The 72,089-nt window shown below is 43.9% G+C and overlaps 1 protein-coding gene across 1 annotated transcript; it reads right to left on the bottom strand.

Moving 5' to 3' along the window:
• Positions 1-43,787: 43,787 nt before the first annotated feature.
• OLFM4 (olfactomedin 4) lies at positions 43,788-64,999 on the bottom strand. The gene is made up of 5 exons (XM_008145586.3): positions 64,785-64,999; positions 59,694-59,843; positions 53,783-53,995; positions 52,667-52,826; positions 43,788-45,771 (listed from the first exon to the last, which is right to left on the bottom strand). Exons 1-5 carry the CDS (start codon positions 64,989-64,991, stop codon positions 44,969-44,971), a joined length of 1,533 nt encoding a protein of 510 aa, XP_008143808.1. The 5' UTR covers positions 64,992-64,999; the 3' UTR covers positions 43,788-44,968.
• Between the last annotated feature and the right edge of the window lie 7,090 nt (positions 65,000-72,089).

The raw sequence follows: 72,089 nt of genomic DNA, 5'->3' as shown, positions 1-72,089 counted from the left end.
GGTAACCACCATACTGTTGTCTGTGTCTGTGAGTTTTTGTTTGATTTGTTTGTTCATTTGTTGCTTTCAGTTTTACACCCTACATGTGAGTGAAATCATCTGGTTCTTGATTTTTTCCATTTGACTTATTTTTCTTAGCATGATATTCTAAAGGTCCATCCATGTTGTCGCAAATGGCACTATTGCATCTTTTATTATGGCTGAGTATAAGCAGCTTAAAATGCTTTAACATATCTATATGCTCCAGAGGATAAACCACCAACTTCTAGGCAAGGCACAGAAATCTTTGTTGTTGAGGCTTTGCCCATCTCTCCAGCTTCATTTCAGAGCCCTCTCCTCATACATTGCTGTGGCTGCTTTGTTACTTCTCCCTTTTTACCTTTGTGCTCTGTCCTCCATCCTGAGCCTGTCTACCCCAGGGATTTATTCTTCATGATTCATCAAGGAAACCTTCCCTGTGTCCAGGCAGAGCTGGGTTCTTTCTTATTTACCCCCCGGTAGCACCTCATGCATCCCTCTACATGCTTCTCACCTATGGACTCATTTGTTTATTTACCTTGTCCTCCTCCTAAAGCATAAGTCCTTCCAGGGTAAGGACCATGCTCCTCTCCCTGGCATGGTGCCTGGAACACAGTGGTCCTTTAATAAATGTCCATTTCATCAGTAAATGAACAGATTCATGGAAGACAAAGACACTCCTATGCTCCTCCCAGAAACTGCCTGTGATTTCTCACTCTCTCCTGTGGTATAGCATTTGCTGTTATTCTAAACTTCCCAACAGCCAGTGCATAGAGAGAAACAATAAAGGATATGGCACTTGTTGTCTGAAAAGGAGCAAAACCTTCACTTCTTCAATAGAGACAAACTTGTTCCTGATAATAAATTTTAAAATAAATTCATTGTATGAATTCTTGCACAAGGAACATTGAACAACATAATGGGCAGTATTTTTAAGCAGTTTTTATAGAAGCTATAGAAATATTCACTTCACTTTTTCTAGTATTAATGCTTTTTTTAAAGAAAAAAAGATAAAGACCTAGCACTGAAATATGCTTCATGAAAGAGTTTCCACTGAGAGAGGCTAAGCTAATGAGCACCACATTAGAGTTTTCTGGTGATCCAGCGTACAGCTCAGCACACGCAGGAGACTGCACATCTATAAACTCTCTTTCTCAAATATCAATTGTCTCAGCCAGGCTTTGACAGGAGCTCAATGCAGCCTCAAATTGGATTCCCTGAGAGCCTAGAAAACTCCCACTCATTCAAGGGTAGTATTTATAGAATGTAAACTCCTGCCAGACTGAGAGAAGAATTTGGCCCAGTGAATCAAAATATAAAAAATAAATGCTCGGAAACTGTCGGAGGAGGAGAGGTTCTGGGTTGGTTGTTCAGCCACACCATTTGGTTTTGTTGCGCTGCAGAGAGGCACTCAGAACTATAAGGGACCAGTATGTGGGCTTATCATTGGCCCACAAGTGCCCCAAGACAATTTAAAAAAATCATCTTTCTATGGCTTGTGTCAAAAAGCTCTAGTCATTTTTTTCTTCTCACCGCCACCTGCAAAGATAAATATGAAGGCGTTGGTGGGATAGTGGTGAGCATAGCTGCCTTCCAAAGATAAATATGAATTCATTGGGAATTAAACTTAAAGAAATGGGACTTGGGGATGGGGTGGGGAGTAAGTTGTCAAAGGAAGGATAAGATGGTTGAGTAGCTAACAATCCTTCAGAATGTTAAACACAATAGAAGATTTCATTTTAGTCAGTACCCTGCTTGCAAGTAGGAAGCAGAGCAGCAGATAAGAGTTCAAATCAGAGGAGCATCAGGCACAGCAATGCAGCTGCAGCCTCCATCAGCCCGAGTTCCTTCACTGCACTGTGTTAACAAAAAGATCTGAGCAGGGCAGAGTCAAAATTCAGATGCAAGGATAATCATTAGAGCAATCATCAGAATTTCAAAAAGATTTCCACAATCATAAAGAAAGCAAAACAAACGTTGCAATAATTTTTTTTCACATCTGAATCGACTAAATATTGAGACCTCTAATATAAAGAAAATTAAATAACTTTAGCTTCTAAAATAAAATTACTAGGAAAATATCAGCAAAACAGTTTTCTAGAGCAAAGTAAGTGGATGTTGCTTCAGCATATTGATTGATATATAATCCAAACATATTGACTTATGTGTAATTAACAAAAGAGTTTAATTAATCTGCTGATTGAAAATGTCATCGATCTTATTCAAGTGAATTTTAATTCAAAGATAATATCATTAGGAGTATTATGCTCAAGTAATTTCATTTAATTAATCATAAAACTTGTTCTCACATATTCCTTTAGCCTCAATAAATCATAAAATAGATGACAAATTTTCTCTCTAGGAGAAAATTAAAGATATCAATTTGAAGCACTTTATTTTATTGCTTGGTGTGTTCTGAAATGAAAATGAAGTGTTTCAAAAGTTATCTTCTTTCTCTCTACATGCGTGGTCATATAGAATGACAATTCTTTTGTGAGCATTCCTGTACCCATGAATAAAATAAAACTCTATAAATTATTTTAAAGGAAAGGATAATGTTTTCTCAGGCTTGGAGAATATCTGAGTTTGTTTTTCTGAAACCTTGGCAGAAAAACAAAGACCAACTACTGAATAATCATTTAAATGACAGGTCTCCATTAGGCTGAGTTACTGAAATGAAACTATTTTAGTAATTCTCATTCTTTCCTCATCCTACACAGCAAGTTCAAATGAACAAAATACACTTCAGCTCTAGAAAGCAGATCCCCCAAAGCCAATTAATGCTCCCAAGCTAGTAGGATACTAATTAACAATTATTTCTGCCCAGCGATGCCCAGGCTTCGTGGGTTGCTAAATTTTCCTCTTGCCCTAAACCACCAGAGTACACTCATTGAATAGTAATAGTTATTTCTAGGGTGATTTACAGAATGTGTGTCTGCACAATACTAAATGTCCTCCTTTCTCATCCCTGAGAAAGATAAATTGTGAGCAGATAAGGAAAAACCGAAACAAGTATAGGCTTAAGAGGGAGGTTGTTAACAAATGGCACTAAGTTATAATTGAACAGCCTGAGAAGGGTGAAAAGCCTAAGAAGGAAGGATGCAGGTAGAAAGGAGAGAGAGTTGAGAAATAGATGCAGGAAGAGATGAGAAGAAATGGGCAGAATGGAACAGAGTTACTCTTTTCCTGCCTCTTTCTCCCCACCAGTGTGAATCAATTTGCACTCATACAGTGAGAACTAATTAAACCAAACGCCCTTTCCAGGAACCCCAAAGTCATTCTGAGATCCTATTGTCTTTAGTAATCAAAATGCCAAGAGAGCATCAGCGGTCCAAAGAAAGGCAAATCTAATTTAGAGGCAATTCCAGTGCATTTTCAGATGCCTAGATTATTACCGAGACTCTCATTTCCTCCTCAAGCACAATTTTCCTAACATAAATAAATAAATATAATGATTTTTCTCCTCCAAAGGAGGAGAAATGAGGTGGTGTAAAAGACATCCTTTTCGTTCGTGGGCTACAGAGCCCTTAAGCTGATACATGACAATTCTAGATGATTCACTGGTAAACAATGGGTTCTCTTGGTTATCCCATTTTTCTAGTGAAGATTGCATGGTTTTTACCTTTATTGAATTAAATTTAGTAAGTATTTATTGAGCACCCATTATTTCCAAGGTAGTGTGCTATGAGTTATATATAGGGTAGTCAGATATAAAATAGTGCCGGCTTTCAAAAAGATTATTACTTGGAAGAATGAGAATCTATATATATAAAAACCTAAGTGACCCAACCACCAAACGACCGAATAACTGGTCAACCAGTCACTATGATGCGCACTGACCACCAAAGGGCAGATGCTCAATGCAGGAGCTGCCCCCTGATGGTCAGTATGCTCCCAGCCAATCTCCTGTGGCCAGCCCACCTCCTGTGGTCCCTCCCCCCAGCAGGCCAGCCCCAATTGGTCCTGATAAGGGCTGGCTGGCCAACCTCCCTCAGTCCCTCCCCCCAACTGGCCAACCTCCCGTGGCCCCTCCCCCTAGCTGGCCAACCTCCTGCAGCCCCTCCCCCTGGCTGGATGGCCAACCTCCCATGGCCTCTCCTCCAGGCCAGCCTGTAAACCTTCTATGGCACTTTCCCCCAGCTGGCCAGCTCCAGTGGCCCTGATTGGGGCAGCCAACCTCCTGCAGCTCCTCTCCCCAGCCGGCTGGCCAACCTTCCATGGTCCCTCCCCTCACTGGCCAGGCAACCTCCCACAGCCTCTCCCCTCGGCCAGCTGGCCAACCTCCCATGGCCCCTCCCCCCGGCCAACCTCCCATGGCCCCAATGGCCCCAATTGCTGGCCAGGCCGAGGGATCCCACCCGTGCACAAATTCGTGCACCGGGCCTCTAGTAGATAATAAACTAAGATAAGTAAGCAAATTAAAAAATGACTCTGATAGAGACAAAATAAAGCAAGGTGCCATAAAAAGATACAAATAACATGAGATAAAGTGTCAAGGAGAGTGTCTTGGTCTGTTCAGGCTGCTATAACAAAGTGCCACGGACTGGGTGGCTTATAGACAACAAATATTTATTTTCTCAGTTCTGGAGACAGGAAGTCCAAGATAATGTTGCCAGCACAGATGGGTTCTGGTGAGAGCCGTATTCTAGTTGCAGACTACCAACTTCTTGTTGTATCTTTACATGGTGGAGAGCAGAGAAAGGAAGCAAGCTCCCTGGTGTCTCCTCTTATAAGAACACTAATCCCATTGATGAGGGTGGAGCTCTCATGACCTCATCTAATCCTAATTACCTTCTGAAGGCCCCACCTCCTAATGCCATCACATGGAGGAGTAAAGTTTCAACATCTGAGTTTTAGGGGGACACAAACATTTCTCTCCATAAATAGAGGGAGAAATGATACTTATTTCTTTGGGATGATTTATTTGTTCATTCAAAAATCCTGTCCTCTGCTTGCCCATGGCCCATACCGTGTGCCAAGACTGGTATAAAATGATGAACAAAACCAGGGGTCCTCAAACTTTTTAAACAGGGGGCCAGTTCACTGTCCCTCAGACCGTTGGAGGGCTGGACTATAGTTTAAAAATACTATGAACAAATTCCTATGCACACTGCACATATCTTATTTTGAAGTAAAAACACAAAACGGCAAAACCACCCGCATGTGGCCCGCGGGCCATAGTTTGAGGACGCCTGAACAAAACAAACAAAAGGGAAAAATAATAAAGTACCAGTTTGAGTGTTAGGTACTTTTTTCCCTTTCTGTGGCTTATTGCATACTAGAGGCATGGTGCACAAATTCATGCATGGGTGAGGTCCCTTGGGGCTGTGGGAGGTTGGCTGTGGGGAGGGGCCGCAGAAGGTTCAGCTGGCTTGGGGGAGGGACCACAGGAGGTTGGCTGTGGGAGCACACTAACCACCAGGGGCAGCTCCTGCATTAAGCATCTGACCCCTGGTGGTCAGTACGCATCAGAGCAACCAGTTGACCGGTGGTTCAGTCATTCGGTCATTCGGTTGCTTAGGCTTTTATATATATAGATCTTTTCCCACATGCTCACCAATAGTGAAAGTGTCAGACTATTTTTTGACAAACAGTGGTAAAACATGTCCCCTGTTTTAATTTACATTTTTCCAAGTAACTAGTGAAATGCAGAACTTATCTAATTGCTTGTGTTTATCATCATTCACAGCTCAACTGTGATTTGCCTTCTACATCCTTTGACTTTTTTTTCTCTATTTTCTGTCTTTTTCTTATTCATTTGTAAGATTTCTTTTTTGTTTGTTCTGGATATTGATCCTTTATTATAAACACAGAAAATATCTTCTCCTAGTCCATAGGTTGTTTTCAAACTTTGTTTATGGAATATTGTGCTTTATGGAATCAAACTTATCTACCTTTTCCTTAATGGAGTATGCTTTTTGATGTTTTAAGGAATTCCTTTCTTATCTCAAGATCACATTTTTTCAATATTTTCTGTTTTTCAACAGGTTTTTCTGGTGGTTCTAGAGTCCCATTTTTCACATTTTTGTCTGGAATTGTTGCATGGTGTGAAGTAGTAATCTAATTTTCATTAGCTTTCCTTGCAGACAGTCAATTGTCTCAACACCACATGTTTTATAGGATATCTTTTCACCTGCTGAGTTTGATGTCCCCTCAATAACAAATCAAATTCCATACCTAAGTGATTTTCCAAGGTCTCTGTGATATTCCTCAGATCTACTTATAAATTCCTCTGATGTTTCCTATTGCTGTCCTTTCACTCTACTCCATTTATGTTCTTGTCTTAGTTTCTGTTGATTAATCACATTTTCTTCCTTTTTTTATTTTCCTTTCCCATTTAGTTATACAGTCTACCTTTGCTTCTTTAGTACTTTAACTATATATAGTTAAATTTAAATGTTTCTACCAAAGGCTAATGTTAATACACATATCTGTCTTCCTTCCAAACTAAACCAGGAGCTTTGTGTACTTTAATTCGCCCACTCAACTCCCCTGCTATTGTGCTGTTACGTTTTGTTTGTTTGATACTTCAGTTCTCTCTTAAAGCACATAATATAAACAATATTGTTATTATTCTCACTGATTTTAGATTTGCCACCATAATTTATTTCTTCCCGTTGCAACTTGCATCCCACATCTTCCTTCTGAATACATTTTTCTTCATTCTAAAATATATCTTTTAGTGAGTGTAATCTATTAGTGTTACTGTGGACATAAACTTTCTCAATCATAGTAGACCTACAATGTCTTTACCTAACTTTCACTCTTCTATTTAATTTTTTGAATAGGTAAAATAAGCACCTGATACAAATTCACAAAGTACAAAGTATCCTCACTCTTAAATGATAGATTATAGGAATCATAATAGATTTCTGAATCCCAAATTATTTGCCTTTAGGACTCTGAAAATATATTTCACTATATGACAACTATTGCTGCTGAGAAGTACACTGTCAATCATATTCCTGTGCAATTATAGTTAACCTTTTTATTTTTTCCCCTTCATTGCCTTGTAGGATTTCTCATTATACTTGATATTCTACACTTGCACTATTAAGAGTCTATGTGTGAAATTCATCTATCTACCTATCTATCTATCATCTCTGCTTTTTTCTGCTTAACTTCCCAGCTGGCTAATTTTACCTTTTCTTTGCTCAGGTGCTGTGGGCTCAGCCAGCCCAAACCAGTTTTTTAAGTTAGTTGCTGGGCTCCGATTCTCATTCCACATAAGTCCTATAAATTGGTCCCTACACCTGCAAATGATGCCGTCCTGGAGCGGTGGCCGGGTCAGCCGGTTCCCACCCCTCGTCTGAGGCAGCACTGGTTTCAGGCTGCAGCCCTGTGGAGTGGACAGTGACTGTTTTCCCTTATACAAGGAAGCGGAGCACATTCCTAGCCTCACACAGGGACTCCCACACCAAACCAGGGCTGGTGGACTTAACTTCATCCCCAAGACGATGTTGAAAACACAGCCACCAATGCCTCCCCTGTGGGCTCTAGGCCCCCTGAGCAAGGTGACTCTGCCTCCTACTCACCACTTTGCATTCCCTTTCCGTTTTTAGCATTCTAGAGCCTCCTTCTTACTTTTAGATTTTTGAATGTGTCATCCAGCATTTTTATTATTTCCATTAGGAATCATATGTTATTGTGTTCAGTCTAGTTTCTTGTCCAGGAAATTCCTTAGCACTTAATGTTGGAAACCTAGGCCACACAGGATCCCTCCCCTCCCTCAGTCAGTTACCAATCCCTATCTGTCCCATTCCTAAGGAACTCTCATTTTATGCATTCTTCTCTCAGTCAACTCTATGCCAAAGCCAATTCCTTAGTTTAACTACCAGATTGCCTTACCTGAACATTTTCTTTCTAGTAACAAAACTTGGAGACTCTGGGTTGTATTTTAATAAGTAAGGCTGAATTTCTTTTCATCTCATTATTCTTCCTCAATCCCTTCCAATCCAAATTATACAATGACACCAAATTAATATATATTTTTAAATGCTTATTTCTGATTAAAATAGTATTTTTATTTAGTAAATGGTATTGGGACATTGGTTAGCCTTTTTGAAAAAATAATTAATAGCCTCAATGTCACATTGTGTACAAAAATAAATTCTTACTGTAAAAGCACCAAAAAAATACATAATTTTAAAATTAGTCAGGTAAGAAAATCTTTCCTACATAAGACTCAACACCTAAAAGTAATAGAAAAAGAAGTGATCAGGTCTTACTTTATATAAATTTTAAATCTCCTTTAATAAGTCAAAATAAACAAAGTTAAAAGACATGTGTCAGATAGAAATAAATTTTAAATAGTAAAATAACAAAGAATTGATGTTCAAATTATATAAAAAGCTCCTACAAATGAATAAGATAGATGAGTCCCAAATTTAAAAATGGGCAAAGGATAAAAACTGGCAATTTATGGAATAATAAATATAAGTAAGCATATGTATATAAAAAGATCCTTAGCAAGAAGATGAATATTCTTAAATAAAAATTTTGCCCTCCCCAACTTGGAAAAAATTTAAAATATTGATAATATTATTCATTGGAAAATATAGTAGAAGAATGATTTACTGAGACCATTTTGGAAGTCACTTTTTACAACATTTTTAAAATTTTTAAATGGTATACTCTTTGATCCAATAATTCTACTTCTGGAAATCTAAAAGAAATACACATGTGCACAAAATTTATGTGCAAGGGTTTCGAGGCAAGATGGCGGCGGAGGTGAAAGGCTGATCTGTTGCCTCGCATGGCAGTTTCGGAAATACAACTAAAACATGGACTGGTGAGGGCGGCGACTGCTGCTCGCGTCTCCCCAGACCGGGCGGCTGCTCCTCTCAGTCAGCACCGCAGCCGGGGCCATGGGCTCGTGGGCGCCGCGGCAGCTGCTGTGGCAGCGGCCGCGGACTCGGCGCAGCGGCTCTCGGTGAAGGAAGAGACCATCTTTCTGCAGGAGGGGCTCATCCGCACCACCGACCTGGCCGAGCTGCCCAGAGAGATCCTTGGGGCCCCGGAGGCCGCCAACACCGATTTGGAGGATTCTTAGGATTTCCCATCTTACATTCAAGTCCTTTAGCTATTTTGACAGAGGAGAACCAAGAAGGCGGCAAAGTTAAACAAATGAACTGCGAACTGCGCCGTGCACAGCAATTTCAAAAACACAACTGGAGGACAGAACGTCTGCCACCCAGATCCACAGGAGAGCTGGCTGAATGGTAGATTTACAGCTAAGAGGGAAGAGGAAACCAGCGAAATCGGAGGAGATGAGGTGCGGAGGCGCGTGGGTCAGGCTGGTGGCGGGGGAAGGGATGCGCGGCTTTTGTTCCAACCCTAGGGGAGATTAGCTCCCCATCACCCTGAAATCCAGCTTCTGGGGACACGCGGGAGACCCAGATGCCTGCGGGGAGAGGCGGGACTCTTGCGGAGGTGCGCCAAGCAATCAGTGTTTGCTGCGCTGGAGTGCAGAATGAGGGGGCTTAGAAACGTGGAAAGCAGAAAAAGCAGACTTGCAGCCATTGCGGTTCGCCACGCCATGGCCTGTTGGCACCCTGAGACCCCGCCCCGCCCTGGGACCCGCCCCGCACGTTTTGAAAACCCGCCCCGCAAGTCTTGCAGGCGCACCTGCGCTCCAAGCAACGGCTTGTGCATGTGGGTAGCCTGCCCTGTGGCAGCTTGACCAGATGAACTGCGGTTCTAGTCGGACAGCTCCAGGGCCACTCAGACAGGAGGAGGAAACTACAGTTTTTGCTGTAATCCCTGCTGAGTGCCTCAGGCAGTAGCTGACCTACACTCCATTGGAGACCCAGAAACGAGGGCATCTAGTGGTCTGTGTGAGATGACACCAGATTTCAACCACGCACATAAGGGACACATTCAACAGGCAGATTCAGTGAGCGCCAAAGCGTTGCTGCACCAAGACCCGGCCCATAAACGTGTCTCCTGCACAGCAACTCTTCCTTTATAGACAAAGAGGGCCCTCACGGCCAATTGGCCTGGAGGACAATTCCTCCCAGTGATACCAACAACAATCAAGACTTAACTATACAAAGGAGGACCAAGATGGAGGCATAGGGCGGAAGCCTGATTGTTGCCTACCACAACAACTTTGAGACTACGACGGGAGAGCAGAGCAGACACCATCCAGAACCACCAGAGGGCTGGCTGAGCAGATGCTCTACAACTAGAATAAAAGAGGGGTATGCGGGATGATGCTGATGCCGGTGACCCAAAGACCACACTTGAAGAACTACGGCTCAGGCGACACAATGGCGGCCTGGAACGTGCTCGGCGCAGTTCCCCCGGCGGTCTCCGGCTGAGGGGACGGCTCCACTGGCTGCCAAGCACGGACAGACGAGCCCCTGGGAGACATGGGGTGGGAGACTCCGCGCTTGCTGACCTCCGAGTCCTTCAAGAATCTCAATGCCCCGGAAGCGGCCAGGCACGCTCGGCAACCGGCCACCGCTGCAGACCCAAGGGCCGACGCAGTGACACCGAACCAGCCCGCCGCTGTGCACTGGGCACACCGGAGCTTCGCCGAGCCCGCCGCCCAACGAGTTCTGCGGCAGCCATCCTGGAGCTCTGAGAGGGAATTGACCAACAGGAATTGGGATCAAGAAGACGAAACCCCGCTGGGACCCAGGTGCGGGCGAGGTTGCGCGCCTCTGGGCTCGGGTGTGGTCACACGCCTCTGGGTCTAGGTGAGGCCTCACGTCCCTGGGTCTGGGTGAGGCCATGTGCCCCTGGGTCCAGGTGAAGCTGGATGCCAGGTCCGGGTGAGGCCATGTGCCCCTGGACCCGGATGACGCTGGATCCCGTGCCGGGGTGAGGCCACACGCCCCTGGGTCCGGGTGAGGCCGTGTGCCCCTGGATCCGGGTGAGGCCACACGCCCCTGGGTCCGGGTGAGGCCACGTGTCCCTGGATCCGGGTGAGGCCTCGCGCACCTAGGTCCGGGTGAGGCCATGCGCCCCTGGGTCTGGGAGAGGCCACGCGCCCCCGGGTCCGGGTGAGGCCATGTGTCCCTGGATCCGGGTGAGGCTGGGTCCCGGGTCCGGGTGAGGCCTCGCACACCTAGGTCCGGGTGAGGCCACGCGCCCCTGGGTCTGGGAGAGGCCACGCACCCCCGGGTCCAGGTGAGGCCATGTGTCCCTGGATCCGGGTGAGGCCTCGCGCACCTAGGTCCGGGTGAGGCCACGCGCCCCTGGTTCTGGGAGAGGCCACGCGCCCCTGGGTCCGGGTGAGGCCACGCGCCCCTGGGTCCAGGTGAGGCCTTGCACCCCTGGACCCGGGTGAGGCTGGGTCCCTGGGCCCGGGTGAGGCCACGCGCCCCTGGGTCCAGGTGAGGCCTTGCACCCCTGGACCCAGGTGAGGCTGGGTCCCTGGGCCTGGGTGAGGCCACGCGCCCCTGGGTCCGGGTGAGACCACGCGCCACTGGACCCGGATGAGGCTGGGTCCCTGGGCCCGGGTGAGGCCATGTGCCCCTGGGTCCGGGTGAGGCCTTGCGCCCCTGGGTACGGGTGAAGCCGGATCCTGGGTCCGGGTGAGGCCGTGTGCCCCTGGATCCATCTGGGTGAGGCTAGGTCCCGGGCCCGGGTGAGGCCACGCGCCCCTTGGGTCTGGGTGAGGCCACGTGCCCCTTAGTCCGGGTGAAGCCGTGCCCCTGGGTCCAGCCGAGACCAAACCAGAGGGAGTCGGACCTCCATTACCACCATTTGTCCACCATCCAGAGCTGAGGGGTCAGTGCTGACATGTACACATAAGGAACTGGTGGACATTGAAATTGGGTCTCAAAAGAACTGTTGGTCCAGAAAGAAACTCACTACAGACTGATTCATTTGCCTGTCAGCATAACTATTATTGCTCGTCTCACATTCAGTTCTTATAAGTATATATCTAGTGACATATGATCTCGCTCATCTAGGGGAAATGATGAACAACATAGACTGAGGAACAAGAACAGAACCAGAAACAAGGAGGCATCGATCGGACTATCGGGCTTCAGAGGGAGGATAGGGGAGGGTGGGGGGGTGGGGGGAGAGATAAACCAAAGGACTTGTGTGCATGCATATGAGCCTATCCAACGGTTAAGTTCAACGGGGGGTTGGGGCATCCGTGGGGTGGGGTGTGGGATGGGAATGGGGGGATGAGGACAAATATGTGACACCTTAATCAATAAAGAAATTAAAAAAAAATTATGTGCAAAATACTCTTGTAGTACTACTTATGATAGCAAGTTCTTTCTATGAAATTATCGCTAAAATAAATTAAATTACATCTATTCTATGGAATACTATGAAACCATTATAAAGAATGTGATGAACCCATATGTGGAAAGAGTTCCATGGCATTGCAAATGAAAAACATATGTCACTAAACAGAAGCATAGCATGATTGTATTTATATTTTTTAACTAAGAAACTTGAGTCGTGTGTGTGTATATGTGTGTGTGTGTGTGTATAGGGTGTCCCAAAAATATGTATTTATACACACACTTTGAATAATTATAAAGTCAGTGTTTATTAAAATATATTTTATTTTCCAAATTGAGCTATCAGCTGTTAAAGTATGTACACATTTTGGGGGACACCTTCTACATATGTGGATGTATATACGTATGTGCGTGTGCTTGTATACATACATACAAATGCAAAGAAAGATAAATGAGGGCCTAAAAAATAAATCAAACTTATTGGGAGGAAATATGCATTGATGGGAAGAGTGGTGAGAAAGCAGTGATTTTCTCTGTGTATGTCTGAACTTTTTAATCCTTTTAATAAAAATATATTCACATAACACAAATATATAAATATATATGTATACAATATTTTCAAAACTAAAGCAGGCAGAGAATTTGGGGAATGTCAAAAAAGATCAAAACAGAAAATTAAAATCACTTATAATCCCATAGTTACCTCCTTAAGTGAAAACCTGATCACTACATACAGGCATCAATGACAATAATGGCTTCCCCCTCCCTACAAGAGAAACTGCAAGTGCCTTAACGTGTCATACTTTTATCCCTGTCTCCTTTATAGATTCACATCCTACTCTCCCTCAACTAGAAACCTAACATCTGACCAGAACTTGGAAATGTCTGAATACACCTGCTATTCCTTCTGTCTGAAATATACTCTCCCACCTGTAGCTGACAAATTCTTATTCACTGTTCCCTTTTCCGTTTAATATGGTAGCACTTCTGTGAATGTTTATTTTCTCTCATAGTGTTAGTTTATCTCCTCTGCTAGACCATCAGCATTTGAGGGAAGGAATTCATCAGGGCCTGCCCCTCCTCACCTACCTACCCGGTGACTAGGATAGGACCTGGCTCACAGTGGGCCACTCACTAGATGAAGAATGAATGCACATGAAGGAAGACGTGCACTACAGCTGGCTGAGCAGCAGTGAGTACTCAGCTTGAAATGTACTCTGTCTCACTGCCGTGATCCAAATTCATCACTTGACTGGCTTTCATTACTTTCTTGAGCAGCACCTAACACCCAAGAGTGGAAGTGGAGAAAAGGGGCGAGAACACCCAGGAAGGTTGCCTAGGGATGGAGTGGTGACTAGGGGGCGGTGTCCCCTGGAGTGGTACAGAGCACATGGGTGAGGGGCTGGTTGCTAAGGGCGGGGCAGCAAACTGGAGTGAAGGTGAAGGAATGGGGCTGAGGTGAAGGAATGGGGGTGATGGAAGTTAGGAGGTGGGGTTAAACCAAAACATTTCAGAGCATTCTTTCCCAAAGTAGTTTCAAAGTATGTAAGTAGGTATGTATGCAGGGGCGGGGGGGAGGGGGGGGGGAGTATCCCATGGCCAAATGTTTGGGAAACATGGGACAAAATAAGATAATTTAGCGGCTGCCGGGGCTGACCAGCAGACCCTGAGCGATGGATGAACAGATTACTCTGACACATGTCTCTGTGAAAGAGAGGGCTAAGGGACTGTTTTACTTTAGAAGCAAAAGCAGTCCTGTTCACCTGTCTTCTTAGGCTTTTATTGTCACAACAGTGTGAACTAAAATTAACCTCTAGATACGATCAGCAGGGTAAGAATCCTTGAGAAAGTATATGCTTCTACAAGGTCAGGTCTTTAAAGACAAAACATAGAGATTCTAGCAAAACACCCTGGGGGATCGGACTTGTTTGGAAAAGTCAAGGTAGCGGCTGCCGCCTTTGGCAAGGTCCCCCCAGAGGCCCCCGGCCTTTCAGAGAATCCTCCTTACAGACAGTCCAACCAAGTTCCGTGCTTTCCACAAGAGATAATTCTTAGCAGCATAATTTCTTAGAGACTTGACTTTGGTAAACTGCTTTATGAAAGCAGGAGGCTGTACCAATGTTTACCAAATGTATTTGACATAGTATATTAGTTTCCTAGGGTTGCTGTAGCAAAGCACCACAAACAGGGCAGCTTAATCAACAGAAGTATCGTCTCAAAGTTTTAGAGGCTGGAAGTTTAACATCAAGTTCTCAGCAGGGTTGGTTCCTTCTGGCCGCCTGAGGGAGAATGGTTTCAAGCCTCTCCCTAGCTTCTGGTGGTTTCAGGAAATTGTGATGTTCCTTGGCTCATAGAATCACCCCAGTCTCTGCCTCTACGTTCACATGGTGTTCTTCCTATGTGGAGGTGGCTCCATGTTTCCACTTTTTATAAGGACACCAGTCATTTTGGACGAAGGCTCACCCTACTATAGCACAACCTCATCTTAACTTGACTACGGTAATTACATCTGCAACAACCCTATTTCCAAAAAAAGTCACATTCTGAGGTCCCGGGGATTAGGACTTCGACATATGAATTTTAAGGGGATACAATTCAACCCATAACACACAGGAACCTTTTGGCACTGAATATATAGCAGAACTGGGGTCTTAAAGAACACAGTTTTGATAAAATCTACTAGAATAGATTGTATATCATGAGGCTCCGCCAATAGATGGCTAAAGATAAGGGTCCTTATTCACTGAGACCCTAGACCGCACCAGGCAATCTGAAGAAGGTGGTATTGTGATGACAACCTTACAAATGAGAAAACAGATTCTGATCATTAAAAACACTTGCCCTACATGACTGGGCTGTGATTCAAACTGAGGTCTGCCTCACTATCAAACCACTTCTCTCTCCACTCCAACTTGCTGCTTCCCAAAAGAACATAACCATCATTAAAACGAGATCCTTGCTGTGGAAATAATGGGGTTATTTTTCCACCCCTCACTAATGCTTAATCCATACCGAAAAGTGGATGAGATTTGAAACAAAGCAAAGGCTGCGAGGCTTCCTTCTCATCGTTGAAATAAATCTATTTAATAGTATGAAGCACTCTTGGTTAAATGTTTACCTTTTGAACCCTGCACTGAAGGAAATGGTTTCCTGAAGCTTTGGCTAATCTTTTAGCAAACTGTCAAACGAAAAACGTGGGTGCTTCTTGAGGAGGATTTTAATCGCACTATTGATTATAATGCAGCTAGAAACCATTTTTAGTCTTATCTTCATATGATTTAATTGACATTGAGAGGTATTTTAATTGAAACGTTAGACTTCCTCAGTAGAGCTACCCTTTGTTTCTAGCAAGGCAATCTAGCTTTTATGCTTTTAATCGCCATCTGTTGTTCAATAAATGTCAAATCGTTCCTAATGGTCTCTCTAAGCATAGTGTTGGGTGGGTTTTTTGTTTTTTTTTAATTTGCTTTTGTACTCAGTGTTTGTTATGGGCAAATGAGTCTTTGCCATAAAAGAGCGCCATTTCTCATGGTGCTCAGTCCCGTTAGAAGGAAAAAGTGATTAGAAATAAAGAGACAAGAGAAATGCTTTTTTAAAAAAATTCTTCTCAGCAGTGGGGAGATTTAGAAAGTCTATAAAAATGTTTCCTCTCAGCAGTGTGGGGGATTGTAGTCCCATTCAGAGCATAAAAAGAACAGAGACTTCCGAAAAATCTTTGAGTCAATTGAATTGCCTGAAATGATAGAGGTTAATACATAAAAGAAGTAGGTGGGAGAGAAAATCTATTGGACACAACCAGGTTCAAATGTACCAGGGAGCTCTTGGCTTCATAAGCTATTGGAGACTTTTTTTTTTTTTTTTTTTTTTACCTTGTGGGTATTTTGTAGGGATAAAGCAGAAGCAATACAAGAACTCCATTTCCTGGCCCCACCCCCACCCCCAGTGGACTCTGACTGAACCAACCTACTCTCCAGATGTGGAGGAAGTGGACAGCCAGTGGCTTCGAATGATGTTCAGTAATGAGAAGGAAGGAGAGACCCTTCCTGGGGAGATGCAGAAAATTATTGCGAAAGACGTAGAATTTTTTGCTCTTCTTCATTAGCTTCCTGACATTCAACATCCTCCATGAAAGGTCATCTTCCGAGGTTAAAAAAATGAATGACACTGGGTTTTGAGAGCCCTGGAGAGCCCTGGAGATAAGGATTATGGGGCTGTTGGGAAAGGGGAAGGGGCTTTCATTGAGACTTGTGTGCATCATGTCACAGTCAGCTTTCAAACCAAGAAGTATGCTTGATTACTTGGATCAGGGTTTGAAATATTCTCCAAGGGCGAGAAGAAGTGTATTCTAAGAGGTAATTAGAACTGGTTGAAATACAGGGCTATAAATGAGGGACTGATGTGATTTTACAAGAAACAGGTCATAACTCAACATTCTAATGACTTTTTCTTTGGAGAAGGTCAGCAAAGCTATTAACAAGGGAAGTGGGCATGCAGAGTTCTCCATCCCAGCCTGTAACTGAACTTTGAACAAAGTACCTCCGTCAGGACTCAGACTCTAATTACCTGAGCCGGCTGCCTTTGCTCAGGAACAAATGCTGAGGGGGCTAAATGGGCAGCAGCTTCTGACTGCCCTTCTGCACTTCTCTAGCTCTCTTCCCCAAAGGATAAGAATAAAGATGCTGACCAGTTCATTTCTTCAGGCACCATGGCCAAAAATAGAGCAAATTATTACAAAGATTAAAGTCCCCCAGACCCAAGTAGCATTTCCCACACTGAAAAAAAGGAGATGAGGTTTAACCGCAGTCCCTCTCCCATCCTGTGCTCTGCCCTGAGACAGGGGCAGACATGTCAACAGGGGCCATGTGGGATTTAGAAAGGGGAAACCTCCCCAGTGCTCCAATTTGGAAATAAAAGCTGGATAATTTCTAAATAAGCCGAGTTCCCCCACTGCTGCTTTGTGTTATGTGTGTACACACCTACCAATTTGCTTATTAGGTTTAAACCAAGGTCAGGGAATGTGTCTACTTATATATTTGTTAATTATTTAATTTACTGGGGTTACATTGGTTAATACAATTATACAGGTTTGAGATGTACAATTCTATAATATACCATGTGTATATTGTATTATGTGTTTACTACCTCAAGTCAAGTCTCTTTCTATCACCGCTTATCCCCCCCTCCTTTACCTTCTTTTACCTCCCCCACCACCTTTTCCCTCTGGTAATCACCGTACTGTTGTCTGTATCTATGAGGGTTGTTATTTTATTTTGCTTAACCCTTTCACCTTTTTCACCCAGTCCCCCAACCGCCTCTCTTCTCTGACAGCTATCATTCTATTCTCTGCCTCTATGAGTCTGTTTCTGTTTTGTGTGTTAGTTTATATTGTTCATTGGATTCCACAGATAAGTAAAATCATATGGTACTTGTCTTTCTCTGACTGGCTTATTTCACTTAGTATAATAATCTCCAAGTCCATCCAAGCTGTTGCAAAAGATAAGATTTTTTTGTTTTTTATGGTTGAATAGTATTCCATTGTGCAAATGCACCACCAGTTTTTTATCCATTCATTTACCGCTGGGGACTTGGGCTGCTTCCAAACGTTGGCTATTGTAAAGAGTGCTGCAATGAACATAGGGGTGCATATATTCTTTTGAATTAGTGTTTCAGGTTTTTTTTCAGAAGTGGAATTGCTGGGTCATAGGCAGTTTTATTTTTCACTTTTTGAGGTACCTCTGTACTGCTTTCCACAGTGGCTGCATCAGTCTGCATTCCCACCAACAACAGTGCACAAGGGTTCCCTTTTCTCTGCATCCTCACCAACACTTGCTGTTTGTTGATTTATTGATGATAGCCTTTCTGACAGGTGTGAGGTGATATCTCATTATGGTTTTAACTTGCATCTCTCTGATGATTAGTGACATTGAGCATCTTTTCATATGTCTATTTATTTTTGTTTCCCCACTCCCCTTTTTCCAACACTCAAAAGAGTGCCCAGCATATCAATAAATATTTGTTAAATTAAAAAATAAAAATTATAAACTAGGAGTTTTCAAAGGAGCCTCAGAGCATGAGCTCCTTCCAAACAATCCTGCTCTTCCCCCATGACCCCAGAATCTTGGGGGGAGGATTATTCCCTTTCTACATCCTTTCTGCTTTCTCTGGAGATGCAGCATCTGGTCTATTTTGTTCCTCTGGGGGTTCATCACTGACTCTGGAGGAACTTGACCCTATACCTCAGCTCTGCAAGTCCAGGGCCAAGATGACCACTAGGGTCAGTGTCAACAAAACTATATGTCTAGCTGCAGTTCCTCTCCTCCCCCCATGGACTCACCAAACTAAAATATTTGACCACCAGACTCTGGAGTCAAAGTACTGTCAAAATCAAAATTGTGAGCAACAGGAGGGAAATATGTCTTTAGACTATCACACCTTCCTTGAAGATTATTTATCAACCCTCAATCATAATGGCTACTATGATGACCTGTATTTATGTGTTTTATCATTACCCTATGCGTGATTACATATGTGCTATGATAGTATATGTTCAATGTTTCCGTTGATTGTTACACTATATCCAAGTACAATTGTGTTGGACTTATCTCTTATTGCTCTCAGCAGTTTAAAACACTGGAGAATTCATGGACAATATCCTCTAAACAAGCTGCCTTAGATCTGTGACGCTCCCAGCCTTGGACTCCAGGTTCCCGGCTCTCCCTGTGTCCTTGCTTCAGCTCAACTGAAGTCTGCTTATTTCTTGACCGCTGGCTCTGGACACCAAGCAGTTACACTTTAGGTTTGGTTCCATGAAACCAAGGCAACAATACATTGTCTTAATTACTCTTCAAAGACATTTATTGTGAGAGGACGCAAAAACAGATTTTGCAGCCTTCCTGCTGTTAAGGGTTCTAAAGGTTAAGGTCTCCAGTAAACTGTGATTAGGAAAAAAATCAACGAAATAACTGCATGATTACCCGCTATATTTAGCAGGCTACTGATTTCCAGAATCACCTGGCATTTCTGCCCTGCAGCCTCCTTCAACCCCTGGGGAAGTCTTCCAGTGAGAATATGTGACGCTTTCCTGGCCCAGGACCTGGCCCAAAGCTACGAGGCCTGAAATGTCTGGAAATATCTCAGCATCTCACATAATAAAAGGGTGTCCAACTCCACAAGAGAAAGAAAAAAAGAAAACGACTTACTATAAAATGGTTGGGTGAGGTAGTGCTGGTTCATAAAACAAAACTGTTATATAAAATTCCAATGAGTCTTTGTTCCCTTAGGTTCATATAAGGTACAGCCTATTTCTTAAATTGCTCAAGACTCTGTAGCAAGTGGTCTGGGATAGTGGGGCAGGGTCATGCCTTCCACACACTGTGGGATTTCCTTTCTGTGGCTCTTCTGCCTTCCATAAGACCCCTTTCTCTTCCTTCCAGTACTGCTTTTCTCTTCCTTCAATAAAAAAAAAAAAGGCTGCTTATCAGAAAGCCTGTCACTTGCACATTAGCATACATTGGAATTCACTTGTGGGAAGAGAGAAAAGATTATTTAAATAATAATGGCTAATAATATTGAGCACTTACCATGTGCAAGGATTTTTCCTAAGTGTATTATATGTATTAATCCAGTTAAGTCTCACAACCAACAAATGAGAGAGTTTGCTATTATTTAGTCCCCATTTTACAATAAGAAAATGAAGGCACAGAGACGCTAAGAAACTTGCCAGGGTCACACAGCTAGTAAGTAGAAAAAATAGGCTTTGAACCCAGGCGTTCTGACTCCACAATCCACGTTTCCAACCTCTGAACTAGTCTACCGTTCAATAACTTTTCACCACCAACAATCCTCATTTTTTAGGGAAGAATGGTGCAGAATGAGTGTGTAGTCTGGCCCCTTATGACTGCCTTCTGATCCTGCCTGCAGTCCAGTTTGTCTGTTTATAACCAATGGATCACAGGCACCCAGAATTTGGGAAGAATGGAGGACAGAAGAGGGACAAGCTGGTCTTCAGACCTATAAAGGGGAACTGAATGCTGCTCGTTGGGGCTTTCAAACTGCTTTTCTCTACCCCAGGCTTCCATGTGGGAGAGGGGGCAGGGTTCCGGGACCCCCTGGCTTCCACCAGAACATCTCTACCTTCAGCTGCCTCACACCCTCGGTGTCTGAGTAGAATTTTGGTTGAACAGAAATTCATGACTCAAAAAGGTTTGAAGCAATAACATAGGTGTCAGGTTCTTTAATAGCTAAGCCCTCCACATGGCTGATCTACACAGCCCTGTACTCCCTGGAGAGGAAGGCAGGAGGGTGTAGGCCAGGCCACATGCTGGAATCTGTCTGCCAGTGTCATCGCTGTGACTGCCAACCGTCCTCGCCTGGAGCAGGGAGAGCATTCCTGGGGGACACGGACTCATTAAGAAGGACCATGACTTTATTTTCTGCCCACGGCGGCAAGCCTAAACAAATGTTTAAGGCTAAATGGAAATAAGATGAATCTGTGAGAGCCCTCCAGCAAGTACAAAGTATTTGAAAATCCATTTCTTCCCTTGTCTTCCAAATTCCTTAATTCAGTTATGCAGCTCCACTTGTGCTCCTTATACTGTCTCTCACCTGTCTGTCTAAGCCTCATGAACTGCTTCAAAGGACCCACAAACAGGTGTGTGTGTGTGTGTGTGTGTGTGTGTGTGTGTGTTGAGTGAGTGTGTATGCACATACATGCACGTAGAGATTTAAGCCAGGCCAGCTCCAGGCACCCAGTTGGATGATCTACCCTGGTTTAATTTCTTGGCAGGGTTTCAGTAGATCAGAGAACAAATGCCCTGTTCTCAATTTGCATCCCGACTCATAACATAAATCATATTCACACAGCCTCACAATTACAGGCTCCAGGGAGGCCACAGAGCACAGTGGTCAATGGAAGCTGGAGCCAGATTGCCTGGACTCGGATCCCAGTTCTGTCACTTACAAGCTGTAGGTCTTCAAGGGACTTCCTAATCGAACCTCTCTATCCCAGGGTAGCATCTGTAAAATGGGAATAACCATAGTGCCTGTTGGTAGAATTGCTCTTCTGGCATAAAGTACTTACAACAGTGCCTGGCACATGGCAAGAGTTCAATAAGCATTAGCTATGTACAGCTCCAGAAGCGCCCACCAGCCCCCTTGGGCCCTACTATGTCATCCCAGTCCAACTACCACTCCAGCTCCAGTAACAGCTCCTGGCTGCTGTCACTGCAGAATGCAGATGGCCACAGTTAAACAGGAAGGTTAGCAGTCAGCCTTGTTGGAGACAATCAGAAGTTACAAGGTTCCTGGGGGAAGCTGACACTTCATTAGGCTTTCTTCCTGGCACAACTTAAAATTGAAAACGCTGCCTGAAGCATCTTGTGATCAGAACAAATACTCTTCACTCATTCACCACACATTTATTGAGCACATCTTAAAAGTAACAGCCAACTGCGTATAACTACTCCCTGTATCAATGCTGTGCTAAGAAGTATGCTTTCCATCCATGCACAGCAATGCTATAAGGGAGGTACTGTTACTTTTTCCATTTTCTCTATGAGGCTCAGAGAGGTAAGGTAACCTGCCACAGGTCACACAGTATATGGCAGACTAAACTTCCACCAGAGCCAGAGCCCCATGTTTTACTACTCTGCCACTTCTCTCATGTCCTCAATCCCATTCAGATAGGCCGGGTGGCCTATGCTTGATCTATCCTCTTGCCCTCTCATCTGTGAAATGGGAGATTGCAAATCTCAATTCCTTTCTCACTAACTCAGAGGAAAATCCCCAGGCTTCTTCTGTCTACACAGCACACTGAAGCCCAAAGGAACAATGCTGGAATAAGCATTGCTACTTAGCCACACAAAATCTAGGCTTAGTTTAAACTTTGCATGCAAAACCCTTCTAATCTCTCTGCCATCGCATTCAGACAGAAGGTGTGAAGATACACTTCCTTGTTTGCAAGCAATACAGATGTAACTGTGATAAAAATTGTCTTGGGTGTTCCTGTCACAGCCATAAAAAATAAAAAATCCAGGTAGGTATTTATGGCTGCTTCAAGCAAATAGAAACTATAGAATGTTTTTTCTAGAGAAATGAAACTCTTTGTTTATTGTAATTTTGTCAACGGAACAATAACACTAGCCCCAAAGTACAGACAATGTAATTACAGAACATTCATAAGGTCTCTAAAAATATTCATAGTGACATCAGCCAAATCATAACCACCCCCCACCTCACCCACCTCACAAACACCCACCTCACAAGCACACACACCACAACACACACACACACACACCACCACCACCACCACCACTACCACACCACACAGAATGCTAGGACACTTTGCTCCATGATTTAGCTACACAGACTCATTCAAACTCAGTGAACGTCACATAGCTAACACCTCATGAAATACTTTGAAATCTATAATAATAAAAGCATAATATGCAAATCAACTGAATGACCAAACAGCAGAACGACCTTTCGGATGACCTTCCGGACAACCACACTATGACAACTACTGGTGCCAGGCCAGCTAAGGCAGGTGTGATGCGGTTGGTCGGGCCCAACCATTGCCCCACAATCTCCCTGCAGAGGGAGGCCCAGGCCACCAGCCAGCAGGGCGATCAATCAGAGGCTCCACAATTGCCCCAAAGAGGGAGGCCCAAGATATCCCCCAGTGGCACTGTGGCGGGTGGGTGGGGCCTCCCTCTGCAGGGCAATCCATTGATAGCGGGGCTCCTGGACTGTGAGAGGGCACAGGCTGGACTGAGGGACAACCCCCCCGCCAGTGCACGAATTTCGTGCACCAGGCCTCTCATCCTATCTAATAATAGACAAATATGCAAATTGGCCATACCTCCAACACACCCACAAGCCACGCCCACCATTCAATCAGAGCGAGTATGCAAATTAACCCAAACCAAGATGGCTACAGCCACAGAGAGCAAGGTTTCCTAGGTAACAGAGGAAGCCAAGCTTTCCGCCTGCCCTTGCCAGGCCTAAGCCTCCACTCAAGCTACAAAGTTTCAATTATAGAAGGTAAACAAATTCAAACAAATGGAGGCAGAATGGAGCTTGAGAGAGCAGACCAGGGTTGCCGGCGGCAACAGGGGAAGCAAAGCTTTCTGCACACCCTGGCCGGGCTCACCCGCTTAAGGCTACAAAGTTTCAGTTGTAGAAGGTGAATTAACTGCCACAGAAATGGTTGCCGCCCTGGAGGGAGCAGCAGGCTTGGCTCCACTCCAGGCTACAAAGTTTCAATTGAAGGAAATAAATTCCAGATACCAGGGCCTCCGCTTGGGTTGCCAGGGGCCGTGGCCTGCCTGCAAACCACCACAGGCCCCTCGCTCAGGCCGACCCACACCCCAACGGAACCCCACCCTGATCCGGGACACCCTTCAGGGCAAACCAGCTGGCCCCCACCCGTGCACCAGGCCTCTATCCTATCTAATAAAAGAGTAATATACAGATTGATCATCACTGCAACACACAATATAGCTGACCCATGTGGTCAAAGATCCTGCCCCCATGTGGACACAAGATGGACACTACAAGATGGCCAGCAGGGGAAGGCATTTGGGAGGCACCCGGCCTGCAAGGGAGGGCAGTTGAGAGGGACCAGGCTTGCAAGGGAGGGCAGTTGGAGGTGATCAACCCTGCAGAAGAGGGCAGTTAGGGGTGACCAGGCTGGCAGAGGAGGGAAGTTGGGGACAAACAGGCTGGCAGGGAAGCAGTTAAGCATCAACCAGGCTGGCAGCAGAGTGGTTAGGGGGTGATCAGGCTGGCAGGCAGAAGCGGTTAGGGGCAATCAGGAAGGCAGGCAGGCAAGCAGTTGGGAGCCAGCAGTCCTGGATTGTGAGAGGGATGTCCGACTGCCCATTTAGGCCCAATCCCACCTAAACGGGCAGTCGGACATCACTCCAGGAGTCCCAGATTGGAGAGGGTACAGGCTGGGCTGAGGGGCAACCCCCCACCGTGCACGAATTTCGTGCACCGGACTTCTAGTTTTTATAATAAAAAACCCATAGAGCAAATCATGTCAAGAGCATTTTTAGCAAAGAGATATGGACAGGAGGCCCAGAGAGGTTCGACCCTTAAGCACAGTGCCTTTCAAGCTGGAGGTCACCTGTGGAGTCTTGGCAGGGGAGCTGCTGCTTTCTTTGGCTCAAGAGCACAGAGCATCCCAGCCCTCTCCTGCTTGTCCAGAAGCCCAGCTGCTGCCGAGGTGGAGCTTTCTGGCTCCTCCCGGGGCTGCAATTCCTGACCCTGTTCAGCCCTCCTGGGGCCCACACTCCTTAGGTGGTTCCACCAGAAACACAAACCCCAAGACCCTCAGGGAGAGAGAGCTTGGTGGAGCAAGAAGCATGCACAGTAGGAACTGGAACATCTGGGTTTGGGGGTGTGGCTCTGCCTTTGGTTGGGTTGGAGATTGGGGTCTGTTCCTGGACCTCTCAGAACCTCAGTTTCATCATCAATTACATGGTGACAGTAATGCTTACCTCAAAAGGTAATTGTGAGATAAGTGTTCTTGCCACAATTAATAATAATAATAAACTAGTAATACAAGGGATGAAAGAAAACTTTGGGAGGTGATGACTAATTGATGGTGATGGGTTCATAGATGTATATTTGTCCCTAAGCTCATTAAATATGTACAGCTTTTTATTGTCCGTATGCCTCAATAAAGTGTTTGTTTTTTTTTAAAAAAAAAACTTGATAAATATTCACTCAACTTAGGTCTTAATCATTGCCTTCCCCTTCTATGTAGTCTTTTCCTAATAAAATTAAGAATTAAAATGATTGATTAAAACCATCTTTTTAAAAAATATATTTTATTGATTTTTTACAGTGAGGAAGTGAGAGAGATAGAGAGTTAGAAACATCAATCAGCTGCCTCCTGCACACCCCCTACTAGGGATGTGCCCACAACCAAGGTACATGCCCTTGACCATAATCAAACCTGGGACCTTTCAGTCCGCAGGCCGACGCTCTATCCACTGAGCCAAACCAGTTAGGGCTGGTTAACCATCTTGGCAATAGTGTCTAGCAAAATTCTGGAAAAGCTGAAGCTACTAGTAGAAGAATGAAATGCTGCCTACAGAGAATTAGAATTCAGCTTACTTAGAGGGGAAATCCACACATGAGGAGGGCAGCCTGGGCCCTGAGGTGAGCCTGGGGGTCTTAGGGTGCTGTCCACAGCCAGTCTCACTGTTCTCACCAGCCGGTACTTCTTTGTACACCAGCCCAGGCATGTGTCCTCCACCTTGTGACAAAGCAGAGACCCAGCCACATTTTGGAAGATTACACTAATGGCTAAGGGATCAAAAACAATACTTTTTTTAAAAAATAGGCAACCAGATTATGTTTACACATGTAGTTTATCCATATTTAGCACATGACCCATATAGGGAGGCCTCCCTGACTGGCTGTCTTGCTGCCTCCACGTGTTGGAGGTCACGTTTAGTCCCTGCCATCCTGGCAGGGTCTTGTGACTCTCTGCACCAGAGATGGCCAATTTGTAGCCTACGGGCTGCGTGGTTTCCCTGGGCTGCTCCTGGCAGATCACCAATCAACCACAGCACTCAGCACTCTTCCTCATGGAGTGCAGACTTGGACTCAGTTCTCTAAGCAGCAACTACCCGTCAAAGTTAAACCCACTCCTCGAAGTCCTTATCAAAGAGGCCAGAGCCCTGAGAAAGCCAGAAAATTCCTTTCCCTGCCCGAATAAGGCCCACCTTCTAAATTCTGGTTTCCTGTCTGAAGACCACCTTGTCTCCAAGTGAATAATCTTCCAGGAATGACTGCACATCAGAGGAGCCCACACCTGCCTGCAGAGAGAGGTACCTTCTCAGTACCAGCTCAAAACCACACATTCACGAGAAAGTCAATAAGAGAAGGGTCTTCACAGGAGTCTCCTCTTATACTTTCCAGCTTACCCCTGGGTTCAGAATCAAAACACCAGATGCCACGATATTGGCTGAGGATGGACATCTTCATCATGTTGTCATTATTCACCCCGAGGTTATCCTTACTGGGGACAGAGAAAAGGGTAAGCCACTCACTGGTTGAAAGGATTACTTTGCACCCCATATTTCACCTCTTTAGGTCTAATGTGACCCAAAGGAGCCAGCGGTCTGCTCCATCTGCTGTTCAGAGTGGAGACCACTCTTGAGCTGGGCTTTGACGGTGGGCAGGACTTCCCCTGACAGCAGGTGAGAGTAGTGCAGGGAGCATGTGCAAAGGCATCCAGAGGACAGAAAGTGGCTCTAAATGGCTGGTTATGAAGAGTACAGAGGGGCACAGGTAGAAAATGAGGTTGGGCAGGAAGGATCGAGCATGGAGCATGGAACTTCCACGCCAAGCTAAGGAGTTTAAATGTGACCTTGTAGGAAAAGGGTTTTAAGCAGAGGCATGACCTAACTGTGTATTTTAGAAAGATTATTCTGACAGCAGCCTGGAGGGTGGATTAAGAGGAAAGCACAGTAGGAACAGGGACTGCAGAGAGCAAGCTGTGGTAGAAATCCAGGCACACAGGCTGCCCTGACGTGTCAGAGAGATTTAGAGAAGAGGCATGGGCATTGGGAGAGCCACAAGTCCCTACAGCCTAGGAGAGTAGAAAGTTCCAGGCTTGGGTGAGGAGTTGATGCCATTTTCCTAAACAGGGCACACAGGAGGAGGAGCAGGTTTAGGAAGAAATATACCGAGTTCTTTTTTGAACATGTGAGTCCACTCCTGCAGAAGCACATCGGGGCAGGATGTTGTGGCCAGCGCTCTTATTTTCCGGTGGCAGGAGCTGGACTCTTCAACCAAGTCACTGTACTATCCACACTTCATCTCCTCTCAGGCGGGAGGAAAGCAAGTTATGATCGCCTCTTTCCTCGTGGGGGTGTAGCGAGGCTTTGTTTTGCTATTTCAAGAGCTGGGCCACTTCCAGATGAAAGGAACTCTGTGAGTGAGGAGCATAAGGAGACCAAGCACAAAGAGATGTTTAAAAGGCTGCCTGAAGGGTAGGAGGCAGGCTGGCAGGGGTTCGTTCTGGCTTCATAATGAGATTTAAAAACCCAGAGATGAAAAACAAAAGATATGGCTGCAGGAGACATGGATTCGTTTTCTCTCTGGATGGATTAACGTTTGGATTGTTTTTTCCAGATGCAACTGGCCAGGATTAAAAACCCATGCTTCTCCCGCAAGCGGACAGGCACAGAGGCAGTGGAGACCCGAGGGGCTCCTAAAGAGACAGCTGTCACTCATCAGCTCACCATGGGGACCGCTCTCCGCAGAGGTGCAGAGGTGCAGAGACAGGGGCCAGTCAGGCTTCAGGCGTGGACGCAGCCCTTCGCCAGCCCAGAGAGCCATGGGTCCCTCCATACTCACAAGGCCCAAGGGGACAGCACACCAGACACCAGAGCCCAGGAGCCTGGAGAAAATAAAAACAAGTGTGCTTGGTACCAGGCACCAGATGGCTTCCCTTCATGTACGATTTTTGAAGTGTCCATGGTGTCCTTTCTTCTCAGCTCACCGGAGAGGCAGCCCCTCAGACTGCACCTGCCTTCTGCAAGTCACTCCTCCTCAGGGCCTCTGTTAAAATAGACCAGACTTTGTGAGTTCTGGAAAAACAACTTCTTCAGCTTCCTAGTTTCTGGGAGGAACAGCACCTTTTCCTGCCTGCATGACTTGGCTCCTTCACACTCACCTTTTCCCTCCACTCCCCTCACTGCCCCGGGTCTAGCACATGAGCCTTAGCCATCCTTCAAGGCTGTGACCATCACACTTCCCCCCAGAACCTTCCTGGATTCATTCTCTCTCTCTCTCTCTCTCTCTCTCTCTCTCTCTCTCTCTCTCTCTCTCTCTCCTCTGTCTCTTTGTTCTCCTGTTGCCCTTTATTTGCTCTAACCCCGAGTTAAGTCTACTTGCATTACAGTTTGTGGTTCTAAGCTTCTCTCACGCTCTTGATGTTCAGCCATTGCAGAGCAGGGCTGTGTTGGGCTCACTCTGCCAGCCGCCTGGGCCTGCCACATTGAAGCTGTTCAATCAATGTTTGTTGAATTCATTAAAATAGGTGAGTAAAAGCTGCAAGTTATACCGCTGTAGTGTGAAGAGGCAGGTGTTTCCCAAATGAGTGTGTTTCTGCTAAAGCTGCCTGGATTTCATAAGCTGGCATTATTGCAGCGGGATTTAGGGATGTCTGGCAGGAGCCATGGTTATAGGTCTGGGAGCATCCACGGGCCAGGCCTGCCAGCAGTTAGGAGGGGCAGCATCAAGCCCCTGGGAAGAATTCTGGCTCAACCTAGTGGGTTGAATCCTGGTTTCTTCTACCATTTTTATTCCTAGAATAACAGGAAAGTCTCCTATGATCTTGCAGACAATTATAGAAAGATAATCGTAGGTGCACAGTGTTTGGCACCAAATAGGTGTGCAATAGGTTCTCTGAATGATTCATTCATTGATGGAGAATATTAACTAAGAGAAGGTGCCGCCTGGAGATGGGGAATCCACAGCTTGTGAACAAGAATGGTTCTTGTGGTGCAGGTTAGTGAAAATGTCCAGGTGTCAGTGCTTCTATCATCTGGGTTACCTGAATTCTGAGACTTACCTGGATTCTGTCCTAGCAACTCCAGTACCCTCAGAAAATGCCAAATGACTTTTCTGAGCCTTGACTACACTGTCTCTGGTCTTCATTACCTCTGCAGAGTTATCATAAGTAATAAACCACCAAAGGGCTGATGAACCTTTTATGAAATGCAAATATATCGCATAGCCCTGCACCCAGCCCCTAGTAAACAAGCCATAAAAAAATGTTAGCTTTTATGATAATCATTTTTTCCCCTGTAGACTCTAAGCTCCATGAAGTCAGTAACTGTGTCTCTTTTGCTTTTCACTGTATACTCAGATCCTCAAAAAAGAATCTGACAGATAGAGGGGTCTCAATGCATATTTATAGAAAAATTTAATTAAGACCCGTCTGGCATTTAAAAAAAAAAACAACAACACAATTCTAAAGCATGGAGGCCATGATGATCCATAATCTTTATTTCATTCTACAACATTCAGTAGTTTCTAGTCAGATAAGGGGACGAGTTTAAGTCAGGAATTATTCTTGCTATTGAATCTGTGGTTGCATTGTATCATGAGTAAGAATCAAAATTTTTCTTCTCTTTCTCAATCTAGTTATTATCTCAATTAGTGCAATAATTGGGAATTGGGAGAAATTATATGTTCCTCCTTTTAAATGTTGACCAACAAAATCATGAATTTGAATATATGTTAGTAATGACTATTGATTTATGTCATGTACAAGCTTGGACACAACTTTATGTTAGGAAATCTGCAAATTTTCTTGACCACAGCCATGGATAGCCAGAAAAATATCTGAATCCATGACCACTGTGAATTTCTTCTAAACCAAAGACCCACACTTCTGAGTCTGCCCAAACTGCTCCAGGAGTGGTAAGGAAAATTTTCCATTTTGAATGTGCCAGGCCCTGTGCAAAGACTTTGGGTTTGTGTAGCAGTATTTTGTGCTGCCTACCCAATAAATATTTTCAGTTCTTTTTCTGGGCATACTTCCCTTCCCCCTCAAAGTTAGGTTGAACCATGTGACTTGCTTAGGACAGTGCATGTGAGCAGAAGTGATGTATGTCACTTCTGGGATAGATTTTTAAGAGCCAGCATGCTATTTGACACACTCACTTGCCCTCTGCCATGGCAATGTGCCACATCATGAAACCTCCTTCACCCTAGGACCAAGAGTGAGGATAACTTTGCCGAAACCGGTTTGGCTCAGTGGATAGAGCGTCGGCCTGCGGACTGAAAGGTCCCAGGTTCGATTCTGGTCAAGGGCATGTACCTTGGTTGCAGGGCACATCCCCAGTAGGGGTTGTGCAAGAGGCAGCTGATCGGTGTTTCTCTATCATCGATGTTTCTAACTCTCTATCCCTCTCCCTTCCTCTCTGTAAAAAATCAATAAAATATATTTTTAAAAAAGAGTGAGGATAACTTAGAACAGACTTCCCAGCCCGTTCCCCATTAGTGAGTGGCATTAACAAGAAATACTTCTTTGGAAGTTTAGGGTCAAGAAATTTGTTACTGAAGCATAACCTGAATTATCCTAACTGATACAGTATGTTAGATCATTTAGTCATTTTTTAAAAAGATCCACAAGGTTTTTGAAGGACACAATTCTTCATGGGTCTCATGAATTCCTGTATGTCTTACAAGCAAAGCAATAGCTCCCTTTGTTCCAGAATATCTTCTCGAGGACATTAGCAAACAGCCTGCAAAGATAGAGATAGCATGCTTGCTGCCCTTTATAAATTTAGGACTCTAAGCCTAGGGTTCCTCTCCTATTACACAGCTGGCTGTGTGTATAGCCATCCATCTGAGCACTGCCAGGGGAACTTATACAAATATTATGTTCATGTTTTGCTGTTCCATGAGTAATAAAGTCATGTGTCTGACCCAAAAGTCCACGTCCTCTCCCAGCAACTTTGAAACTGTGGCAGGCTAATAAGTAAGCTGGAAGTCAAGTAAAATTTAAGTCATTCCACAGTTCTTGACAACAGGTATTAGCATCACCATTTTACACATGGCAAAATTGAGCCTCAGAATAAGTTACCCAAAGTCATGCTGCTAATAATAGGAAGATACCATTTTTCTCTATTGCTTGCCATAAAAATAACATTCATTCATTCCTATATTCCTGAATTCATTCATTCACTTATCTAATTAATGTCTATTAAATAGCTATTTTATTTCAAGCACTATGCTAGTATGCTGTTTTCTAGAGTTCTTTAAAAAATAACATTGAATTATGCCAACACACCCAGTTTTGATGCCTAAAGTAATGCATTTAATAATGTCTTAATCTTGGCATATACTACACCATTTTCAACTGCCTTCCCCTGAGCAAGTAGATGACCAGGCAAGTGTAACAAGGAATCAGGTTTCCCATAATTTAATGTCAAAGAGTATACTTTGCCCCTTGATGCAGTGATAGATCTAGAAGCTCTAGAGAGCTCTGGAAGAAGCCCGAGTATGTATATAGTCGAAGATCTCACCCAGGAGCAGCACACAGTAGAAGCTTCACCTTTCCCTGTCCTCTCCTAGGCGCTGCCACAGGATGAAGAGGAACCAGGGGCTTACCATAGTTAAGCTGCAATAGGAGTATGCCTTCCCCCACTGAAAACCTCAGGGTGTTACATCTCAGGAAAAGTGAGCCAGAAGCTGACATCCAGCCCAGCCTTACGTCATCCTTTTCTGGTGGGACATATTTACTGAAAACGATTTAGACCAATAGATCTTGGTTCAACTCTTGCTCCAACTCTAATCTACTACTTAAGTGATTTGGGTATATTTTTAACCTCTCTGAGCTTCAATTTTCTCATTCATAAAGTAGGATAACAATATCTAATTTATCAGATTTTTATGAACATTAATAAGTGATATTCCATATGAAAAGCACAGTGTCTAGCACGTAGTAGGCTTTCAATAAGTAGCAGCAATTTTCATTACCATCATTATTTTGCTTTGACTGAGTGGACAGAACATCCCTTTAAACAAAAGAAAATTAAAGACTAGGTATAGAGCCACTGGCTGAAAGCCAAAGAGGGAAGATAAAGCATTATAATTGCCTCTCCTGGGAAAAGCAATAAATTCAGGCAGCTGTGCTGCTCCCACTCTGTGGCAGTGTGAGAGGAGGGCTGTGTCTGAGAACATCTGTCTCAGAACGAGTGTCCACCATGTACAAAGCCCACTCTGGGTGATGTAAGGAATACAGTGCTAAGAGGCAAGCACTGTCCTGCCTTCCAGGAGTTTATTATCTACAGAGACTGGGACAAAGGGAAGATGAAATAATAAGAGATCCATAATAAAGGTAGGTAATCTTTATTATCTACCACGAATGAGACAAAGGGAAGATTAGAGAAGCATTTATGAGAACAACTGAGGAAAGGGAACTAATGTGCCTTGTTTTTATGGTGGGTGAGCTTTCATTCCAGTGAAGAGGCATTAAGACAAGCTTCATATATGGGTATTTGGGATTGGCACTGATAGATGAAATTTCAAGAGAGACATGGGGGGAGGGAGACAGTTAAGGCAAAGGGAAACAATGACCGGCAAGGATTGGGTCCATTCAGGAAACAGCAAGTAATATGGTTTCGATGGAAAGTGTCATGGGCCAACCAGGAGACAGTGTATACAATGGGCGGCCTTGAACTGGTCATCAGTGAAGAGTGGCAGCCCCAGAACTATGCTTAAGGAGCGTTAATCTGGCATCTAGGACAGGTTGGAGGAGGAGGAGGTGGACAACAAAGAGACCAATTAGATAAGTATGCAGCACTTGAGGCAGAAAGAGCAGGAGCCCCGATATCGATATCGGGGAAGGGAGTGGTGGTGGTGGCAGGGCAGTGAGACTAGAAAGGGTGATTCCAACAAAGGTGAAGATTCTAGATCTAACATAGAGTAGCTTGAGAAGAAGCTTAATATTTGTACCATGTAGCAAACTTTTCCTGTGCTGAACCCAGAGAGGTACAGACAGGGCACCCCTGTGACATGGTGGCCCACACAGTGTGGAGAGAAGACGTGGCCCTGGAGAGCACTGCTTAACAAGACCAAATTGGTCAAGGATTTGGGGGGGTAAACTCAAGCAGTAATTTTGAGCAAATGAGAGGCATTACCCATACAGCAATACACTAAGCAAAGAACCCATGGGCCCAGCTGTTCTGAAAGCTTTTAAAGATCAGTATGCTGGAGGATGCCATTTCACTGGTCAGAAGACTGAATTAGATAAGCTGAGGTCATGAGTTCAGCTCAGGTTTGGGTAACTCTCCAAAAGGATTCTCAAATCAGGGACATTCCCAAGACAGCATAGGAGTAGAAGCAGAAGGAAATCGACTCTTGATTGAACGAGGACATTAGTTAACTATTTGTCTACCCTTTTTAACACAAGAAAAAAAACACACACACAAACAAACAAAAACCCAGACTATTGGGAAATGTTGATGTGTGCAGCTTTGAAGAATGAGCTTTAAAAAGTAAGCACTGCTTCATTTTGCAAAGCAACTTGCCAGTTTGAATCAAGATTCTGGCATGTTTATGTTTTGACCCAATAATTTTACTTCTAGAAATCTATCCTAAGGAAATGATGAAAAGTGCAGACAAAGATTTTTATGCCAGGATGTTTATTAAAAAAAAAAAAAAACCCAGGGAAAACAAAACTAACTTGCAACAGTGGGTAAATAGTTAAATAAATTATGGTATGTCTATTTATGAAATATTTTGTAGACATTAAAAATCATGTGTTCGAAGAAGAAGGGAAGATGTTCACAAAAGAATGCTAAATGAATAAAAGCAGCCTGCTAAATTATATACCCATTATATTATGATGATTCCACAATGGGAAGAGTAGCAAATTCAGAGGAATGAAATTGAGGCAGCATTTCTTCTTCATACTTTCACAAACTTTCATATTTTTCCATAAGTATTTATGAACAATAATAATAACAATTATCAAGGACTTACTATGTGCCATATACATTATTTAGAACTTTGTATATATGGCAATCCACTTAACCCTCATAACAACTCTACAAAATAGGCACAGCTATCAAACCCATGTTGCAGCTGAGAAAACAGAGGTTCAGAGGCAGGTTCTTTGCTCAAATTCCTTCTTCTAAGAAAGGGGGGAGGCAAGACTTGAAGTCAGGCCCCTGAGGCTCCAGTCTCCCTACACTTATTTACCAGATTAACTCCCCTCTGTGCTCAGTGAATATATAGGTGTGTGTAATGCTTTCAATTCCAAAATGTCCTTTTCCTTCTACATTTTACTTTATAAGGGAGTGTCGGATGTTTAGTAGAGAAAAGCATGACCTTCCGGAATTGGACTCTGGTTTTCTGCCAAGTAATTCACCTTTTATGCCAATGTCACCAAATCGCTGATGATTGGGACTTCTTTTCTGTGTGGGAGGCACGTGGAGTATAAAAGGTCAAAGAAAACTACTTTTCATTGTTAGCAATTAGCTAGTTAAGTAAATTATGGTAAGTACTTAACACTAGAACTAGTCATTAGAGTTTACAAATAGATTAAGAACAAATAGGAATGTGCTTTTCACTCTGGAATAAAATGAAATGGGGAAATATGCCCGTTTTCCCCCTTGGGAGCCCTAAGTCTGTTTCTTTAATAGGCAAAGCAATGAAGCAGAAGCAGAGTCATACTCACCTGAATGAGAACCTTGGGCGAGTCACTTACCTTCTCTGGGTCTCAATTTCTTTATCTCTGGGATAAAAAAAAAGTCAGTTGGGGGATGTTTTGGTCCATTTCCTGCTCTGATTGTCAACGCATCTATGACAAAATCATATAAAGTATAAACCTGTTTCTGAAAAGTCTGATAGACCAGCAGGCACAGAAGTCCAACATTTTGTGTGACTTTTCTCCTCTAGAAAACAGGGACCCTCTTCTTCTCTCCAGCCTGGCAGCCCCAACTGAGATTATGAGGCTTAATCCAACTTTTTCATGATAAAGCAGCCAAAGCAGGGATGGTGCTAAGGAGAAAAGGTGGGGTCAGGAGAGGGGAGAATTCAGAGTGACCTACTGACTGTCAGATTGTGTTCCTACCCATGCTTGCTCTTTGGAGCTGCTAAGAAAGCTGCATTCTGATTCCTTTGTTGTTGGTGGTGTTGCTTGTTCCTTTTAAAGCACTGTCTATGGGAATAAGGGTTCATAATCCCAGGGATCCTGAGCTAATTTACAAACTGAGAAAAGGAAGTTATTTTCCGTGCATGTAGCATGACTTCCCCCTGACAGTGCGCACACTGCGCTGGCAGGGCCTGGCTTGCTGCTTCCCCTCACCAATTGATATTCTGCTCACAGCACAGAACACAGGAGCGTCAAGGCCAAACACAGCGAATGCACAACAGAAACGGGCCAAGAGCAGGCCATTTTCCAGGGGACAGATCTTGTTACCCTCTTGTTGTTTGGGGACAGCAAGGAACAGAAAGAGAAGCAGGCCCTCAGCAGTGTCTTTGAGAGACAAACTCCTATGATAAATCTCTTCAGGATCTGCCTGCAGGAACCTCAAAGAACCAAAACATCACTCGAGCTCCATGGCCCCTGGCAAATGGAACACTCGCCCTGCTCCCGACCCGACGTCATTCCTTCATTCAGCAGCAGTAGCAATGATTACACATATGCAAGTCAGAGGCCAAGCATAGGCTAGGCCCCGATGGCGTACATGAAGTGGGGTGAGTCGGGTCAGACCTGGATGCTGCCAGTAAGGAATATAAAATCTGTAACTAAATAAAAGATTGACTGCGGGCATGCTCCCATGGCCAGAAGAGAGTCCATTTTTCTCTTCCGGGAGCCTCCCCCTGCTCAACTTAAAGGTTCTTAAAACTAGAGCTGAAGTAAGAATGAGGAAAAACTGGTGGCTGCCATTTATGGACTGATCATAGGGGTCACACCTGAAGCTCAGGACTGGGAGATGTTTTATCAGTTCATCCTCACAATGACCATACTTCATAGTTGAGGAGACTGAGACTCAGAAAGTTTAAGAAATTTGAGGAAACACAGCCAGTAAATCATGGAGCTGGGAGGATTTGAAACCAAGTTGGATTGCCCCCCAAACCAGATCTGTTTCCATTATGCCACACTAACACCTCCCATCTATATGCCATATGTTGAGTGCCTGGTATTTAGTAAATACTATGGGTGAAAGAGTGTGTGTGTGTGTCTGTGTGTGTGTGTGTGTGTGTGTGTGTGTGTGTGTGTGTGTGTACAGATCTCCAAACACCCTGGGATTGGGACACAGATCAGTCCAGCAGAGCAAACTTCCCAAGCCCATGCTCAGCCCATCTTCCCTAATCCCAAGAACCCTTCTTCCCAGTGGAGGCAGCCAGGTTGAGTGCCGGCCTTCGCTTTACTGCTGGGGCTGGCAGCAGAAGTGACTGTGACCTACCTCAGTGAGTACCTCTGTCACATGCTGCCCCCACCACATAGCCACATCATTAGCAATACTGTACCCTAAAAGTCCTATTCATACCACTGGGTCATCAAGAGCCCAGCCCTGCACGCCAGCTTCCCAAAGCTTCTCCCCGAGGCAGCGATGGTGCTGAGCGGTGACTCCAGTGAGCACTGGGGCCTGAGGAGGAACCTGGCAATGATGGCCCACTGCAATCTGCGTTTTTGTGCAGCTTGATTTCTTTTAGGCTGGCCTTGGTGTTTTTCCCAATCGACTCACGTTTCTCCTTGTCACTAAATTGCTGTGTGAAAGTAGAAGCATGTGTCTCTTTGCTGCTCCCCCAAAACAAGAAAAAACTAAAGAGATTAAACAAAAGAGACAAAACAAATGGCATTTTCCTATGAGGTGCCTACAAATAGGGTGACTACATGATCGCAATTCAAAAGGCGGGGGGGGGAGGGGCACTATGAATAATTACACCAGGACAGCAAGCATAACCCAGACTGGCCCAGCAAGATGTCACTGCTCTTTTCGGGGCAGCATGTAGCATATTAGGACATGGTGGAAGGGGTGGTGGCTGTTTTTAATAATACCTAAGAAGAAGAAGAAGAATTAAAAAGCAAGAGCTTTTTCTAGGGGCAGGAGATGGGAGCGGGCCAGCAAAGGGAGGTAAAGTGTGTCTTCTTGCCATTGTTCCCCTTTTCCTGTCCTATAAACTGTCAGAGATGTCCCTCATCTACACTCAGCCCACCTTCCTCATAATCTCTAAACTCTCCATTATTCTAACTTCTCAGGCAAGGTGAAAAAACACACACACAAAAAAAAACAAAACACACCAATGCTGAATAAATACCTTGACCAAAGATATTTGCATTTTAACTGTAAACAAATCCCAAGGCAATGGAGTGGCTCTCAGCAACCGGGCTCCTCAGATCTTACAAGAGGTTGGCAAGGTTGACAGAGCCAGCTCAGTTCTCGGGACAGGTGAGGCCTCAGAAGGAAAAAGCACCTCCCCTCTGCACTTTGCCAGAGGTTGGAAGGGAATAGCCTGGCACTCAAGAATATTGAATCACTAGGATTAACAGGCTCTAGGTTTTGTCGATTCAGGGTTAATGAGAGCCAGACACTAGAAATGCATGGCATGTCAGGCGGGCATTCTCAACCCCGCAGGAGAGGGCCAAGGTAACTATCAGCTCTGAGAAGTATCACCTCTGAGATGCCCCATTCGTGCGGGGGCCCACTTTAGAACCTCCTCTCTCCAGCTGATAAAATGAACTTTCTCTCTCCCTCAGGCAATGATGACAGCCATGCAAATGCGAGCTCTGCTGCTGGCCGGATCTGCAGCCAAATGAGAGCAGAGCAGCACTGAGAGAGCTTCCAGGGTACTTCTTAATTGTGCGCACGGAATCCAGAGTCTACTAATGGCCACTTAAATACCAGCACCATTAGCTGCATCGCTGTGGAACTGCCTACCAGATGTGTAGCAACCATATTTACTGGTCTGTTTGCAGCTGGTTGTACCTTTTCTGGGCTCATGCCCCATCACTCAAATGACTGTTTCCCCATCTGCTTAAATGAGAGAGCCTGGTACAGCCCCAGGACATGGTGTCCCACGTGTGCCTACAGGATGCCAGGTACAAGATCAGGAGGGAGAGCAGTGTAGAGGTCAAATGACTGCAATCATCTGATTTTTATTAAACACCACATTTAAAAAGAACAATCATTCTATTGCCACCAGAGTATTTTATTTTTCTGCTGGGAGAAGAAAAGCTCTCCAAATGTTTTATTCAGCAGGAACTAGAACACTGTTATTATAAACTTTCTTTCCCAAACTAATTCCCTGAACTGATGCTGCCAGAATTCCTCCTCTCCGGGGCAGTTCTGTCTTCACTCAGTGACTTCTGAGATTTTGCTAGAAAACCTGTCACTCGGACTCCAGCAAGCAGCAGATGGTCTCCGTGGGGCCTTGCGGTGCAGCCCTGCCCAGGATAGTTCTGAGAAAACCAACACACTGTGTGGTAGCATTGGGAAGGAAGCCCACACTACCATTCTAACCCAGATTTTCCTCAGTAGAAGATCAGAGCCAGTTGACAGCCCTGTGGTGTCCCTCTCTGCACTATCACCTCTGGAGTTCTGGGTAAAACATCACCTCCCAAACACAGCTTTCAGCCAGAAGACCCTCTAAGACTGCTGGGGGGAAATATCAGCCAACATTCCAAGTATGATGAACAGAGGGAAAATGAGAGACATGGCATACTCCAACTTCTGGAAGTTTCTGGATCATTCCACAAATAGAAGAGATTTGAATTCTATCCTCAAAAAGGAATTGAGGAGCTCAGGCCTGTCCTAGGACACTGGTGGATTCCTGTGATGGAGTCACCATCGAGATACATTCCAACACCTCTGATGGAGTTGGCAAAGGAACTACAAAGCTGTAAAAACCAGCTCCCCTTCAGAAGTTCATTCAGAGTGACCACTGTTAGAGGAGAAATTCTCCCACACTCTGGTGGCATCAGGCAAAGCCACCAATGGGTGTGAGCATTAAAAAAAAAAAAGTGACAAGTCACCAGGGGATGAAGGAGGTGCTAACAGAAGAGTCACCAGACACACAATGGAGCAGTAGTGATGGTGAGAGCAGTAGCCACCAAATGAGGCTGCTGCCAGAGATTGTCTATTGGCACTGCCATCCATTTTCAACTTCTTTCCTTATCTTACAGGGAGGGGAGCTTCAAACTACATTTTCCAGTCTCCTGGATAGATCCAGTTTTTTGGCTTATTTTAGGTTTATTCAATGAGATCCACTTGACAGTATAACGCTTGAAAGGTGGAAGGCTTACCAGGTGTGCCAGTGGGTAAGGGGGCACCAGCAGAGGTGAGTGTTGGCAGCAGATGGACTCCATGTTCCAATGTCTTGGTACCAGTTTGGAGGGTGTGGGGATGGTACCAGTGGCAGATGCGGTTTCTTGATTTCTGGGTTGATGGCAGGGGTGTGACCTCAAAGACAAATGTTAAATGGCAGCCTTTGGCTGCCATTCCTCCAGTCTTTCCAATGATGTGTAAGCACCTGATGCTCTGCATTAAATCCTTTCTCCTTACAACCCATTTCTTTTCTTCTGTGTACCCAGCTAGACTAAATGTTTCCCAGGTGCTTTTGCATTTGGGTGTGAACCTGTATTAGCGGACAATGAGTGGGAGTGTTGCCACCCCCTTCAGACCTGTACTAAACAACCTCCACCTAAGACCCTCCATGCCCTTCTCCCCTCTACTTGTCTGATGCAGACAAGCACAGTGACCTTGGGAGCTATGGGTGGTAATGGTGGGGCCACAAAATGGAATGGAATGAGCCTGGGTACCTGAATCACCACTTGGAAGAGAGTCATCTTGGAAGAGTAGCTCTCTCCCATCATAGTGGCCCCAGACAAAACCACAGCTGGCGTGTGAGGGGGAAGAAAGGTGTTGGGGATGAGGCAGATATTACAGAAGCAGCAACCAAGGGCAAAATGGTGAAAGCAGTGGTCACTGCAGTGAAGGGGAAAACCTGCTATTTACTAAGTCACTGGGAGAGTGATGTTTCTCTAATGTGGCAGCTAGCACCAGCACCCCAGTTTAAAGCAGGTGTTTCTGTTCCTGCGTTGAACTCTGATGGATGACAGCCACAGGTGAAAGAGTAAGTCACTGGTAATACTGACATAAGCACAGTATAGGCCACAACCAAAAGGAGCACATGGGCTGGTAGAATCTAACTAAAAAAGAGAGGGGATTGGAGAGCCTTGGGGTTCAGCATACATTTCCTGTGTGGCTAAAGGACCCAATTCCTTTGATGTGATATAAACCCTGGCCCCTGTTCATCATTCCATCCTCATCCTTCACATACACAAAACTCCAGAAAAACCACTTAGAAGTCCCCAAACACACCAAAGGTTTTTGTTTGTTGGTTTTTAATATTCCAATGTCTGGTCTAGGAAACCAGGCTCACAGGTTCCAGGAAGTCCAGGGGTGGCATCCAAAGAGAAGCCTCCCCTCTGAACAGGCTGGAAGCCATCTTTCTCCTCCACGGACCTTGATTCCAAGGGCTGTTCCCTTTGAATGGATTCCAGGAGCAGATGCAGATCTCAGGGACAAGTGGGCTCATCCTGAGGTACAGATGTGAGGCCTGGCAACGGAACTGACAGCTCAAATAGCATCTCTCATCGATGAGCCAGGCCAGCTGGTCTGTTCCACTGGCTGGGAGCATGCCTGAGAAACGTGTCTGCCTTTTATATTTTGATGTGTCACGATTCACCCTATTGTTGTTCCAGAACATTCTGGAGCGCAGGAGGCTAATCATCCTTAATGGTATGACATCTGTTTGAGATGACTGGGGGCTCACACCCAGAACCTCCCTCCATCATCCTGAAGGCGGCACACAGTCACCCGCTCTCCAAGCATTGTCATTGCCCTCTCAGTGGCTCACAAATGGAGAAGAGAAGGAAAACACGGTCCTATGGCTGGCAGTTCAAACTAGCTTTCAAAGATAAACATATGTTACTAAAAGTAGAGTACAGAAAACATGCCTACGCCTGTTTAGAGAAGATTGATGTCCCATTGACCACACCAAAGCACGTAGGAGAGCACGTGCACGTGTGTAGTTCCCGGATGAGGCTTAATGAGAGTTGGCCTTTGTTTAGGTTTTCAGTGGCTCAAAGGAAAGGTAAAGCACCTCCGTTTCTGCTGCTCATGTTGCTCTGTCCCTTGGAGTCACAACATGAAAAAGATAAGCTCCGAGGATCGATTGTGGAGTTGAAGACGGAGAGAGGGTATTCCAGCCTTTGGAACGCTTTCATACCAGAAGGGCACCTGCTTAAAGACTCAGTAATTGCAACAAGTCTTAAAGGCCGGGGGCAGGGGGGGGAGGGGGGGGAGGGGGGGACGGAGTGTAAACTCTGATCCCCATTAGCTTTGTATCTTGCCAGCCTAATTTAAACCTAAAGTTCAAATGAGAAACAGGGATAATAACTCCTGTTCAGGACAGAGCATGTGCCAAAGACTGTGCTAAACACTTTCTATACTTAATTAGGGGCCTAGTGCAAGAATTCATGCACATTGAAAGGAACTGTGGGCTGTGAGGCTGTGGTCTCGGCCCATCCTCCATGGCCCACGCCCAGGCCCTCCCACCGAGGTCCCTGGTCCCCTGTCTGCTGGCAGCCCCGCTCCTGCCGCCACTGCTCCCACACACTGATGGCACAGAGTGATTGGGGCCAGTGCCAGCAGCAGGTATAAGCAGGGCTAGCACCCTCAGTGACTGCGAGCTGTGGCTGCTGCCTGGATTGCCCCTCAGGAGCAGGGGTAGGTGAAGAGGCCCTCGGGGGCGATCGGGGCTGGCACCTGCTGATGGCACCAAGCGTTGGAGGCTGGCGCCAGGCACCGGCAGGGGGTGCAAGCAGGGTCGGCGCTGGCAGCAGATGTGAGCACTGGGCGGGACTGGGGCAGGTGGGAGCAAAGAATTTTCAGTAACCACCAGAGGCTTGTCCCGATGACAGTGACTGGCGCCCCATCTTGGTCTGGCACCCCCGCTCACCTGCTCCACCATCCCGCCACGGCCAACGCCCGCCATGTTCAGCACTCTGCTGCCTTCTGCTGACATCCACCATGTTCTGGGCGCACCCCCTGGTGGTCAGCGCACATCATAGCAACTGGTTGTTCAGTTGTTCAGTTGTTCCACCATTCAGTCTATTTGCATATTAGGGTTTTATCTAGAGAGATACTATTTAATTCACCCAATAGGACTCTAGGTGGTTTTATCCCATTACACAGAAAACAACACTGAGTACCAGAAAAAAATTAAAGAACCTGCCCAATACCATGTTGCTTGTAAACAGTTGAACCAAGAGTCAAACCCAGTTTGACTTGACTCCAAATCCTACACTCTTAACCTCTGCGCATCATCAATTAGTATCAGGACACACCTAGGCAGAGATGCTTGTGGTACTGGGGTAGAGACTGGAGAAGAAACATTGAATAAAACCAGTGGCAGGGGAACTTTCAAGGTTTGGAAAGTCTTGCCAGGTAGGCTTGACTGATGCCCAGAGCTAGACAACTCCTTCCCCTGGCAATTCCAGGGGAACACTTATAGAGCAAGCAGCTCTTCAAAATTCCCCAGTAACCCCCCCAAATTATAAAAATGTAGGAAACCCTCAGAGCCACTGGTAATGCTCAGTTACTCTCTGGGGTAATTTGAGCCCACTGTTCCCTTTTTCAAGAGGAGACCTGAAGAAGCCAGGTTCAAATTGTATGATTCCACAGAGATAGAAAATAGATCAGCGGTTGCTAGGGGCTAGGACATGAGGTAGGAGTTGACCACAAAAAGGCACAAGAAAAGTTTGGGGGGTGATAATGAAAATGTGTTATAGGCTAATTATGGTAGCCTTGAGACAATTGTATACATTTGTCAAACTCATTTGATCACACACCTAAAATTGGCAGATTTTGCCACTTCTCAATAAAGCTGATTTAAATATGTGTACACAGTTGTTTTTTTATTCCCAAAAGAAAGCTAGCTGATGAATCTGAGCTAAATTTGTATTGTATAACTTTTTGTAGGAAACCGTGGAACCTGAATCCATTCCGTTGTTCAACCTTCCCGGCAGGGAGGTCTTTCTGCAGGTGGCCACTGCCAGCTGATCCACTGTGTCCAATGGGAAGGTCCTGAAGGGAATTTTCAGGCAAATGCTTCTGTAGCCCTTTAAATAAGAAGCTGATTGCTAGAGTTACCTTGGCTTCCTGCCTCCTTTCCCGAATCTTCAGAGGTCATACTGTGTATTCAGTAGAAACATTCATCTGGAAAATTGCCTAGGGCCAGATTAAATATAACATCCCTGTTTTTAACTTGTATCTCACATGACATACCTGTCTTTATCTTCATATCTTGCTGCATTTTGAAGGCCATAGCCGGTCTCTATGTTTAGCTTTGAATGACAGGGGAAAATCCTGCTAAAAATACTAAATATCACAGCTACCACCTGCCTCAAAAGGCTTGGCATAGATTAAAAATTAGCGTATCAGTAAGATTAACTTCACCAGCCTTGTTGGTCTGTCCTTCCAGCTCTAGGTCACCCATCCCGTCCACCTTCTCTTTGATAAAGGTACTCTCTTCCTACTATGGCCAGTAAGTCCCTTTGCTTGCTGTGCAAGACCTCCTGTTTGGGAAAGATCTGGAGGTTCCTGACCCATGTTAATAGCTCATTTGGAAAAGGAACATAAGCCACACAAATATAGTCTAACATTGGAAAGAATCAGATCAGTCATGCAAATTAATAAGTACATAAGGTCATATCCCAACAGAAAAGAGTGCAGTCTCAGACAACAAAAGCTGCCAGAAAAAAATGGATTTTAAAGGGAAATGAAAAGACCAGCCTGACTTTGGACTCCTTTAAAAGCTATTAATGTTATTTGCCGTCATGTATATGATCTCCCGGGCTTTGTTGTTTGGGAGGCAGCCATTCTCTGTACCTCACAGCAAAGTATGAGCTAACCTATTAAGAGTTTTTTTCTAATTAAATTAAAAGAGTAAATAAAATAAAAGACAACAATTTTTTTCAAAGCACATGTTAATCATTTATTTAAAAAAAAAAGAGTACAGCATTGAAGGAGCCAGTTCTAGAGAGCAGAACTCATGAACATTAGGGGAAAATATGCCAAGACCAGATGATAAAGCCTCCAACAGCGCAGAAGCACATACACCCACAAGGTTTTCAAACTACATTGATTAAAGATGTACTTGCAGCAGGTTTTCTATATTTCTTCCTCAAAAAAAAAATTATTTTCTTACAAGTTTCAGTCTTAAACAAAGACAAAAAATGCATGAAATGATATGACTTCATACAAGTCTCACATATGCTCCAAGGGCTTTGTTATATAACCAGACATGCTGCCATTTTATTTCTGCCATATGATTTTCTTACAGTCTTAGAGTCATGTAAGTAAACATTCATGATGAGTGGGAAAAAGGTAATTTTGTCTCATATTTATTACATGAAAAAAATGGTTAGTTTTTATTTAAAAAAGAAGATGTAGGAAGATGCGGGGGGGGACAATAATTGGTTGGCAAATCTATTTCCAATCTTCCAAGCTATCTTTGGGTTCTACTTATTCCTATAAGTAGACAATGGGGGGAAATAACCCAGAGCCTCTTCTGCAGATCCACATGGGGTTGATTTTCAGTGTATGCTTCAATATACAAAAAGGCTTTTGTCCAGAAAACTCAGAGGATTTTACAGATAAAATATAAGCACGCTAAATTTACTTATCTGCTACATACAAAACACCCTTTCAGGTTCAAGCAGGAAAACAAAGTTAGAGATTTGGTTCTTCAAGGAGCTTCAGGTATTACTCTGCATAATTAGGCCCAGGTTTTTGTCAGGTATGGAAGAATTATTTGTGCTACATGGAGGAGACTGGTCACTGAGCCTCTCTGCTGTCAAAGAAGCCCCAGAAACCATACAGAGTCCTCTTTAAGTTCCATCATTTCCAGATGTCACCTCACTGAAGGCTTTTTTGGGTCCATACTGTCCCTAGACCCCTGACAACCCCATCCTGGAAGAGCCTTATTTCAGGAGGGAAATGAATCCTAAGAGGCAGACAAATCAGGACAAATATCTTAAGTTTCTAGTGCGGTAGAACTATGCTCCCAAATATTAGTACTAAGCAAATATACTTCTATTCCTCTTGCAGGTATCTAAACAAGTGGAGAATAGCATTTTTTTCAACTAATAGTTTATTTCTCTCTTGCTCTAATACCTAAACAGTTTAGCGGGGTTCCTGGTCAAAGATAAGATCATAATTCAGAAGGTAACCATCATTATAGACAAAAAGTTTCTGTTCAAAAGGGTGATAATTAATGCTCTGCACTTTTTCCTGCATCTTGTGCATGACAATGTTTAGGTTGCCCTCTCTCCCTGTGTTTGTGTCATAGTAGTAGAAAATCTCCTCTGTTCTGGTGTTCAGAGTACGGGTGGCATACAGAACCCCACAAATCATGAAGGCGTTAGAAACAGATGGTTTATACTGCTTGGTATGCCAAGTTTCTAGCACCACAAGTGTGGTGTCATTGAGCTTACTAATCACGATGTTACCAGTGCTGGCTTCCGTTGAATAGATCACCCACAATCCATTCTCATCTACAGCCAAATCAATATCTTGCCAACCAACGTTAGCATATGAAAAGCGGTTATTAAAGGCAGCATCAGGGAGGGTTTGAGTCACAGCAACCGTGTTGGTGGTCAGGTTAACTTTGGCAATGTTGCGGGTGTTGTACCAGTTGATATACATGTTGTTTTTGTAAACTGCTGTACCACTACCTTGACCATACAGAACCCGGTACTCTCGGGCATTTATATACAATAGCAGGTCATCCAGCGTGTTATAGAGTCTGTAATATTCCAAGAGTCTCCCATCTGTATTCAAAGGTGCCACCCAATACAGCCCTTTGTCTGGATTCTGGGGAGAATAATCCCGACCCCAGGCACCATACTTGTAAGCAAACCCTCTCCAGTTGAGCTGAACTATAACAGGTCTGCTGATGTTCACCACACCACCGTGAGCACATGTCCCTGTACAAACCAGAAAACAAAAGGGCATTCTTAGAGAAAATGAATGACAAGATACAAACAGTTCATTATCCTAAGAACTAAAGGAAGGCATAAATAGTTGTCTTGTTGACATTCAATGACAACAGTGGTTCTAATGGAGAAGAGCCAAAACCTTCTCTTGGTTTCAGGCTCAGTGCAAACCTGCTATCAGCTCCACAGAGAACTTACCTTTCATGTCCATGGATTGGCTCTCAGCCTGGAAAATGGGGTTATGAAACTGCCAAGGTTAGAGGGACAGCCCAAAGACAGAAACGGAGGATTTGGGGAATTTAATGTATTTTCTTCTATCAGGGAGCATTTTGCAAATAGTATTTCATTTCCGTTTTCTTATAGAAAAAAATCAAGAAAGCAGGGTCATCCCAGAATCTTACCCTGTTCTCATAAAGGCAGAAGGTGCCAGGCTCAGGAAGAACGTGATGAAGGAGAAGACTGAGCCAGGCAACTCTCCTTTCCCTTCCCCTTTCTCCCTTCGCCTGGGACTCCAAGTGCATACCCATGCCCAGTACCAAGGCTGCCCCAAGCGAATCTTAATCGAAGAAGTTTTAAATGTGATATTTTAAAGATACAGAAAGATGGTCCTATAATGGCAGGATTTCAGCCTTGAGAAGCATTGGAGTTATTTTAGGGCAACACTGCCTGCTCTGTGCCCAAAGCATAGCCCATCACATAGAGCCCTTGGTGATTATCTTGCTGCAGAGTTATAAGGAAGGTCTTGTTGTTTATCACCTGTGTTCTACTACACCATCGGTTGCCAACCGGTGGTCTGCGGACCACTGGTGGTCTGTGAGGTCCGAAAGGTTGGCGACCGCTGTACTACACCACAGAATGACAGGCAAGTGCCTCATCATTCCCATTCTATTCTGTCATTGTCACAAAGTGTACAATCAAGTGGGACCAGACTCACTGGTCCACTGAATTGATATCCCCTGTAACACTTGGGTGAATGAGTCAGGCTGAGTAAATGGCCCTTCACCTTGCATTTCCTCTAAAATGCCTGTGAGCCCAAACTGTTTTTGAGCTATAAAATCTATATGCAACCCTTATGACCTAACAATCGGAATGACCGGTCTACCGGTCCTATGACGCTCAACGCAGGAGCTGCCCCCTGGTGGTCAGTGCGCTCCCACAGCTGGAGTGCCTCTCAGCTGAGCGAGGGGAGTGGCGGCTGCTTTGGCACTGCTACATCCCTTTGGCCCCATCAGGCCAAAACCTGGCAGTCTGACATCCCCTGATGGGGTCCGGATTGAGAGAGGGCGCAGGCCAGGCTGAGGGACCCCACCTGTTCACAAATCCGTCCATATTTTTATAATAATTATTCAAAGAGTTGAACACACATTTTCTGGGCTCTTAAATACCCTTAAAAATGGGTGAGATTGTTTCTTGGATAACACACACACAAAAAAATACAACTTCAAGTACGTTTTAGGACATTTTGCCTCATCCTGCTGCCTGAAACAGAGCAGGTTGGGGAGGAGGGATCAGAATCTGAATTGCTGACTCTGGCTTTAAATGCTTGGAGGAAATCGGGGAGCTTAGGAGAACATATGAAGTGAGCTGAGCTCCAAAGAATTGCCTGAGGTTAGCATTGGATGGCGGAGGGGGGGGGGGTGGCAGTAAGCAAAACTTTGCCTCTGAGTCTCTGCTCCTGACCCATTCTCCTCCTTGCGAAATGTCTCTCCCTCTCCCCACCTCACTCAAGGACTGATCAGAGGTGAAACCATTACTAGAAATCCTGCTTTTGTTTTTCCAGTCTGCTGGTGCTTTTTGGTCCCAGAATTAAATACATGCTCCTTAAATGCTCTCATAAATCTGCAGTTGGTGGGAAAGCCAGCCAACCATACAACAGGTAGAGAAATAAAACCACGCTGTACCCAACCTCAAATAATTTTGCATATCATTAAGCAGAACACAGTCGTTGGTTTATTTTAATAATGCATGCGCCATTTCATAAATAAAAAAGCAACATGTGTTCAGCCAAGAGACTGCTCCCACTAAAGAAACAATAAATAAAATTATAAATTATTATTTCTTCTTCTAAAAGTGATCTCTCAGATGAATGCTTGTTTGCTTTTGTTTATGAAACAATGCATAATTATTAAAATAAAGTTAGCGGTGTGTTCAGTTTAATGATAACAAAAAGTATTCGAGTTTCCATATGCTACAAACTGGATTTTCTAGTTAAAATATCTTCCTGAGAACTTATTTATTTAACTACCTTTCACTCTGAGGAAATGAAAGAAAGTCGCTTTTTTCTTGCAGGTTAGAAGACTTAGGAATTGTTTGCTTAATTAAATCATGCCTTCCTGGAAAGGAAATATCCCAAGCCAATAGCCACAAAATATTTAAAGAAAATTTATGATGCATATAACTAATTCAATCATCACCATGGGGTTAAAGATAATAAACTACTCTGTCCTAGATGTGGAAATCCTTATATATGAAGGAACCAAAATAACATTTTCTTTAAAATCACTACCACTACTACTAGCACTAATAATAGTAATGGCTCATCACTTCACATGTTGGCCAGGAAATTAAAATTATACCTGGTATAAATATTAAAACTGTATGAACTTAAATCTCTTTTCCTCACCTCCCAACCATTCCTAAATAATCTCCTGTTTGTTGCTTTTGTTTTGTTTTGTTTTGTTTGCTATCTTTACTTTATCCTCTGTCTCCTTTGGGCCATTTTTAGGATGCTGGCTCTGGTGAAAAGTGAATGCAGGGAAAAAACTAGGCATTGTTGCCAATACTACAGATGTGACTATAGCCGTGCAAAGCTATGGCGGACTTCCCTGGCTCCTGGCAGCAAACAGTCTTGGAAACAATGCTGAAACTGACAGCCAGTACCCACTGCTCATCCAGCCCAGCCAGAGTCCCCAACCCTGCCCCCAGCTACTCACCTACCCTACGCTTCTCCCCATCCCTCCTATATCGACCCCCCTCCAGGTCTCTTTCTTCATTTCAGGAGTATGTTAGAGATACTCCATTCCCTTCCTTACCCCTCCATCCCAACTTTACCCTGCTACTGGCATAATAACCCATAGCCCAGCCATGACACAAGAACTATGAAAAAACAATGAATTATTTTGCATTTTCTGCTAGAAGAGAACACAGCATAGAAGTGAGAGCAAAAGTGCCCCTTTAGCTCCTCCACAAGTAAGGAAGAGAAGGTGATTTGGTATTAATCTGGTTGGTGAGTTGCTGGAACTTTCTTGTCATTCCTGGAGTCACAGGTGTACCTCTCTCTATTAGAGCATCTATGGAAGGCAGCCTGGCACAATGAAAATATTACCAGGCAGATTTCAATTCAGTCCTGACCCCAGTACTTACTAGCTGTGTGTCCTTGAGCAAGTTACTTAACCTCTAAGAAAAAATACTAATACCAACTCTACAGGACTGTTCAAAGAAATAGAGAAAGGGTAGGTACATGTAACTCAGTGAACGGTAACTATCATGTTACCATTGAAGGTCTATGTGACTGTCGGCCTTCCTGAACAGTTGTTTTATACCCATCCTGGTAACCCCAGTACTCAGAATAGGGCCAGCCCTACAGTGTTTGTGGAATAAGGGAATAAAACACCAATCAAATCTCTCAAAACCAGTTTATCTACCCTTATTGATAAAATATCAGCCCTCTCCCCTGCTATATATCTGAATTTTTTGAAGACCCTGGTGTTCACTTCCTAGAACATCAGACAAGGAACCTCTACACAATGGTAGCCTTGACTGGCAATCTCTTCACCATGTAATTCATTAGCTATTGCCATGACATTCTGAAAATATCCTGGGAAGCCACATGATGAAACTTTAAATTCTGTAGCTTGGCTTTTTTAAAGTATCATGGTTAGCACTTTTATTTAAAGCTGAAGATTATATACCTGCAGAGGAAACTCAATCTTAGATCTATCAGTGTGCTCTCTCACCTGGACAAGTGAACTTCGAGCCAAAAGGAGAATACAATTGACATGTGAAAATTAGGCAATTAAAATAGTAATAATTATAAAATAATTAAAACTAAATTGACTCTGAATTATTGGATATATGCTACCCAACACTTTGTTCTTCCCCTAGGCTTGTGATTTTGGTAGGTCACCCCAAATCTTTCACACCCTAGTCAGTCACCAACCATTTACTGAGCACCTTCCCGTGTCAGCACAGAGCCTAGCATTTCTGAGCACAATGGTGATCAACCCCTGAACGTTTCCATCACATTTTGCCTACGCAGTCATTTAGATTCAGAGGGAAACAGAGAGACAGAGTCAGTTGTTTTCAGGAAAAAAAAAAGTTAATGAGCAGAAGGCCAATTCTTTTAGATTAGGAAGTTCTATGAAATGAAGCAGAAAAAGATGCCATTTGCAGCATAAAGCAAATGTAAAGTGCACTTTATTGAACCCTCGCTGCATGTCCTGGTTCTAAGACCAAGCTGACCACGGGGATAGCAAACCACAGCTGCAAGGGAGGGGCCAGAGGGCACAGAATGACTTCAGAGCTGAGACTTGCATGCGAGCTCTTTTGTTCAGTGCAACTCTGCAGTCCAAACAGCAGAGAGGCCAGATTTTAAAGTCCCATAATAGTGAGGAACTTTAATTAAAGTCTCCACAGGCTCACAACTTGGTGGAGCCTGGGGATTTTTCAATTCTGCATTATCAACCAATCCAAACAGAAAGAGAGCAAGTGAAAGAAATTGATTTAAAAGCATGACAAAAAGTCGGTTTAATATAAACATCATAAATATAATATGAACAAAGCTGAAGGAGGGCCAAGCGGCTTGGCTGGGATCCAGGTCCAGCCAAAGTTGTAGGAAAGTGAGAGGAAATCTGGGTCCAATTTGCTTAAACAACACAGCTGGGCTGGGATGGCTGACAAAAGTCTAAGTGTGAGGACCTAGGGGAAAGTTCTGGGAGAAAATATTCTAACAAAAATAATCCAACAGACTCACTTGTTTCCTCCTTAGATACTAGGCAGTGTTCTTTCTCCCCCATCACTGCCCTTGAGTTATTGATGCCTGACACTGTCAGTCCTGAGATGACCAGGAAGGGAAGGGCTTTGCATTTCAGCCTCATCTCTGTCACTACCTATGTGGCCTCAGGAAAAGCAGCATCCTCACCATCTAAGTCCCCTCCTCTGAGAAATGATGGGCTGGGGCTAGGTGGCCTTGAATGTTCATTGCTGCTCCAAAATGTCCTCAATCTAAGGGATGCATAGGAGACTGTGCCAGAAAAATCTATTCCCTGGGGAAGATTTGCTGAGGTTAAAAAAAGAAAGAGAAGAAAAAGGAAGAAAGACTTGCTCAGGTATTATCAGGGGGTATCAATGCTTCGACTCTTGCTCTCAGGGAGCCCTTGGTGGCCTAGCACAACGAGCTCTCATTTACAATGCATGTTGACACCACTGATCCCAGACCCAATTGAGCCTCACTTTGTTACAGAGGCCAGAACATGGCCTTTGTCCTAAACCTCCTCTGTATGTCATACTGCTACAGATTCCCAACAGCAGAAGGAACAGGACCAAGAGGCTTAAAACTATGGCAGCATCTAATTAAAGCCTTAAAGAAGCCAGCCACACTGACAAGGATCCGGAAACTCGGGGCCTAAAAGGAAACAGGTTTGACAATAGGAATTAATGAAAATAGCAAAAGCTGACCCTTTGATGAAAAGATACAGTCCTCATTCAGACCGAGATGCTCACGGCCTGTAGTAATTGTTTCCCTGTGACAAGGTGTCTCTACAGGACAAGGGCTGACTGCTGCAGCAGAGGCTGGCTTCAGTCCGCCCGGAGGGATGTGCTGAAGCGCACACTGCCCTGGCACTTGCCTTTGTTCTCAGCAAGGTTTTCATTTCGATGATCCTCGTTAGTAATAATAACAACCGCCAGTGTTTAAGTGCCGATCATAGAGCTCTGAGCTCCTCAAGCGTTGTTTCATTAACCCTCACAGCAACCCTGCAAGGCAGGCACTACTATTCTCCCATCTTATAGTGAGGAGATTAAGGATCTTTTCACTGTGGTCACATAGCTGGGAAGTTCAGGTCTTTGGGGACCCAAAACCAAGCTCCTGGCCCCTACACTCCATTACCTCCATTCACATTCTCGGGGTACGTAGGGAGCACCCATCTCTATGCTATACTTGACCCCAAGTGTGGTTCATTAGAGAGACGCCACCTCTGCCCTCCAGGAACTCAGTCCAGGAGGGACAACAGGAGACACCCGCAAGTACAGGACATGTGGGGCCACCTGTTAAATCCTCACTGAATCCCAGGACACACTATACAGCAGGTGCTCAACATGCACTTCAGAAGAGCACAGAGAGCCCTGGCCAGGTGGCTCAGTTGGTTGGAGCGTCATTCTGCACACTGAGAGGTCTGAGTTTGATTCCCCGTCAGGGCACAGACCCAGGTTGCAGGTTTGATCCAGCAACCGATGAATGTTTTTCTCTCTCCCTCTCCCTTCCTCTCACTCTAGATTCAAGTCATAACCCCAGCTCATCAGCTAAAGGAGCTAATCAGCCCTTACAACCCACAGAGAGTGAGGAGGCCATGCAGATTCCAGACCCTCTCACAGGCCCCCTGATAGCAACTCCGTCACTGAGGGATGTTTGTCCTATTAGTAAATGCGGAGGGGATATATGTAAATGTGGATTTTGCTTTAAATCAACTCATTGTTCGTGCTTTTCCCCTGTGAGCGCCAGAATGTGATCGTTTGTAAAGCTACTAGGGAAGGAGATCTAAGACATGGAAGGGTAAACTCAGGACTGCAAATGCCCATCCTTGCTTAGGGTTACAATCCGAATCCCTTCCCCACCCCGCTCTAGGCTTCTGGGGGCCTGGCTCAAGTGGTAGAAATGTGACTTGCTTACCTGGAGCGGGAGGAGGGGGGGCCACAGGGATGTGTTCATCTTTAGAGGCTTCACATTCCTTCAGCTTGTTCTTCAGCACCATGATTTCTCGGCGAATGCTAAGGACATTGTTTTTGTCTAGTGTCTCGAGCTTCTCTACCAGGAGAGTCATATTCCTTATCTAAGAAAATAAAAATTCAGAGTGACTTTATATTATTGTGCAATTTCTTTCATAAACATTCCGAGGCTGAATTTGTCACTTAGTGAAACATCACTAGAGAATACACCCGAGATTCTCCTGAATGGTTTCATTTGGAAGAATACATTTTATGGTTTTGCGTGAATGCCTGTCAGATCTCAGGCAGATGTGTGTGACAAGAAGAAAATGGCAAAGATTTTAACAGCTTCAATAATAGAGCACAGGCTCAGTCTAAGCACCCACAAATGTCCATTAATGTTCATTTCTAATAACCTTCTCCTGTAAACTCGTGTTTACTCCTGTTGTATCATAATTAAGTTTTTAATGAGTGGTGAGAGCCAGAAAAAACTTAAATTCTAAAATATGTAACTAGAATTCTCAATTATAGCCTATGTCATGACTGTGCTAGTAAATTCTCATTGATATAAATTACTCAACCATGGTCTTTATCCACAGAGTTTAAAAGGCTTCACTAAAACATACTCAGAAGAACCTCCCTTAAAAAGGGTTGCCAGTATGTAAAAAGAAATTCCAAGAGGGATCAAGGATTACATGATCACCCAAAAGGAGAAACAGATCTAGTGAGTCCAAAATCAGGTAAATTGTGGCTTCTAGTCCCATGAGGATAAAACCAGAACAGAGAAGACACTTGGTCTATGTTGTCCATAAAGTTGTTTTATGTCATCTCCTTTCTAGAGACATGTAAATGCCATTGGCTCTGGGACAGGACCCTGATCATTAGTTGACACCTGCTCCTCAGTCAATATGTCCCCCTTGTGCTTAACTTACTATCTAAGCAGAACACCAGGATATGTCACCTGATCCTGAGAGAGTGCAGAATTAGAAGTCGGAAGAAAGAGATCTGTACATCCTCAACCTACCACTGATAACTGAGGACATTTATTATTAATACACTGAGAAGTGAGTTCACCCCTTACCTCTACTTCTAGCTGGTCAACAATTACTGAGCTTCCAACAAAAGTGTCCTTCAGCCGGATGATCAGCTTCTCCATCTCCTTCACTTCTATCTTGATCAGTTCAAAGTCCAATTCAGTGTAAGAAATAGAATCCTTTTCCATGATCTCTACTCGGACAGTTAGGTTTGAGAGTTTCTTTTCATAGATACTGATTAACTGGACATACTCCTTGACCTAAAATGGAATAAAAAAAACCTCAAGTCAGTTCTCAGAGTGGGATCATACAGTCTTCCTCTACTACCACACCTTTGGGGGCAATTTGATTGCTGTTAATCATTAAAGAAACAGATCAAAAATATATTTCACAATATATTTTTTCATCTAGCCAAATCAAAACTATAAAAAAAATATTACTACAATTGGGGAGGTGGATTTTGCACTTACATAGACCAAAAATAATTTTGTTTCAGAATCATCATTTGCAAGTACATTTTCATCTCTGAATTACTATTTGAAGATATCAGCTCTCCAAACTAAACTGTTTGAATCAACTCTCCCTTCAAAGCACATGCTCTAAATCAGGGTTTCCTAACCTCAGCACTATTGACATTTGGGACTAGATCTTTCTTGTGTATTACAGGACCTTTAGCAGCACCCCTGGTCTCTAAATGCCAAAGGCACCCACCCCTCACCCAGGTGTGACAATCAAAAATGTCTCAGAGTTTGCTAACTGTTCCCTGGGGGCAAATTCACCTTCATCGCCACTACCACCACCTTTCTCCATTTGGAACCACTGCTCTAGAAGAAGAAATGCACTAAGTACAAGTCTTTCCTTGGTCACCATATGCAATTAAGTTTTGAGCCCCTCTGCCTTTTATAAAATGGCATAAAGACTTAACTTACTACATAGTATATGAGTGTATGTGCACATTTCATTAAGTGTACCCATATTTATTCCAAGAACTGATCGTTGCAATCAGACCTTAAAATTACACATTTGTTGCATATATTTAAATACTTTAATCATTAAAATACTTCCAAAAATTCCCTTGGTATTTTAATGTATAATTGGAAAGCGCCAAATGGATATTTCAATAAACACAGTTGGTTCTTTCTGTGTCTGATCTCTAAAAGACATGCCATGGTTTGGGTTTTATTTTTAAGGATCTGCTCATTATAAGTTGCTGGTTTTACATTCTTTTTTAAAAATTTGAACATAAGTGATACTTTTCCCCAGACCATGCTAATGTCAAGTAGCTGATCCACAGTGCCTGGATAAATTCAGGGCCAGATGTTGGCCTCTAATCCTTGTAATACTAAAGGCAGCCCTAACTTCTGTCATTTTAGCCCTTCCACTTAACCCCACAGTGCAAATTAGTATAGACTCATAGGCCGCAGACCTAAAGAGCCAGGGCTTCAGGCGGAGAGGATTTTAATGAAAGTTGAAAATGCAGCCGTTGGCACTGCTCATGTATCTCCTCGGGCAACTGATGCTCACGGCCATCAGATGTGCCATCACCCAGAGGATGATCAGGCTGGTGATATTTTGGCAGATAAGGAGGTTAAATATACACACATATATATGTATGAAACCTAATAAGCGAGCCTCCAAAGTACAAACACAGATATAAGGTAACCAGGTTTCAATTTCTAAAATAAAATTTTAAAAATTCTACATAAAACCTTGCCTATAATAAAATAATAACAATAAAGTGCCAATCCATTGCAGAAATTAAAGTTTGTGAAATGAGTATTCCTGTTGGCATTTGGCCTTGCCAGCTCTTAGAACAAATGAAACACCCTCTGCTTTCCTGGAACATTTTGGTGGCACGTCGCAGCTGTTGTTCCACAAAAATGAATGACTCAACTGTCATCTGTGCTAAACAAAATGCGGCTCTCTCTGAAAACCAAGGCATAACTTGGAGTTTGTTTGCGATGAGAATGTGTGGTGTGCCGGCACTAGTTCGGCCACTAAATGAATGGTCTCTGGAGATCTGTTTGGGGAAGGTTTAGGTTCTTTCAGTTGAGACTGTGTTCAGGAAAACGGGAATCTCCCATGGAGCTCTGGAAGACAGGGGAGAATTTGAGGATGAGCCAGAAAAACTTCACAGTCTGAACTTTACTAATCCAAGTGGGTTGTTAGTATAAAATGTTAGCATCTACAAATCTTTAATGCTGAGATGACATGGAAAATTCTGAGAACATCCCAGCTCTCTGGAAGCTACAGTCTCAGCTGAGGCAGCCCAACCTGCCTTAGGATGTGCGGAAGAATGCGGGTCTTGCCTTAAGGAGATATATCCCTGTGTCAATATCTCTACCTAAGGCTCCTCCTCATCACTACAAGTTTGAGCTTTAGAAGATTCATCTATGCTGGCCTTCAATTCACAGCCTAACATTCAGAGCATCCATGCTTGTATTTATTGTACACATATTATGTCATTGATGGGTTCTAAGAATCAAAGTTTGTTTAGGGATTTGTTCTGGAATGTTTGTTGTTGTTCTGTACAATAAATGTGGTCCTGCAATAAATAAGGATGCAATACAGCAGGCTATTAAACTAAAGAATTAGTCTGGCTTGTGTTTCTACCAGTTCTCCAAAATTTGTGATCATAACTATGGCCAGATTATTTGAAATAAGTAAATGTACTTTGCAGCATATTCTTATTTTAATACTAGTGGGGGGGCGTGTTTCTCAGCCCAGTCTGCACCCTCTCGCAGTCTGGGACCCCTCGGGGGATGTCCTTGCACTGCCACGGAGGCCCTCAGCTGTGCTCGCCAGCTGTGAGCCCAGCTTCTGGCTGAGTGGCACTCCCCTCTATAGGAGTGCACTGACCACTAGGGGCAGCTCCTGAACTGAGTGTCTACCCCCTTCTGGTCAGTGTGCATCAGCGACCGGTTGTTCTGAGGTTCGGTTATTTGCATATTAGGGTTTTATTAGATATGATGATAATATCTTTCAAAATAATGCAATGAGATTAAATGAGCTTGAATTGACCATCACAACATATGAAGCATCTCAGAGTTATACCCATATGAACTCTAATCTGACCAAATCATTTAATTTCTCTAAGCTTTAATTTCTTCCTATAAATTGGGGATAAAGGTATCAAGATACAAGATTATTGTGAAGACTAGAGATAATATGTATTAAGTGCCTAGCATAATGAATACCCAGTAAATTACAGCAATTATTAGAGAAACAGTGATTTGGGTTTTTTTCAATCTGACCTTTCAATTTATTATATTTCACTGCACAAAACATTGCTCAATCAATGTTGCTTGTTTATGAGTTGCCTAAATGTCTTGCAGGCTGCTTCAACCTTCTCATGCATGAAGAGCTATTAGCAAATGCTTGATATTAAATAACTTGACCCAAAGAACGTAACGTTCCAGAGAAATAAAATCCTGAGCTGCCTTTTGTGTCGTCCCCTTCCTTAGTCACAAGAGGACGTATCATAAACAACAGAGAAGTATAAAACGCTTTCAGCATCTTAGACAGAGACATAAGTCTTCTCTGTGTACTGGCAGCTAATGAATCAATGTAAGGCAGCGAAAACCCTTTTCTGCTGGTCTGCCCAAATGGGCATTCCCCCAGGCCTCTAGATAAACGGTGATTTCCAAGGCAACCTAGGGACAGCTATAATAATTCACCTGGAAACTCAAAAGCCCTCAGCTGAAGAGATAACTTTGGATTTGAAGGCATTAGTGACCTACTGCCTCTCTTCTTGGGTCTGCACTGGAGGATGGTAGCAGTATGGCAGAGAGGAAAGAGAACTGGGATTAACCAACCAGAGAGCAATGACCTTTGCTTTTATGTCTCTTTACCTTTATGAACCTGATTTTCCCTCTCTAAAATGGGAAGGAAAACATGGGCCTATCTGCCTTGAGAGTAGAATAGAAATGGGAGCATTTTGAAAAGCACAAACATAACATTAACATTATTTTTATTATCAACTGTCACACCTATCTAATTAGGCCTTAACCACAAATATTTTTAGGACAACTTACTGACATTTGCAGAACTCAAAGTTTTCCCCTCTACTCCAAACTCCCTCCCTGCCAATTATTAGCAAGGTAGATGCCACCTGCCCCTCTCACAGAATTGGAATTAAATGCCCCATATTCACAAATGGGCAAGCTACATGCTCTCTTGAGCAGCAGGGGGCTTCACACTGCCCTTCACACTCCTGCCAGCAGAGAAGACATGCAAATTAGGAGCTTGCACTATTTCAAAGCAAATGACTCTAACTGAAGAGATCTTTACCTAGGATTTTCCTCCACTTGTTATGTTTTTATGCATAACTTCTTATCTGTACTTGATTATGCTGGAATAAGGCTATGAATATTAATGGTTGGAATTTATAATTTAGTGCTATGCCTTTTCTGCTGATTAATTCAAGGACATTTTATTTCTTAAAAAGCTAGGTTCCTGGAGTTGTCAAGCACATTTTCCTGGACATTCATTTAAATTTAGAATATTTATCTACCAATTCAGGCTGAAAGCAGGATGCCAGCCTCACCATAATTTTTGTCTTAAAGGATAACTATGCTGGATATTGTGGTAGCTGAACTGAAATGTCTCAGGGAAACTTATTTTGAATCTTGCAGGTAGGCCAGAGCTCCTTGTAAATTAATGGATTTGTAATTAATAATGTATAATGTGATAATAGCCTAGAGTGAACTTCACCTGTGAGAAAATGGGAGCCTTTCTAATTGATTTTTAAGTTGGCTAAAAAGGTAGAAAGGGTCAAAACTGGAGTCCCATTGCTCCAGCCAGTTCAGGGGAAGGCAGGCCCTGCAGGACAACCTCCTCCACTGGAGGAAAGGGCTAATCAGGGTGGAGTCAAGGTCTCTACCGAGGCTGAGTGACCTTTTAGTCTTGATTCAGATTCCCAGGGAAGCCTTCATTTTTGGTCTAATGCTGGACACGTCTCCTGTACTGTTCCCACTGCGACAATAGACAATAACCACCAAAAGGGGGAGAGGAAAAAAAAAAAAAGTAAATTGAAAAGAGGAAATAAGAAAATAAATAAAAAGCTTAAGAAAGGAAGGAGTATAAGAGGCAGAAGATTTGGGGGAGTGGAAGAGGAGAAGGAAGAGGAAGAGAAATAGAAGGGGCCTCCCGAAAAGTAAGAGAAAACCAAAAAGAGTTTTAAAAAAATAAGGAAAGGGAAAGAAAGATGAGGAGGAATGGACAGGGAAAGGACTGAGGCGGGGGGAGGGGGGGGGAAGGGGTAAAGGAATAGGAAGAAAAAGTGTAAGAAAAGGAAGATAAAATAAAACATGAAGAGGATAGAGAAGAGGAAAGAAAAGAAAGCAAAGTTGGAGGGAAGACCAAGAAGAAGACCAAAAGGAATTAAAAGCAATGAAACAAAAACAATTGTAGACTTGGGGTTTGCAGGGAGAGCTCCAGGCCTCTTTCCAGCGGCATGAGCACCGCAATATTGCTGTGAGTGTACCCATGGCGTGAAAAATCCCCATCCCGTGTCTTCCGTTCCCTCATTCCTCCTCCTGTAAAGAACTCTACAGGTGTGCTGTAAATAAACGCTAAAGCCTCCAGAGGAGGCAAACATGCTGCCTGTGATGCCGTGAAGAACAGCTGCTTAGAAAGTCCTGAGTAAAAGTGTTTGGTGAACTAACAACAAAAGCAAACTCAAAGATACAGACAACAGAATGGTGGTTCCAGAAGAGAAAGGGGGTGAGGGGAAGGTGAAGTGGGTAAAGGGTGAAGTCAAATACATGGCAATGGAAGGAAACTAGACTTCAGGTAGTGCGCATGCCATAGAGTGCACAGATGTTGAATTATAATGTACACCTGAAAATTACATAAGGGTGTTAACCAATGTTATCCCAATAAATTTAATTTTTAAAGTTTTCTGTTCTGTTTGTTTGTTCTTATTAAGATATTGTTGGGAGAGGGGGAAATGCTTACTTTAGAAAGCTCTTTCTCGAACCTCTGGGAGAGGATGTGCGCTGTGATTTCCAAGTGTTCCATCCTATCCACGGGAAATGTGGTGTCTGGCAGGGCAACGGAGCACAGGCAGGTCCCGCGGTCATCCTTGGAGCCGGTGAAGTTGGAAAACTATAAATAAAAATAAGTTCAACATCAGTAATAAGCTGAGGAATGAGCTTTTTGGCAACTGGAGTGACAGAAATTGGCTTGTCAAAAGAGCGCTTAGAGACAAGCAAGTGGAGTCCAATACATAAATGAATAGAATCATAGAAACAAGCTAAAACTGCCATGAGTCACGGGCAGTAACTACTCTTAGCATTTTCGCCACATTCCCACCTGTTGGGCTAAACCACTGTGTTAGCCACTTTTATCTAAAAGAAGATTCTCCTTTCTTGAGGAGCCTTAAAGGAAATTATTACTGTCCCTATGTAAGGGAAGGGAAATAAAGAATGAATGAGAGTCCTAAATTTAAATTCCAATTCTACCACTTACCTGACAGGACTATGGAGCAATATAACCCTTAATGGTCATTGTAAGCTTCCCTACACACGAGAACAAAGGACCAGAGAAAAAGCTTGCTGGACACCAGGAGTCAGCCCAGACAAGGAATGGACACTGTCCTGAAGGCACCTGATCACACATCTGCACTCCATCTGCATTCCAATCCCGCCCCTGCCCCCCCTCCCCCACCCCCGCCCCATTCACCCCCCAAACCCACTGACTGCAAAAGTTTCCCGCCAATGACTGCATATAAGGATGAAACTCCAGCTCCTGAGTGCTGCCACTATCGACCCAATGTCCCCCTGGCTCGGTGCTGTGCAGCCCTTCCCTTGGATATCCCATTCTCCATCCCCTTTCCCTAAATAAAGTCAGTCTTTCTTTAGTCACCATCTGAGATGGCTATTTAGCCTACCACACCTGTCACTTCCCTCTTTAAGTCTCCGTTTCCTCATCTGTCAAACAGAGATAACCTACTTCCCAGGTTGTCCTTCAAATTAACTGCGTGATGTAAACCAAGTCCCGGGCACACGGTAGGTGATCAGTACATGTTACTTTCCTTTTCCTTCTACTTACTCATTTTCTTTTCCTCACCTTCACCCAAACCCCAACCCAACGCCCCTCACCCCATAGGAATGAGAAAACATCAAGGATATGGGTTACAGTGAAAATATACAATGCAAATTCATATCCTCTCTTCACCTGGGAAATGGTATAATTAACATCCTTTAAAGTGAAAAGAAACCAGCCATTTGTTAAAAACTGAACAATGTACGAGTTTGAAGGTCTTGTGCAAATTTTTTAAGTTTTCCAGCTTACCACTTTCAGAAAAGCCATTTTAAAATATTTGATGTTTCTTTAAAATATTCAGGCTCACACTTCGTTGCCACTGCATATTTTAAAATGACAGGTTTGAAAGATGTGGTTTTTCTTTTGTCCCCTTTGAACTTCCCCAATGGGATCCTGCCACAATTAACATTTTTTATTGCTGCTACTGCTTTACAGAGTAACTCTTGGCAGCCACCTGGCTGTGCCTTCCAGTGATCTCATCTGCCCGCCAGCCCAAAGCTCACCTGTGGACCTCAACCTGAAGTATCTGTTTCTGAAACTATCAAGAGGAGAGCAATGGTTTGCAGAGTGTGAAATAAATCCAGGCTACTCCTCTCAAAGTTTAGGAGGTCAGCTGGCTGCAGCTAAGGTTGTGAGTTCTGTGCACTTAATACCCACCAACCTCCATGATTCCTAAGCAAGCTGGACCTAGATGCTTCTGTAATCAAGAGTTATTCCATCAGTGATCTCTGTCTTTTGCATATATATATATATATATATATATATATATATATATCCCAAACTCCCTATGCCAAGTAAATTCCTGACAAGCCCTCAATTTCTTTTTCCCAATCACACCCACACCTACAAAAACTGAAGAATAAGGAGGAAGGACAAGCAGGTTTATGCTGAACACCAGGGCTAGGAGGGGGGGCAATTGAAGGGTCTTTGCCAGGATGAATAAGGACTGGACAAGCCACACTGGGAACCTGTCACAGAGGCCAGCTTCCCTTGGAACCAGCTTTATAATTCCCTCTGAAGATAGAAAGACTCCAGCTCAAGCATGCCAAGCCTTTTACAGAAGGACCAATATATCATGGGCTTTTCAAGAAATAGCTTATTATAATAACTGTGCCAATAAGAAAAAAAAAGTCTTACATTGCATTTTGACAAGGGAAGGTTAATTAGCGACACAAGGCAAGGTTGGACCATGTTTCGAGTTCTGTGAAAAGCTCTGTCAACTCAAAAAACACTGCAGGTCATCAAGCAGTCTCAAACAATCAACTAGAAACCACTAGCTAACAACTTTTCATTCTGAAGTTCACCTGAAAGGCAGGCAAATAATTATGAGCCCTGCTGACAGTCATTCCAGCAGCTTCTATTGAACATCTCTGTCCCGGTGCTGCAGACTCCCCAGCTGCCATCCTGCTTATCATCAGCCCAGCGTGCTCAGCTGACATCAAAATGGTCCATAAGTTTGATCAGTGTCTCCCATTAGAGATATTTTTGCTCCTCGCATTCAAAGACAATGAAGCTAATGGTGATGGGTCTCTCTCCGTGGTGAATGCTTAAACTCTATGTGTGTGTAATATGGAGAATGGAAGACAAAGGCAAGTGCCTGTCCCTTTAGTTATTGGGAAGGTATGTGACTCCCCTTGTGGAGGGCAAATAGGACCCTGACACCTCATACTGGCAGGCCCTAACTCAGCATGTGTTCAGTTAACATTTCCTGGTGTCTACAATGGGCCAGGCTCTGCGTTAGAGGGATAGACAAGGGAATCAGGCTCATTTGCACGGTGAAAGCCTCCGTTGTTTCAACAGCCTCTTAGCCTGATGCCAAAAGTACGTGACTCATTCCGGTTCCGACTCTGCCGGTTACAGTGTGGAGCAAAGCATGGAGCCTTTTCTCATCTGTGAAACGAGGACCCTGATGGCGGCCCCTTCATTGGAGGGCGGCACCTGAGGCATGTAGAGTGCTCTGAGCACTACAGCAGAAGGTGCGACTCACATTTGTGATTTGAGGTTGCAATTGGCTCTAATTAGCAGCCAAGTCTAAGTGCCTGTGAAGATTCAAGGCATAAAATAATGGCACTCAACATTTTCAAAGTACAGAAAATGATACATTTGGAATTTGCTCAATGACAGTTATGAAGGGGTTTTACACCATTTTCCAGAGAGCTCATCAAGCTGACAGCCAGCCCTAGAAAACTGGGTTTACAGTGGAAGTCACACCTTGCTGTCTGCTGTAAAAAAGAAGTTGGCGTTGTAATACTGACTCACCAGAGGAAGATAAGCAAACCAGGAAAGAAATTAAAACCTCTAACCACAATTTAACTACCATTTCTTATCTACTTTTAAATAATCATCTCCTTATCAGATAATAGGTGTTTTAGATTTCTCTGTTTCTTGACCTACATTTTATTTTCTGTTATTTTAGCTAATCGCCTTACTCAAATGTTGATTTCTGATTGGTGGTGAAGTTTCAAAATAAATTATTATTGTTGCCTCATTTAAAAAATGTTAAGTTATAATTATCTCCATGAAAATCATTTAGTTAAATGAAATAAAATGATGCATCTGATTTCTGGCTACAAAGAATAGTTGTGCATAATCTGGATTCCCAGGGCATTCACCTCTTAAATATAAGCAGTTTTCATCTATATGCCTTTAAAATACAGAAAGCTGCATAGAGAGAGATGGTGAGGAGCATGGGCAGACAGTATGAGCTACAGAACTTGATTGCTTAGTGACCTTAGCCAATGGCTTCACCTCTGTAAGCCTCATTTTCACATCTCTACAATGGGAACATTAATTTTATATACTTCTTAGGGTTAAATAAGATAATATATAATATACACTTAACATAGTCCTGGCATTTATTAGGCACCCAATGAACACCATTGCTGCCATTTCTATCTGGGTCCTATCCTAACTATTTTTTATTCAATAAATTTGTATTGCCTATATTAGCCCTGGTGGTAAAACAAAAACAACAAACAAAAGTCTTTTCCTCCCCTTTTCCCATTGGCCCTTCCATTCAGACATGATCACATAAGACCTGACCTGTGAGTAAAGATCACAGAAATGCAGAATGGGCTCTGGGAGATTTAAGACTCCCCCACCCCAATTCACACCTGAGCATGGAAAGCCTAGGTTTTGCAGGGCAAAGCTCCTACTGAAAGGCTCAGAGCTGATGTAGGCAGAGAAGTGAGGAATTGCTTCTTGCCCTCTCATCTCTCACCCACCATGCCTCTTTCTATTTCTTTAAAGAAGGTCCATAGGCCTCCTTCCCCAAAGAACTGGGCTCACTATGCGTTCTGTGATGTAGCCTCCAGCTGGACCAGTTTCTCTCTAGTGCATGGTTTGCTTTGTTGCTACTTCTGTTATTTTCAACTAAAAATGGCTCTAAAAATTCCCTATAAGGAAGACTGAAAGAGAACTATTACTCCCCTGGGAAAATATCTATGTGTAATAAGACTTTCCTAGAGACCAATGTCTCCTCCCCCTACTTCTGTTGCCCATCTCCTTTACAAACCAGGCTCAGAGAAACCGTCAGGGCTCCAATGAGAGACTGTGGCTCACTCTCCCTCCGGGGCTCTCCTTCACCATCCGCAGGGGCCCTGCTGGGCAGTAAATTAATTGGACAAGCTTCTCTGGAGCTGCACAGGCGGGGCCCCTTCCCTAACAGTTCTCACAGAAGATAGAACCTGGGCATCTCTGCTTTTGGAGCGCCCCTCCCATCCCTCCTCCCACTCTAAAGTGCAGCCAGGTTAGAGACCCTCTTTAAAGCTTAGATTGTTTCCTGAAAGTCGCCTGCTGGAGAACCCAGATGTCATCTCTCTTGCTAACAATTTAATTATTTCACCCAGGTTTTAATTCATTTCCATGGCGCCTACAGTTAACAAAGGGAGTCGTAAATCTTTCAGAGTGTTCAGGTCTAGCCATCCATGAAATTATATCCAGGTTCCCAAAAAGCGAGAGGAAGGGAATGAATGCAGCTCTCAGACTCTGGAGCCAACTCACCTGGGACCTAGAGCCAGAGCCAGAGCTGTAGCCTCTGCTGCCGCTGGAGCTGGAGGCACCGAAGCTGATGATGGAGCCGGAGTTAGAGACGACGGAGGAGCCAGTTTTGGGCAAGGAGCTGGGGCTGGGTACAGTGGTCCCCAAAGCCCCTGCAGCTGGGCCGAAGAGGAACAGAAGTGCTTCTAGGAAGGGGAGGCCGGGCTTCATCTTGTGCTGTTGGCTGGAGCAGCTGGCTTCTGCATGGAGTCCAGGGCCTTCTTATAGTGCCCAGTGGGGATTTCCCCAGGGCCAGCTTGTGGGGAAAGAGGAAGCCACCAGGGAGCACGTGACAGCCCTGGGAGGGTCAGGACACCCAGGAACCTGAGTCACCTCCACACCTTGTCTCTGAGCCCAGCTCTGTCAGCTGCCCCTTGATCTGGGTATCTCCTTCCAAATATTAATTCAAATGTGCTTTTTCAAGCCTAATATCTCATTTCCAGCATGCTACTTCCTTGAAAGAGGCGGTATCAAAGTAGTCTTTGTGGATAAGACAAAGCTGGAAGGTCCCAGGAAGGAAAGGCGACCCTCAGTCCTCTGCCAGAAGCCACTTTAGGGGCCCATTTCACTGAATGCTGCTCTCCAGAGACAGGCGGGGAACTCGGTGGGAAACTGTGACTGTCCCCAGGGTGTGATTCCCTCTTCAGCTGCTACTGCCCGGGTTCTCTGAACTCTCCTTTGCAGTGTCTGCTTCTGGACCAAGTTCTCTCAACAACCCACACTGAGGGAGGGACCAGCCATGTTCTGCTCCCTGGAAACTCAGTTGGGGCTCTGCACATGAAGCACTCACCACTGTGGCTCCATGCAGGAGAAAGAACCCCAAGAGGAGGCTGCCCCAGACCCAGCAGTTACTCTCTCCAGAGGACTCTGTCTGAGCTCCATTGTCCCAGACCCTCCTGTGAGCTGGCCAGGTAGTCAAGGGCTCAGTGCTTATCCATCATGAAACTGAGAGACAGGAATGGTCTTTAGGCTCCATTTGTACCTCTCCAACATTTCACACATCTCTGTGTCCTCTGCCTTCCTCCCTGCAGAGAAAGGTGTTGGCCTGAATATTAAAAACTAGCTCCATCGCTCAGTGGCCTTTGCAAGTCCTTTAGCCCCTCTAGTGTTGTAACAATTTTAAATTGTTAGACTTAAATAAAATATTATATGGGGAGTTGCTCAGACACTTTGAAGTGTTATGCAAATGTCAGATTTTTGTGCTCCTTTGTTGTTGTTTTGTTTTTAATTTTCTAAAGCCTGGTTCAGTATGTGAGGTTGTTGGGTTCAAAACAGAGAAAGAAGGTCCCTGCCCACTTCCTCTTCGCCCTCCCCAGGAGTATTTGGAAGACCTGGTTTGAAGGACTCTTTCTCCTCATGGGCTCTACAAGCTCTCACAATAAACACTGCTAATGTGAGAAACAGTTTTAAATTCTTGGTAAACTATTCAGATACTGAGGGAAGGGAACAAGCAGGAAAATAAGAATGAATGAAACAGTGAGAGAAGAGAGGGAGAGGAAGGGGGTGGGAAGGACAAGTCTCTCTTTTGAGTGTACCCAAGGTTATTTGGGCTGCATTCCTCTTTATGTGCCCCACCCTCCCCGCGACCCGCCTAAATCATTCTCCCCAAACTTTTTTTTTTTTAATATATTTTATTGATTTTTTTTACAGAAAGGAAGGGAGAGAGGAGAGAGAGTTAGAAACATCTATGAGAGAGAAACATAGATCAGCTGCCTCCTGCACATCTCCTACTGGGGATGTGCCTGCAACCAAGGTACATGCCCTTGACCAGAATCAAACCTGGGACCTTTCAGTCTGCAGGCCAATGCTCTATCCACTGAGCCAAACCAATTAGGGCAATGCTCCCCAACTTTAAGGTCCACACTTTCCCAACCATCAAAGCTGTTATTGTTGCCTCCACATTAAAACATACCTCCAAACTCCACAGGATATCTTCTCACACCAATCTTACACCCATTTTCAGGTGGGTGTGGTCATTAGAGGTGGTAAGAGTAAACCCGAGAAAGACAGGAGCACTCTCCCAGAAGCTTTCTGGAAACAACAGGGTCTACCTACATGTCTGCTCCAAAGTTAATCTGTGGTGAAGACTGAGGTCAAGGACAGGTAATCCATGGCCAGCTCTTAGAAGGTAGGAGGAGTATTTTGAAGCCCATTTCTCATATTCTGCCCTAAGTAGGGTTACCAGATTTAGCAAATAAAAATACAGGACAACCAGTCCAATTTGAATTTTAGATAAATTACAAATCACCTTTTTAGTGTACGTCCCATGCAATATTTGTAACATATTTGCTATACTTGGGCAGAGCCTCCTGGGGCAGATGTGAGGCATGAAATGCACTGTTTCCTATGGGAACAGATTCAGCCTTGGCCTCTTTGGTTGAATGTTCTAGCCACTTAGACGGCCAGTCCGAGACAGGAAAAGCATGTGTGAGAATGAAATATGGGTATACTGCATCTGTCATCCTGCAATTGAATGCTATGAATATGGATACAGGGAGGAGAGCGCTTCTCTCCCTCCCATCACAGTTCTCCTTCTTCCTCTTGATTCTCAGCAAAGCAAAGCAAAAGGCAAAAATCTCTCCTCATCTGTTAGTAGCCTCTGTCTGTGCTATAATGAAATTTCCTTGTCCATTTTTTCAAGGAGCATGTCAGTGCCCTTATCAGAAAAAAAAATCTCCTTAACAATGATAGCCCACAGTTACCTTCAGGAGAACCCTAAAGGGGCTGCATTCCTGCAGGAATGAGGCAGCAGTTCTCCCAAACACAAGTGTGCCCCAGCCAAGAAAGAACTAGTCTCCCACCCCTTGCTCATAAGCTTCTTTGTTCCTGTATGCCTCCATTATTTTCAAAATAAAACTTTAATCTATTTGGTAGCCTCAAATGCACAAAAGCTTTGGTGATGCCTCAGTAATGAGATGATTAATAATAATAGTTTGATCAGTTTCTCTGTAAATACCTTTGTCCTAAGAAACAATAAGCTTCCTGGTCATCTGACAGCCTCAAAGACAGGAGGAAATTATCAGCACCGCAAAGCAAACAGTGTATTCTCCACAAAAATTTGTTCCCACACTGGGCTCCCTCTAGAGTAAGGGGGTCACTGAAATTCACTTGAGTAACAGCATTTCACTGACAGCTTGAAGGAAAGTTACTGTTTATGCACTTCATTAGGGGAATTCCCTAATGCTGTACTTCTTGAACAGTTGCAACACAGAGAAAAGATACCCAGATAGATGGAGCCTTCATTAAACGCTGCTGTCATTAGAAACCAATGCCAAACATACTGTGGTACTTTGAGAAGGGAGTGTCTTGAGGTATCTGGTGAGTAAATGGACAATAGAGGCTGTGTTTAGTCTGTAGATGATTTAAAGAAACTGTGCTGGGGTGACCCTTTTCATGTCTGTTGAGCCTGTCCCCCAAACCCTTCTATTAACAATACCAATAACCATGTGTAAAAAATAATTATCAATTGACAACATTCACACACCCTGGAAGGAAGGAACATTAGCAAAGTGTTATTGGGCCCCACTCTCTACAAAATATCAGGACCTACAAAGAGTTATACTAGGAAAGAGAGAAAGAAAAAAGCATAATTTTTACTAATAAAAATGTCTAGTCACTCAGGGGAAGCAGGTCACTTCAGAGAATATACTAGGAATAAAAACAACAAATTGATTACAAACCAATTACATGAATATTAAAGAATGACTGGACAGTCCTTGCTGGCCCAATCTGGGTAGGTTGATGTGAGAATTCTCTAAGTAATGAGCTTCTTGGGGATGGAGATGAAGGCCTTACTGGTTTTGAATCTCCAGCACCTAGCTCAGTGCTTGGCACTTGGTACCCAATAAATATTTGCATGCTGAAGAAATATCCTATCTAATAAAAGAGTAATATGCAAATTGACCATCACTCCAACACACAAGATGGCTGCCCCCATGTGGTCAAAGATGGCTGCCCCCATGTGGACACAAGATGGCTACCACAAGATGGCCAGCAGGGGAGGGCAGTTGGGAGGGACCAGGCCTGCAAGGGAGGGCAGTTGGGGGCGATCAAGCCTGCAGGGGAGGACAGTAAGGGGTGACCAGGCCGGCAGAGGAGGGAAGTTAGGGGTGACCAGGCCTGCAGGGGAGGGCAGTTATGGGCAATCAGGCTGGCAGGGGAACAGTTAGGCATCAATCAGGCTGGCAGGGGAGTGGTTAGGGGGTGATCAGGCTAGCAGGCAGAAGTGGTTAGGGGTAATCAGGAAAGCAGGCAGGCGAGCAGTTGAGAACCAGCAGTTCTGGATTGTGAGAGGGATGTCCCAGATTAGAGAGGGTGCAGGCTGGACTGAGGGACACATGCCTCCATGCATAAAATTTGTGCACCAGGCCTCTAGTATTTAATAAATGCATAAATGAATGAATGAGTTGATTAGATAAGAATTGTTAAGAAAATTCTTAAACTAGTATTGGAGAAAATACTAATGTTTTAAATTAGCATTGCATGAAAAGGAGTAAGTTCCAAGCAAGAGAAATTACATGAGTAAAAGCCCTCAAGCAACCTGAATTTTCTCCAGGATCATGATGATGCCCATGCTCCTGCAATGTCATTTAGCCAACACTAGCATCTCATCCTTGGATCAGAGTTCCTAAGGTTGTTCCTTAGCCTGACCCAACCCCAAATCAACATTTCAATTCCCTAGACCAGTGGTTGGCAAACTCATTAGTCAACAGAGCCAAATATTAACAGTACAACAATTGAAATTTCTTTTGAGAGCCAAATTTTTTAAACTTAAACTTCTTCTAACAACACTTCTTCAAAATAGACTCACCCAGGCCATGGTATTTTGTGGAAGAGCCACACTCAAGAGGCCAAAGAGCCGCATGTGGCTCGTTTGCCGACCATGGCCCTAGGCATATTCTATATCCAGAGCTACCTAGACTTAGCCATCCCATTATGGTTTAGCAGATTCAAACCCCAAAACAGAATTTTCTACCAAATACTTTTTGTTCTTCAACCTTCAGCAAAATCATCAACACTGTCAAGATGCAGAACCAAGCTAGTGAAGAGCACAAAAACCGTGAAAAGTTCTGAGCAAACACTGAAAAAACAACAATGACAAAAAAGTGTTGAATGGTAACATATACTGATTTTTTAGGAAAAAAAAAAAAGAAGAAGAAGCTTTACCTATTCTAAGGTAAAAATTGGACTAATGAAACACAGAGGGCTCAGAAGTATTTCCCTTATGGATTTCAGTGTGGACTCAAAAGACACTGCCACCACCAGGGACAGAGGGACTCGGGAGACACCAAACTGCAGGCTTATCTCTGGACCCCACCAGAGAGAGTCTCTGCCCAGAGACCTAACAACACAGGCTGCCCCTAAATTTCTCTTGCTCTCTCCTGACCACTACATTGAGACACACTCTCACTGCATCCCCACCACAATACTTGAGTTTTCCACATCTACTGGATGTTGTAAATTACCCAGTCCCCCCTCAAAGCCCAGTTGAGTTAGTTTCTTCAACCAGAGGTGAAGATGCTTCTTCCTCATTCTTACCTGCCCCATTGCAGAAGCTCTGCCTGCCTCCCATTCACATCAGCTATCAGTGTTCTCAGCTGGGCCTGTTTTCCCCTAGTTATTTGTACATGTCTAGCCTCATACATCTCTCATTGTGAAAAAGAGGCAAACTTTTTCTGCATCTGTGAGAAGTTGTCACCTGAAAATTCTAAATATGATCACTGTAACTATTGTAGCATTTTCAGATTTAGTTACATCTTTTATCTTTCTGTTTCCATTACTTCTCAGCATGAATCTTCCCAAACCTTGCAAATGCCAAGTTCAAGCTAGGTGTCAAAATTCTGTAGTGAGAAGGGCAAAGAGGCCAAAATACTGAGAAAAACTATTGGATCTACCAAATTCCTGTGTGACATTAGGTATATAAGCACAGCAGAACATATCAAACCTGAGCTTTCCAATATGGTAGCTACTAGCCATGTGTGTCTATTGAGCAATTGAAGTGTGACTTTGACTTGTTCACACCAAAATGTGTTATAAGTATAAAATACATACCAGATTTCAAAGACTTAGTATGAAAGAAAAGAATGTATTAATAATTTTTATATTGATAATTTGTTGGAATGGTAATATTTTAGACTTATTGAAATAAAATATTTTATTAGAATTAATTTCACCTATCTTTTTTATTTATTTTATTTTTTTTAGAGAGAGAGAGAAACATCAATATAGAAGTGAAATGTTGATCAGCTGCCTCCTGCATGCCCCCTACTGGGGACTGAGCCCACAATTCAGGCATGTACCCCTACCAAGAATCTAACCAGTGACCTCTAAGTGCATGGGATGACACTCAACCAATTGATCCAGGGCTGTCTTTTTTTTCTTTTTTTAATATAGCTTCTAGAAAAAGTTTAATTACATATGTAGCTTACATTATATTTCTATTTCACAATGCTATGGTGAAGCATGCAGCATTATTAGCTATGAAGCAGAAGATTCTTGAGATTACTGGCACGGGAAATTGTACAATATTGTTCTTCCCACTGACAGGAGATTAGCTAACCAGGTGGGTTGCTGTCAATGGATTTCAAATTTAACATTTCTTCATAAATGTTATTGTTAAATGTTACAGAAATTCTCTCTATGAAATTATAGATAATTTTTTCTTTATCTTAAAAAGCTTATCGTATAAGAGAAAGAAAAACTATTTCAGAGCTATATGGAACAAAGTGAAGGGATCATGGTAAAAATTACCTCTACAAGAGGGATCACACGGTGTTTTATTTGAGCCTACATTTTTAAAAATCAAGAGATTTCACAAAAATTTCTGTTTGGAATTTCTTTGGATACAAAAAATAAAAATAAACATCTGGTAACAACAGACCTACATTCCCCTATCAATGAGCTAGACCTGGGAAGCAGCTGCCCTTTTAAACCACATACCTACTCCCCAGTCAGCCTCATCTCTATCATTCACACCTAGTCTCTTTTCTTTATGTGTATGACCTGGCTAGTCTTTGTAGGCCTTTTGGATGTACAATTACTGTTCTAAAGATTTAAAATTCAAAAAATCCAGCTTTTCAGAGGCAAGAAAAGTTTGCTAAAGAAAAAAAAGAAAAAAAAAGAATATAGCAGTTTGGATATTACGTTTCCCCTATTGTGTTTCCCCTATTTCATCAGAAGAACAATATAGTGTTAACACTTATTACCAAGAATTACATGCCACATCACTAAACTTGTTCTTACGAGTTTTGGAAAACAATCAGAACACAA

Source organism: Eptesicus fuscus, chromosome 8 (genome assembly GCF_027574615.1).
Source record: "Eptesicus fuscus isolate TK198812 chromosome 8, DD_ASM_mEF_20220401, whole genome shotgun sequence".
In the NCBI taxonomy this organism is placed as follows: domain Eukaryota; kingdom Metazoa; phylum Chordata; class Mammalia; order Chiroptera; family Vespertilionidae; genus Eptesicus; species Eptesicus fuscus.
The sequence above is the reverse complement of the archived record's forward strand: the minus strand, read 5'-3'. Positions and strand labels throughout refer to the sequence as shown.

Bases quoted from the DNA above. Each gene is read 5' to 3' on its own strand.
- OLFM4 (XM_008145586.3), bottom strand. From the start codon at position 64,991: ATGAAGCCCGGCCTCCCCTTCCTAGAAGCACTTCTGTTCCTCTTCGGC. The intron at 59,844-64,784 runs GTGAGTTGGCTC...TTTTATTTATAG, and splicing joins GCTCTGGCTCTAGGTCCCAG to TTTTCCAACTTCACCGGCTC. The intron at 52,827-53,782 runs GTAAGGGGTGAA...TTATTTTCTTAG, and splicing joins TTGACCAGCTAGAAGTAGAG to ATAAGGAATATGACTCTCCT.